This window comes from Salvia splendens, chromosome 7 (genome assembly GCF_004379255.2).
Source record: "Salvia splendens isolate huo1 chromosome 7, SspV2, whole genome shotgun sequence".
NCBI lineage: Eukaryota > Viridiplantae > Streptophyta > Magnoliopsida > Lamiales > Lamiaceae > Salvia > Salvia splendens.
In genome coordinates, this window is record NC_056038.1 from 17,302,533 (window position 1) to 17,374,621 (window position 72,089).

The following is a 72,089-nucleotide window of genomic DNA, read 5'->3' on the forward strand; positions in this document are numbered from 1 at the left end:
ATAAGGGCTATAAAGTGCTCCTGCCTGATGGGAAAATAATTGTCTTTAGGGATGTCATTTTTGATGAATCTACCTTTCCCTTCCAGACTTTTGCTTCTGTTCCATCTTCTCCATCAGTCACACCATGCCATCACTCTCTTTCTCTTCCCATATTTCCTTCTCCTGTTCCAGATAATCCATCACACCTGCTTCACCTCCATCTCCTTCCTCAATGCCTTCCACAGATTCTGCTGCCAGCTCTCCCATTCAAGTTCAGCATCATCCACATACTTATTCTCAAGATTCCCCTGGATCTTCTCAAACTGATCCTGCTCATGTCTTAGCTCCATCCACCACTCGAGTCACTCATTCCATGATTACCAGATCAAAGTCTGGTATCTTCAAGCCTAAGATCTACACTCTTTATGCATCAACTCCTCATTTGCCTAAATCTGCTCTAGAAGCTCTTCTAATTCCTAACTGGAAAGCTGCTACGTTGAGTGAGTTTAATGCACTTCTTCACAATAAAACATGGATATTAACAACACTTCATCCAGGCAAGAATCTTATTGGTTGTACTTGGATTTTTAAGCTTAAATTACATCTGTCTGGTGCTATTGTAAGATATAAGGCTAGATTGGTTGCTCAGGGTTTCTCTCAACAACCTGGCTTTGATTTTAATGAAACTTTCTGTCCTGTTGTGAAACCGACTACTATCAGAGTAATTCTCAGCCTAGCAGTCTCACTTGGTTGGTTAGTTACTCATCTTGATGTGAATAATGCTTTCTTGAATGGTGAACTCAAAGAAGATATACATATGAAGCAGCCTATGGGTTTTGAAAAAGGTGGACCTCATTTGGTATGTAAACTCAACAAGGCCATCTATGGTTTAAAGCAAGCTTCTAGAGCTTGGTTCTTCACAGTGCATTCTGTTCTCATTCGTTTGGGTTTCACCCAATCAAAGGTTGATGCTTCAATGTTCATTAGACAGAAGGTTGGAGACATTATCTATCTTTTCATCTATGTTGATGATACGCTCATTACTGGCACCTCTCAAACTTCTATACAGAAGGTCATCTCTCAATTGAAATCATGTTTTTCTTTAAAAGATCTTGGGGAGGTGAGTTTGTTGTTGGGAGTTGAAGTAGTGAAGACCATCAATGGAGGGCTTCACCTTTGTCAATCTAACTACATCAAAGATCTCTTAAAGAAAGCTAACATGACAGGTGCAAAAGGGTGTCCAACGCCAATGATCTCAAGATCAGAGTTGAGCAAGCATTCTTGGGAACCTATATTTGATCCAAAATTTTACAGGAGCATAGTTGGAGCCTTGCAATATGCTGCAATCACTAGGCCAGACATCAACTTTGCTGTGAACAAAGTGAGTCAGTATATGGCAGAACCATTGGACACACATTGGAGGGCAGTTAAAAGGATCTTGAGATATCTCTCAGGAACTTTAGATCATGGAATTCAGATTAGGAAATCAACTGGTGACATTTATGCATTTTCGGACTCAGACTGGGCATCAGATTTGGATGATAGGAGGTCTACTACAGGTGTTTGTGCTTATCATGGAAGAAATCTTGTGTCATGGTGTGTGAAGAAGCAAACTGTGGTTGCTAGATCTAGCACAGAGGCTGAATACAGAAGTTTAGCTTAAGCTGCTGCAGAGGTGAGCTGGCTATCTTCAATGCTTGGTGAATTGAAGATAAAGAGGAAGGGAAGCCCAGTGATTTGGGTAGATAACATGAGTGCTATAGCTTTAGCATCGAAACTAGTGCTTCAAGCAAGGACCAAACATATTGAGCTGGACATACATTTTGTTAGAGACAAAGTATTGGGTAAGGAAATTGAGTTGAGACATGTTTCTATGGCTGATCAGGTAGCAGACATTTTCACTAAGCCATTGAGTCATCAACCCTTTGTGAAGCTAAGAGAAAGGTTGGGTGTAGTGTCCTTAGCCTCGCTCTAGTTGAGGTGGTGTGTTGGAAGAGATGATCATGTTAGAATTGACGGCCAAGTTGATCAAGCTGTGGATCACGGTCGTAATGGCCAAGTTGATCAAGCTGTGGATCATGGACTCAAGCCACAATCTGGAGATGCGAATGAGACAAAGAAGATTGAAGCACGTGCTGTGCGAGAAGAGCCAATGGTTAACCTCACACGAGCTGAAGCCGAGGACAAGCCAAGCAGGACAGCTAAGACGGAGGACCACATTTGTACTTGGAGAGACGTGGCGATGCGTTGATTAAAGAAGAAGGAAGTGCGGCAGAGTTAGTTTTGATTAATGTTGTTAAAGTATGATTAGTCTTGTACTATGGAGATTAAGGAGAGATTCTAGATCATTCCAATATGGAGTATATGTAATAGGGTCTTGCTGAAAGTTGAGTAAGGAATGAAAAATTTAAGAAAATTTTCTCTGCATTCTTGCTTCGTTCTTCTTCATTCATGCACTTCACCACAAGTTTTCAGGATCAGCCTCCTCTTTTTCTTCTAGCAATGTCTCCTCTTCTTCACTAATATCTGGGTTGTATAGCTGCAAGATTGGGGCCAGTGGGGGCAGGCCATCTTGTAGCAATTCGCCCTCCCCTCCACTTACGTCGGGGCTACACGTAGCCCCGACAGTGCTGGTGGAGTTAAATTCAAAGGTGGGACAACACATGCAGTGGTGCCGCTGAACGGCGGTGGCTCGTCGGGCTCGAATAGGAGGACGAGCGCTGTGGTGGTGGTGGCGGGATTACAGCGACAGTAGGTACCGAGGGGCTAGATGGATCGTGATAGAGAGAAGGACGCGAGAAGCGCATGGATTCCGCATCGTGAGGCGGTAGGTAGCCGAGAGGGACTGGTGGAACATATGCCGACGACTCCCAACATGTAGATGAACGCGGTGGCCGGTACGGGGGCTGTGTGGCCTGATATTCCTACTGCCTCGGGTAATATCCAGCGTAGGTCTTTCGCAGGGACTCGTCCGACGGATAGGGTGGTTGCCCAAAATTCAAGGTCGTGTATTGCCTCGGCGGCACGTATGAGGGATCCATGTCGGTGTAGGTCGGTTGTCCGTATTGTGGTCGGTCCCAGCAGGTAGAGCGTCTTGTTTGATCATAAGCCGAGTATCTTCGGGCTGCACAGTGCGCCGGGGAATCCCAACCAGAGGGTTGGCTCGCAGGTGGCCGAAGCCTCTCAAGTCTCTCAAGTCTCCGGTCGTTCGCTTCCATACGCGACTCCAATTTGTCCAAGGCAGTCCATAGATACTCCAACTTCTCCAGATTGGGGTCATGTGGCGTCGAGCCCCTTAGCGGAGGCATCACTACACCGTTGCTGTGGTGACCGGGGCGGCTCTCCTTTGACGAAGGCAACTCGGGGTCACACATACCACAGGGCAGTCCCAGATCGAGTGGATGCAACTCCCTGAATCGTTGTTGTCGCGCCTGCTCCGATGGAGTCTCATCCCATCTCTTCTCCAACTTCGTTGTTGAGGCTAAAATCCGATTACTTTGCACCAGCGGGGTTCCGCGCTCACGAGGCCAGATTTCATTCAATCTTGGCATTGTATCAATGGAGGGAGAGACTTTTGATGAAAGATAAAATCCCTTAGAGTGAATCACGTTTGCTGCTCAATTTCTCTTCACAAACCTTCTCTCCGATATAAAAAAAAAAGATGGTGGTGGTGAATATGTGTACTTAATAATGGAAAATATGAAGATAGGATGTATGCGATGAAGGAGGGGGGAGCTTCTGTTCGGTGGTTTTTTTTTATGAAGAGGGTCACTCTTTTTTTTTTATTGGTGAAATATGGGTTACGGATGATGGTCTGACTTCAACGTGGTACGTGGGAATCCTTCCCGTCGGGCGTTGCAGAAGTAGGGTTTTCCGGCGGCTAGAGCTCGGCGGACAGGCGGGACTAGGCAAGCAAGCAAGTGCTGTGCGCGGAATGTTTTCCGTTGGGCAGCGGTGTAGCTTTTATTCGAGATGGTGGGAGTGTGAGAACACGATGAAAGCACCAGTTGTTAAGGATCATATATCCATAAAGCACCACCGGAACAGAAAATACAAAATATAGATAAATCCGGTGCCCGTGAGGGTTGGCGGAGAGATAATCTGGGCGGCTGTGCGCGGGGCTTCCCGTCGGGCAGCGGCATCAGATGTGAGAAAAAAACGTGAGGCTCTTTAGGGCTCAAATAATATTGTATTTCATTGATTGAATGATAAAATTATATAATATCTCCTATTTATAATACTAGAATACTACTACCCTAACTTATTGAATAAGAAACAAATATCTTAATATAAATTGGAAAGATATATGGTGAATCAACTAGGCAACGATATCCTATGATATAGGATCATATCATAGGACCCATATTATTATTAGTGTTTAATCAATTGTAATGGTGGATCATAGAGCCATGTGCGGATCTACCTTAGGGGGAGGGGTGGGGCATTTGCCCCTCCTCATAATTTTCCACATACATATATATTATTCAATATAATTATAGTTCTTTTAATCCCTCACTATGTGCCCCTCCTCAAATTTTTAAAATTTCTTCATATATAAATTTTCCCCCCACCCTACTAGTTCCTAGCTCCGACCTTGGTATAAGTTGTAAATAAATTGACGTAAACAAATTGATGTATTTGAGTAATAGAGTTGAGGAAAACTTTCCATAAATAGAAATGCACATATTTTTATGGGACGGATATAAATGGAAAGTGCACATATTTTTATGGGATGGAAAGAGTATTTAATATTGAGATGATAATTATTTAAATTATTAATTGTAGTAAAATTTTGTTGTTTTATAAAATTTCAAAGCAAAATTGTAAATCATAAAGTTTCTCTATTTTGTAGTTATCTAATTATTTTATCCGGGCATAAAACGATTTTGATAAAAAAAAATCAATCAACATTGTTTGAAAAATATAAGTGGTTATTATTTTTTTCCCATTTTCATTTGATTCACTAATTAAGATAATGTACTTATCCTATGTTGCTAGATTAGGTCATAATGTTTTGTTGGCATGTGTCAAGCCTCAGCTATTAGATCGTAGAACATGATTCACCAATAATCAATGTGGAATTAAACTCTATAAGACACGCATGCACAATTCTAAGAAGTAGGAATCTTTTGGCATCTAGAAATAACAAGTTTGGATTAAGTTGGCCATGTCCTAATCCTATTATTCCAAAGAAAGGAGAATATGTGTAGTTTAGCAGCTACAACTCGATTGGTCTCAATCATTCAGAGATTATTTATGTTGGTTAAAGATACATTAGACAATAGACAGTGTTGTGTTTTAATATGCGCATTTAGAATAACACGGATAAAAAGAACTCATAGAATGCAATTAGTATGCAAAAGTAAAATAAAAAACTCATTGATTGAAAAGTATGGTTTAAAAGATCATATTACACGCTAGAAGTAATCCAAAAAAATAGCCACGTATTGCCATAGTAAATCCAAATTCTTTAATTAGAAATACCTTATGTAGACAAAAAAATCTCTTGGTGAAGGGAGTAGATGATCAATCTAGTTCAACCCCCTGTTCTGTATTCTTAAGAAAAATATTTAATTTTGTGTGTATTTTTTCTATTCAAAGTGACATGAATCCCCTAAAAACATGCAAAATGGCGTTATATAGGAGCGTAGGAGGTAAGTGGGCTTAGGATTTGATAAAGGCTCGAGAAATTACCAAAGTTCTCGAAACCTGGACCGGGAAACTTCCCGGTCCATGCGGAATGTCCTACTACTGTACGAGGCATTTGGCTCTCCTTTGTCTATGTCAATCGTCATCTCTCGCTCGGGCCGTGCTGGTTGTAATCGTACCACGCGGTTCATGTCGATTGATCTGATTAGGGTTGAGAATTCTACGCAGATTGTGTGGTGTGTTATTATGAACCACACAATCGATCATCATATGTTCGGGATAAAATAGTGATTTCCTCATGGTTTAACGTGATTCGACAAGCAAACAACATGGTCCATGTCTCAAGTTCTAGATGGAGCAATGAATTTCGCATGAGCCATGTTTATTTAATTTTAGGGCGTACATATGTAACGCGGTTTACGACAAAAAAAAGCAATAAATAATCTAAAAATGTTCCTAAACTGCAAGAGAACAACTCGAAACTCAGAGATCAGGAGTCGGACCTACAAAAGACAGTTTTGGATATAAAGCTCCTAAAAACTAAGATAATGATAAACTTATATTGTTATGGGTTTGATTAGCTGTTTAATGTGTTTATAATTGGCTTTTATAGCTCGATTCATTAGTTTGCAACCAATTATATATCATTTGAAGAGTTTAATGGGAATGTGCGAGAAAACGGGTAAAATCTTTGCTCCTGCGAATACAGAGATCATTGACAACTATAAGAAGTTGCAATGTTTTAGCTTAATGAAAGGAAAGAACTCTCTCGAAAGGGTCCTCATCAATGCAATTTTGTCTAACCTCCCATTGTATTACCTAAATCTCTTTCGAATGCCCAAAAAAGTAGCGGCACGCATCATCCATCTACAAATGCGCTTTTCTGGGGTAAGCGAGAAGGTGATAAAGGAGGTAATCTTATTGCTTAGAATACCATCCAAAAGCGGATAGAGCATGGAGGGCTTTGTGTGGGAGACATTTTTGTTAAAAATACATCTCTTCTCTTTAAGTGGTGGTGGAGATTACCATAGACCTCTTTGGAAGGAAATTGTTGAATCGGATCATGGGCCCATACAGTTGGAAGGTTCCCAAAGGCTGGATGGTAAGAATGATTCATGCATATGGGGACAAATTATAAATTTCAAGAGTATTAATATGGAGGTGCAAGAGGTTGCTAAGAATGGAATCCAGATGAAGGTGGGAAATGGGGCACATATGAGATTTTGGTTGAACCAGTGGATTGGAGAAGCGAGCTTAAAATCTTTGTTCCCTAGGTTGTTGCTTTCGACTAAGAATAACAGTTTTGTAGTGGATATGGGTGAATGGGTTATGGGAAGTTGGAAATGGTGATTCCATTCTAGGAGGAAGTTGTTTACTTGGAAGGATGAGCTCTTCAGGGAAATCATATCAGCCGTTAATCGCATCTGTCTGAGAAGTTTGGTTTTGGCTTCCTTCGATATCTTTCTCGGTTTCTAACTTTCAGGTCACGAAACTCATGGAGAAGGATGAAACAACTACAGATCACGGACGATTGGCTTGGAGGAATCTTGCCCCGCCTAAAGCTCAATTACAGGTGTGGTTTATTCTCCAAGGAAGATTAAACACTGAAGCTCGATTGTTCAAATTCGTTGTGACTGGAATGGAAGACGATCGATTTACGTTCTGTAAAGAGGACCCAGACTATTGAACATCTCCTCTTCAGCTGCAGGATCTCAAGCAACTTGTGGTGCTATTACAGTGATTGGTGAAATATCTCTCTCTGTCTTCCTAATAAGCCAGGAGCTTGTCTCATGTCCTGGCTTGGTAATCCTCTAAGCAAGGTTGAAAAACAAATATGGATTGTCTTATTCTATGTTATTTCTTAGTCAATCTGGGATATCTAGAATAAGACCATTTTTAAAAAGTTCAATCCTAACTGGGATTTTGAGAAGAAATTTATTTTTTGGCACCTTGGATCTTGGATGAGAAGATGGTGCTTGGAGTTTCCATTCTCACCGGGACATGTTATGGAAAATTTTAAGGATATCAAAAGGTGGGAAAGGGAACGAGACTATTCAGAAGATGACTTGTTGGGATGTGCTTGTTTCTTCTTTTTTTTGGTGTATGCTTTGATATCGAGCGGATCTTGGGTGCTAGTTGCATTTGTGTTACCGGTTAGTGTTTCGACTTGTTTGTTATCTTCTCTTCTTGTCAGCTCTATGGTTGTTGTGATGTTGTTTGTATTTCTCTTTTTTTATTGTTGGATTGTTACTATCTTGTACTCTCCCTAACCACTTTTGTGGCTTGGGATTTTTGGTTTATAAAAAAAAACTACCCAAAAATATATATTATCATTCTAGTCAAAGTGGACAGGGAAGGAAGTCAGAATGTTAATAGTAATCGGCCTATACCAAGATAATCTACAAATGATCTTTCATTATCACCATTCTCTTCATCTTCCAAATACCTTCGCATGAGTACCTCGCATGCCTCAATCAAAGTTTGGTAAATGAAGTTATGACCGTTTTACAAAAACTTTGTAAAGTAGCGACAAACCAACGAGTCATTGGGTTCGCATACCTTGTGAATCGAGCGACCCACTGGCTCAAAAAAAATGGGCAGAATACTCATTGGGGTCAGTCGCTATTTTTGGGCCATTTTTCAAGCCTGACTCCTTCTACACAGAATGAAAACCCTAGAGCTCCTCAGCTTCCAAGCGATTTACAACCCCAAGATCCACTACAAACCACCATACTTGAGAGACGAAGATCCGGATTAATCCCAACAGTGACGAAGAGGCCTCGAATTAAGACTCCATCAATCAAGGGTGTTTTCTATTTAATTTTATTCATGTTTTCATTAATTATTTTATTACGTTAGTCAAGAATATGAGGAACTAATCGACTTCTGGAATCCTATCGATTTGACACAATGACCACTATGTCTTTTTAATATTTATGTACCTATGTTTGGTTCATGCCGTGGTTTTAATCTTCCTTACGCTTTTACACTCGTTTAACTAACAATCATGTGAAATTCAATTTAGACGTTGCTATAATACACGAGAGATGAATAGCTTAGTTGGAAATAAGGATGGTTAACATCTAGATCAATCACATTCGAGAGAAGTGCATCTTGGGTGAGGGTTTGGATCATATTAGGATTTAGGAGTGGTCACTCATCACAAGAGGAAATTTGGGGAGAAGTGTGCAATCCACGGGTCGATTACATTTAAGAGAAGGCGCAACCTGCATTAGCGATCTTCCTAATAATGTGTGGGACTGATACGGTCATATCTTTTATGATCTTCCAATTATTTAGTTTTCCTTTATTTACCATATCTTTCCCATATTTGTTTAGATATGTGTTTCTTGTTCATTAAATTAGGGTAGTAGTATTAGAGTATTATAAATAGGAGAGATTGTTATCATTTAATCAATCAATGAATATAATATTTTCCCTAAACATAGCTTGAGCAACAAACGTAATTTTAGTACTCTCTTTGCTGCCATCGGAATACGTCCGTGAAACAGCAAATCGTGACCTTTCCTTCGAGCTTGTCGAAGGTTCGATCACCTTATCACTCCGAGAAGTTAGTTAACCGGCCTCGTTACGGAGAACGTCCGTAACAACTGGTGCTTTCATCCCGTGCTCATCCTCCGTCTTCGTTCATCCATATCCCCCAAACAAATCACCAATATCAAAAAAAAAAGTCAGTCGCATCACCACCATCTCTACCACACCCACGCTTTAGTCCGTCGACATGTCATATGACTACGCCTGCTACCGCCGTCATCAATACAACTTCCCTCAGGCCACACAGCCATTCCGTCCCTACCAGCCGATCCAACCTCGCCGTGTAACCTGTTGGGACCCTCCGAGCAGCCGGGTGGAAGTATTCCGTCCGCCGTCGTGGCCTGATCCAGAATCACCCGACGTCTCACACCACTTGGATCCCCCCAATCCGTCGCGTCGCTTGTCGGCGATGACCCGCCACGGGGATGGTCAACCGAGGATGTCCCTGCACGATAATCCGGAAGGCAGCAATCCATCGCGCGCCTTCCCGGGATCAAGCGAGATTTTCTCCACCGGGCTGGAGAATATCATGGCCCGATTTGACAAATTAGAGTCCAGGCTGGAATCACGATGTGAAGAAATCGATCGACGTGCGAAAAATTTGCATGCGTCAAAAGCAGCGTATGGACGACAACCCTATGCGGATTTCGATTCGGGAGCTCCTAGGCGTCGTCCAACTGGCTGGGATCCGCCCTTCCAAACTTCCAGTCACCGTGTTGGAGAAACTCGTGCTCCTCCGCTGCCGGAACCACCGCTATACCGGAAGTCGCCCTACGCCGACTTGGATTCTTTATACGAGCAGCCGAGGCAAAACACGACCTCGACTTTAAGGCACCCACCCTATTCGTGGGACGTGCCCCCATGAAATCCCCATGCCGAGTATCACCAATGGCGGCACGAATACAAACCCTCGCAGTCTATACCACCGCCGCTGCCACCAGGTCACCGCCGCTCGGCAGCGCCACTGCCTGTTGCGGCTGCAACGCCGCCGCCGAGGCAATCAGATCACCCGCCACAACAGTCAAGTCCGGCATCATCCTTAGAGCTGTCGCCCTACGTCTCACCAGGGGCTTACCGGCCCTTGCAACCACTGCCCGTGACATCTTCCTTATTGGCCGTTAATCCACATCCACAAGCTGTTGTCCCGAACTCGTTGAAAAAGGAGGAGGAAGAATTGTTAGACAATTTGCCCTCTCCACCAGCCGTGATCTCTCCGTCGTGCAACCCCATTTTAAGTAGAAAGAAAGAGTCTTTGTTGGAAGATGATATTGCAAGAGAATGGACAACCGTAGAGGAAGAAACATTGTTAGATGGCGACGAGGAGGTTGATTCCATTGAGGAAGTGAAGAAGGCCGTCGCATCTCTCGATGCTGCTCGAATGAAATCTCACGATGTTGTTGAGAATTGTTTTAGTGAAAATGGTGGTGCTTATCTATGTGCATTAGTTGGAAATAAAGTTGCACTGTCCTTTCCAATACATTTGAAGGAGATTGCCTTTATCGGTGGGGATTTGCAGGGTAGGGATGCTACACGTCTGAATCCTCGATCAACATCGCTCGACACCGATGCGAGGTTGATCCCTCCGTGCAATGACACGTCATGTTTGAGCATTCTTGGAAGCGTGAACAAGCTTTTCGTTTTGGCATGGAATTTTGCCGACAACATTGGGTCTCCTTTGTTAATTTTTTATGGTTGTGATGATGGGAGACGTTCGCCTTTTTCGTTTACGTTTGATCCAGGAGGAGAAGCCTCACCAAAGTTGTTGCTTTCGACTGTCATGGTGCTTCGTGGTTCCCACCTTGAGGACAAGGTGGATTTCAACCGTGGGGGAGTTGATACGGTCATATCTTTTATGATCTTCCAATTATTTAGTTTTCCTTTATTTACCATATCTTTCCCATATTTGTTTAGATATTTGTTTCTTGTTCATTAAGTTAGGGTAGTAGTATTAGAGTATTATAAATAGGAGAGATTGTTATCATTTAATCAATCAATGAATCAATGAAATATTTTCCCTAAATTTGACTTGTGCAACGAGTATATTATCGTTCCCTATTGCTACTCATCGGAGAACGCCCGAGAACCGGCAAATCGTGAGCTTTCCTTCGAGCACGTCGAAGGTTTGGTCACAACAACTCGCGCGAAGATCGCCATCCGGTCACGTTACGGAGGGCGTCCGTAACAAGGACATAATGGCATAGGAATAAAATAGGTTAATTGGTCTTTCAAGGTTTTGTTTGTCACATGTAGTTATTTTGTCATTTCCATGCTTTCATATTCATCGGATTAGTTACCCGTTTGAATGCATATTTACATTTTTATAATATACGAGAGCTAAATAACTGATGGCCTATATTTTGCTCATTTTGAATGTTAATCATGCAAAATATGTTCTTAAATTATATATTTTATACATTTGACGTGTTTTGTGATAAATGTGCAAAACAGACTATCTCGGAATTCGAATCTTCATTGACGTTACAGCCGGTGACAGCCGAGATGGAGTCAGCGGTTCGCCGAGGAGAATTCCGACACTCCAGAAGCCTCTCAGCGACCCGCTGAATTCGAGCAGCTGATGCAGTTTGCCATATTCCTCTCCAAGACTTACCTTTCTTGCTATAATTGTTAGCTTATGGAGAAAAATGTCCACAAGTATATAAATACTCCACATACTTCATCGTTCAAGACATACTGATTCACCTAAGAATTCCCTGTCCAAGAGATTCATCACCAAGCATTTAAACATCATTCCATACTTTAAGATTGGAGTAAGAGAATAGAGGAGACTAAAGCCATCAAGATTCTACCTTCGGGTTTTGTCATAGATAGTTTTTATGCATTCTTATTTTATTATGGATTGTGTTACATCGTCTATGGATAACTAATTTATTGAATTCTAGGGATTGGAAATTAACTCTTTATGTTTATTTAATTCTAGTTTTTGATATCCAAGACTTATATTTACTTCGTTCAATTCTATGTAAAATGCTTCAAGTTAACTGACTTGATTTATTGGCATGTAGGGGAATTGAGAGAGGATCCATGTGTTAGATTCAGATTGATGACACTATTTTAATATCCCAAAGAAGGTAATCTTAAGAGTGATGGATATTTAAGGGTCTAATTGAACTTTAAGGAGTTACTATTAGCTAATATTGACAATTTTAATGCTAGTAATCCACGTTGTCCGGCCAACGACATTAATTAGGTGACTCGCTCTAGTAACCCTGAAGTCGTTGTTTGGATATCATAATTTTGTTTTGAATAGACTGACGTAGTGAAATCTTATCACTGGAATTCCCTTGTTTCATTTGTTTTCTCAATCAAATCAATCAATGTTTTCTTTTTAATTGCTTTATTTACTTATTTAGTTTAGTAGTGGAGTTGTAATATAGAAAAATGTACTGCATAAACTAAACAAACTAAACCAACAATTAAGATAAGCACGAAAATGAAAGCTTCTATAAATACAGATACGCCCAATACATCGAAACTCATTGCCCATGGATAAAGAAAAACCTTCTTTTATTTTTTTATTCGAAACGCCCTGTGATCTTCAACCAATTATGTGCTTCAATATAATTACCAGGAGTAAGTGCTATAGCCTGTTTCCAATACTCAGCAGCTTGATCAAACCAAGCCTCCGCAATTTCAGAATCGCCCCGGTGAATGGCCTGTTCTCCCCGGTCGAAATAGGTAGATTAATTCCTTCCCTTAGAACCGTACTTGAGAGTTTCCTATCTCTCCCTCCGTTCCAACTAAGTTGAGACAATTCTTATGAGTACAAAGATTAACAAATGAGTTAAATGATAAAATAATGTAGGAGATACAAGAGAGACTAAAGTAAAAGGGGATTAAAGTAAGAGCAACTGAATGTTTCATTTTAGGTGAAAAAAATAAATGACTCAACTTAGTTCGGACTTCCTGTAAAGGAATATGATCCAGTTTAGTTGGAATAGGAAGAGTATTAGAATAGAATTGAAAACAAAGGATAACATATGCATTACAAGAGAATTAAAAATCAATTTTGGAGAAAAGTAAAACGTATTAAAAGAGAATGCAAAGAAAAAAATATCTACACTAAAAGAGAGAATCAGCAAGATATAAAATCTACTTTACATTATAATCGAACTTGGGAATTTGAGAGGATCATTTATATATATTACTTAAGAATGGATCAAAATATATTATGATTTGTGGAATTACTGATGTATCTCCGCCACTACTTTGAGAGTTTCTCCTCCCTTATCTTTTGAAGACAAGCAAACTATGTTTCAGATCAATCACACAACTCTCCACTCCCAAATAAAAAATTTTGAAATAAAAAAAATAAAAAAGTTGAACTGCATATCACATGTGACACTATAAAATAATCTAGTCACTAGTTGATGTGGTAAATCATACACTTTTATCATACTAAGTGCTACTAATTTACAATACTTTATTTATAGTGAAGAGATTTAAAAGAATATTGGCATATAACCTTTGTAAGGAAGAGAAAAGAGAAAGGAAGAATATGGCAGACATTGTCAACATCATTACCTTTAATAATGGTTTGTGCTATAACTCATCTTTTGAATATTATGTTGCAATTGATTTACCAAAAAATTTTATTATACTTTTCATTTTCATATATGGCCCAGCTTCAGGTAGTGGAAACTTGAGACTTTGATTTCCCTTTCTTTCTTTGTTCGGATGTTTCTCAGAGATGGATGGAATTGAAGTGCAATCTGATCGTGTATATTGTTGCATAATTGAAATATTCGGACATATAGGCAAATACTCATTCCTCATCCACAAAAGTAATAAATACACCATCTATCCTCTAAAAATAAATACTTTGAGAATAATATAGATTTTATTGAGAAATTAACAAAATATGAGACATATAAGGAAAAAGTGATCGAAGTATTATTAGTACAGAATAAGCTCACTTCATAAAAGATAAAGACTTGCCAAAAATGAAACTGAACTAATTTTATGATACATACAAAATGAAAAAGGAGAGTATAGTTTGGGAACGGAGGGAGTATCATATTAACAAATTATTCTTTGACAAAGAAGTAAAAAAAATGTTTTCTCATTCATCTAATAATTCGGGGATTCCAATTATCTAGTGTGCTGCGAGACTCGCGTTACTCGTGAACTTCCAAAGTTGGTCACATTTCATATGGCCATTTCAATATCAATATAGAACCTTTCTATTTAATTAAGTTTCAATTCATTTTATTGATAGCAATAAGTTTGGGGATATGCATGATAAGGCTCGTTTCATGCATCGGTTCTGGGGAAAACTCTATACTTTATGGGAACTAATGTGTAACTTTGTGTTCAGGTGTGTAGGAAACCTGCCAGGTCGAGAATACCATATGCAGTCACCAAGGTTTAGGCGAAATCAAGAAGAAATGGAGTGAATTACAACATGCTGCTGAACTGATAAAGGAGAATCAAGGAAGCAACAGTAGGAGACAAAGGAGCACATTTTAAAGATCCTTTTTGCAAGGGCACAACTGACATTTTCCAAAATAGGTTGCCCTAAGGATCAGAGCCTCACGTCTTCCTATATAAAGGAAGGGAAATTAAAGAAGTGAGCAGCTCTTCTTGGCAGCTCAAGTTTCCCGAGCTCAAAATTTCTCTCCATTTTCTTAGTTAGTTTCTACACACTTGGAAGGGGGTGTTTCCCTGACTGTGGTGGTGTTATTAAATCGTTTATTTGTGTCCCTCCGTCTTGAGAGGGCGAAGAAACAATCCTACATTTTTGCCTAGTTTAACTTTACGCTTCGAAACAGTTGTTGACACTTGAATATTTTTGTAGTTTTTCTTCATTATTGCTGTCACTGACTTTGAATTTCATTTTTGGAATTTGTTGGAAGCTATTTTGAAGTCTGAATCATGGATGTTTTTTCTTGTGTTTGTTGAATTTCGTTTTGTAGAATTCGTCGATCTCTTGTTGGATGCTTTTCGCAATTGGTAGTTTTAGGAGGTCGAGATCTAGTTCATTTACGTTAACTTCACAGATCTGGGTTTGATTATGTTTGGTTTAGATATATCAATGTTAGATTGAGTAGATCTGGAGTTCTCTGTTTCGAGCTTGCATGATTATGACTTATTACTATTTTCTCTCGATGTTGCCTGGTCAAGTAGATTAGATCTGGTAGTTATGGTTTGATTTTCGCATTTACACCCGAATTCTAGTTTGCTTTCTTTTCAGATGTTTGAGTTCTTGTTTATGCTCTGTTTTTAGTCGAGCCAATAAAGAAGATGAAGTAGTTAGTTGTTAGGGTTCCGATTTGCAGCTTTTACACCAACTTTTACTTTTTGGCAGTTTTGCTGAGTTTGTTAGTTAAGGGGTTTGGTCCTCACTTGCTTTTACCTATTGTTTAGTTATTTCGAGAAAGTATTGGTATGATGGTCTCTACAAGCTTTTTCCAGCTGTTAGCATAGACTTAAGATCAGTTACTTTCTACTTCATCGCGAGATGTCTGCTTGATTTCCAGGTTGGTCAGTTAGAAGTTGTCGTAGGTAGATTCGTTCTTAGCATAGCTTAGTCCAGTTGACCAGTTCAGGCATGGTTTAGTTAAGTTGGTCAGTTAGATAAGTTTCTCTTAGGTTCGTTTGGTCAAGTAGATAAATCTTAACTCACTCTGTATGCGTGGCAGCAACCAATCCCCAAAATATAAGCACGTGGATAGACCTTTAGAAGTCGTCTTGATCAGTTAAACTTTTACCGCTTGATCCATCTGTGAGAAACTGCATATTAGGTTGAAGCGTGTCTTCTGGATCAGTCGATTGACATCCTCTGATCAGTCTGCGTTAATTTCGCTTAATTACATCACTTGTGATGCACTATTTTTTAGCACTACAACTACTTGCAAGTATACAAGGCAGAAATAGTATAGCTAAATGTTAGTACCGGGATATCGAACTCAAGGAATATAATTGCAACTGTCTATCATGTACTAAGCATCATATACTATCTAGAGAAACAAGAGTGTTGGGTTTGAAACTAAACAAAAATAAATAAAGTAAAAACATAAAACAAATAAGATAGAATTAGGCAAATAGAGGAATTTCAAGGATAATAATTTCACTAACTCTTTAGTTATTCTAATTAGTTCTACGTTCATCCGACTCAAGTTTTGCCATGAATTCTCCCTATCATGCATCAATACTCATGTCACAATTATTGTATGAATATATAAGATAAACGAATCAAAGTCATCACCGATAAAGATTGACAATAATCAAGGTAACGACCAATTAGTCGAACAAAAGTTCAAGAAAAATCAAGTGGAACGAGTTCTGAACATTAAACATAAATAGAACTACATAAAAATTAAATACTATCAAACCTCAAAATTCTATCGTTTAGTAATCCGTAGACAGATGAACTAAAACAATAATAAAAGTACGAGACATGAAATAAACAAACAAAACCCACGGTTGAATCTTGAAGTCTTCATGATCCTCTTGCCTTGCTTAAATCTCCAATAATGGTGGAAGAATTAGGTTATGAAGTAGAAAAGGAGGAGCCTTGAAGGCTCCCCTTTTGGGGGTTATGGAAGGGTGAATATTATGAATTAGGTTATGAGGTATTTATAGGCTTAAAAAGGATTTAAACTTGGTAAAAAGTTTCCTCCAAGTAATAGTAATTAAGGAATTTTCGTGCCCCATAGGTTAAGGAAAAGATTTAGCTTCATGAGGTAATGTCTTCTTTCCTTCCTTGAATTTCCACCTAAAATTCTGCACTTGAAAGCTTTGCGCGACTTTGGTATAACAACCATAATTTTCTCCACAAAACTCAGATTAAGATAATCAAGGTACCAATGCGAAGCTCTTTCAAAGACGAAAATGGCATGTAGAATACCCTAATCGGACTTCAGAATAGCCGGAAAATTGAGTTTAAACAGAGGCTGTCGTGCGCAAACATGCCCAGCGGGCGCTGGAGAGAGTCAGAACGTTCCGAAGTGATTTTCAGCGATCGGTGGCGTGCGCCAGAGGTCCGCTGGGTTGCCTTCTGCTCCAGCTTCCGAACTTTGACGTTTTTATGCCCTTTTTTAGCTCTATTTTGCACATTTTTCACAAAACACGTCAAAATACCAAAATAGATAAAATATGCAAATAATGGACATGTAATGCAACTTTGACACTCAAAACGAACCAAAAAAAGACCTTAAAATAGTGCAAAATCCGAGCGTATCAGCGTGCAATTCGAGAAACGATGAGTGAAAGAGACGAGCTTTCAATGCACTTTGAAGAATATTAAAACTAGTCAAAAGTATGTATGAGTAGAAACTGCAAAATTAAAAGCACTATCTCATGTAATGTTCATTTATTGACTTCTTCCTGTCCTTTTCAAATGAAGTTGATTACCTTATGTTCTCCTTAGTTTCGTCTCACCTCTAAATTTGTATAAAGAAAGTATAAGTGCAACGAAAAGTAATCAGTATAATCTTTTCACTATGCATGAAAAACTTTATGAGTACAAAAGGAAAGATCATAAAATATATTGTGCGTGTGAGTTGGCCAAGCATTAGAGAGATTAATGTCTAAGGCCAAAGAAATTAATGTCTAAGGCCAAAGAACTGAGGTTTGAGCCATCTCAAAGGACTTCTAAATGAATTTTTCGTCCCTGCCTACCTTAAATGCACTACACAAAAGTCGGCCTTTTCCAAGCACTGTATGTGCTCGAAAATGTCAAAAAGTACTCGGAAATAACCATATACCGAGCACAGATCGAGCACAAGATGTGCTCTGCAAATGGCTCGTCGAAAACATTTCTAAGGAAGTTCCGAGCACGACCATGAAAAGTGTCCGAGCACCGTGTGTGTGCTAGGAAAAAGACTCATCTGAAAGTTTTCCGAGCAGCGTGTGTGTGCTAGGAACTTTGCTAGCACTTATTAGTGCTCGGAATTCTCGTAATTGTATGTGTGCTAGGAAATTTGCTAGAACTAATTAGTACTCTAAATTCCCCTCACTGGAAATGTGCGACTACTTATTTGTGCTCGGATGTTTGCAAAAATTCAATATACAGGGTGGTTGTTTAGGGTTCCGTACACTTCAAAGGAAGTTAGCTGATTAGGCAGTTTAAAATACTAAATTGGTTCACTTCAGAGGAAGTTAGTTAAGGAGTTCAAAATACTACATTGTTCCACTTCAAATGGAGTTCATAACACTAGCCTCATGTCAATTGGTTGAACTGTTCAGCGAGGATCTTCAGCTGGTCTTGCAACGACGCTGTTTTCTGGTCTAACTCTTTACGCACTTTCGCAAGTTCGTCCTGCATCACAAGCTGTATATACTTCCGGCCATATTCATCTAGAGGACGTGGTGGAGGTGGAAAGTCGCTGACTCCCAACTATATCTTGTTCCTCAGCAGCATCCGCTGACAATTCAGCATCGAATCGGTCCAAGACATCCTCAAGTGTAGTGTCAATGGAAGATGAAGTTTTACGACTTGTATATCCTCCACGAGCTATTTCTACCATCCAAAAGATAATACATTATTGTGCGATATAAATACTGCTATAAAGTACAGAATACATCTATGACAAATGCAACACATAATTTCTAACCAAACATCATTTAAATTAGAGAGTAATGAAGAGGTGTAACTATACACATTTCATTCAGTTATCAATAAGCTGTCTTCTCAATGAAATTAAAGTTTACAACACTTAAGTAATAAGTTTCAAAAAGTCATTCCATACACTTTTTTATACTCATTGTTTCCTGTGAGTTATACACAAACCTACTTCTATGCAAATGAACGTATAGCGTGTTACAGATATCACCACAGAAGCATGGCGTTAACATCACCAAATTCAATAGATAACAATGATTTGTCATAATCTTGCACGTCACATGAGAAAATAACCCAAAAAATAGAAATGCTGAAAAAGCAAAAGGCAAGTTCATTCCTTAAACAGTCAGCATTCCTCTATGGGTCATTTACTTGCACGCCCCTTTTAGGTTAGGTCCATGATCATTTGTCATTTGATGGGGAGCTACTATCCTTTTGATGCAAAAATATGGACAGGATATTTTGCCATAAAAGAAATTGAACTAGTTCACTTAATACAGATAAGTGAAATCATCAGATAAATTGAATCAAGTAATCAATATCTTTGGCATATTACCTAATAAGGAATGTCCCAATTTCACCCAAATGTGTTATTATCAAGACTAAATTCATACGCAATTGGCAAACGACAACTTGGACACCAATTAAAGTTGATTGATAGAGAGGAAAATAACCAAACAAAACAAAACATATGCAGTACTGGAGTTTACTTTATTGGCTAGGATAACAGAGTGAGCACACTTCATTTCTCCACTTCAGTACTGGATTTTACAGCTTATCAATAGCTATGGATCCATCTCAAAATAGATTTAATACAAATTGAGGCATTTGGATTGAAATGAAGTAGTGATGCGAGGGAAAGAAGGTTAAAATCCATACACAATCAACATATAATTCATACACATGCAGATGCTAAACATAAGCATTGAAGATCAAACATAAAATCAAACATGCAGTCGCCAATCTAATAAAGTAAACAACTAAAATAAGCACAAATCCTCAATACCAAATAACAACAATGAAGCCTCACAAACTTCGAAGATCCAGCCCTGATCTATCCGAAAAACTCAAACTAACACAATTGTTTACTAAAATTAAAAGCTCGTGGCGGAAATACCGATGCATAAACAGAAGAACGAAAACTAGCAATCATTTTCTACCTGTTGCTGCCAAGTGAGAGAGAAATCTGCAGCGCCTCTACGAGTGGATTGGAGCAGGGGAATCTTCACTGAAATCTGCTGTTCCTCAATTTGAGAGAGCAGGGGAATCTTCACTGAAATCTGCTGTTCCTCAATTTGAGAGAGCAGCGGAGAGATTTGAGGAATCCGGCGGAGCAAGAGAGACGGAGAGATTTGAGGATTAGGCGGTGAGAAACTAAGGAATTTTCGATAGTATGAAATTGTGGGTGGGAAACTGTATATTATTTTTAGCGCGAGAGTTGAGTATTTTTTTTAAGTACTTATTTTTCCGAGAATTGTGGATGGAAATTGTGTGTTTTATAAAAAATTTGAAGTTATTGAGCACCTGAATTTGTGCTAGGAAAGTGTTGCTAGCACCATGTAATGTGCTCGTAATCTACCGAGCAATACACCGAGGACATTTAATTCACTCGCAAATTGGTAGTCGGAAAATGAAAAATCCTCAGATTTTCCGAGCACTTTGTTGGTGCTCGAAAACCGCTCGGATTTTTTCAAACCTGCTCGGAGGTTTTGCATTTTGCTCGGAAAGTGCATGGAATGGAGCTGAGGGGAAAAGTGCTTGGAAACAGGTGATTTTCTTGTGGTGATGTACGCATCAATCAAACACTTAAATGTATTAACATAAAAAATTAATGACTAGTTTGACAAATGCTTATAGTAAGTATAAAGAGATTTATAAGATTACTTTGGTATGATGTAGAAATTGAGGAGAATGATAATGCGGTAGATGAAAAGTATTCCCCCCGTTCTAGGGAAGATGATACATTCCTAGGTCTCACGAGAAAATATGTTGGATGTTTTAAACTATTAAAGATGAATACAGTGAGACAATCGAAAAAATTGTTGAGTATTTTAAAATAGAAAAAAATAATATTGTAAGAGAGAGAAAATGTAGCGGTATATTTAAATTATTTCCTAAATAGGTAAAGTGTTATTTTTAGTGGGACGAATGAAAATGAAATACGACCATCTTTAGTGGTGGGATATATGGACTACGATTTACCATTGTCCTAATTAATACTGCTTATTTCATTACTAATTACTTATTTATACTTATTTTCCACAATTAATTTTGCCTAAATAAAGATGAATGACCGGTACGAGTTCACGCATCCAATTCTCTACTATTTCAAAAACTGACATGGTATTTACAAAAAATTGTTACCATTTTAAGTATGATGCTATAACTGGAAATGTGATAAGGGCATCATTTGAAAAAAACAATGAAATCATTGATGTACATATTAGCCAATATAGTTTTGTTGACATAACAAGATTTAGTGTACAAAGGGAGGGTTAGAAATTGTAACAAGAATGTGGGAAGTTAGAGATAATATATAAGTACAACTAGCTATGTTGATGCTCACCTAGCCATGACCAAACTATATCCTAAGGCAGTTTTTATATTTTGTCTTAGCAAATGCTGATAGTCCATCAAATTACCACTAGATTTCTTCATCTCCACTAAATGGTATGAAGGGACAATTTCATAGATCTCTACATCAATGGACAATGCATATTTCACACACCCCTCTAGCTTGAACGAACCTCGCTCCTTCTTCGTTAGTTTGAACCCCGACTGGCATGCAACATTGACACGATGCAAGCAACCGAGCTTGTTGTTGTGAACCGGGCATCCTCCTTCTCGTCCTGACTCACAAACAAACTTGACAAGTCTAATCCGCTCGAGAGAGAAATGATGTCAAATGCATTCAGATTATCCGGCCTTGCAAGCTCCATAACATCGAGCTCTAAGGGTATCGTAACAATATTATCCATGTTCACCTCGTTTGCCACAGGATGTTTGGAAGTTAAGCCTTTCTTGAACCAGGGATGTTCCATGATTCTTGCAATGGAAATCCTAGTTTTGGGATTTGGATCAAGAATCTTGGATAACAACCTCTTTACTTCAGAAGAGAACCAAGTAGGGCATTTGTAAATACCTTTGGCTATCTTCCTATACATATCCATGAGATTCCTACAATGGAACGGAAGATGGCCCGTGAGCATCACAAACAGTATCACACCGCATGACCAGATGTCGGATTTGGCCCCATCATACCCTTTTTCTACTTATAACCTCATGAGAAACATATGCTGGAGTCCCACACGTGGTGCGAAGTAAACCATCTTGTCGTTTAGACTCTGCGAGTGTACTTAAACCAAAATCCGACACCTTCAAGTTCCCATCTTCGTCTAGAAGAAGATTCTCGGGTTTTAAATCACGGTGATAGACGCCTCTATTGTGGCAAAAATCAACAGCGCAAATCAGTTGTCGGAAGTAGGTCCTCGCGGTTTCTTCCTTAAATCTCCCTTTGACAATCCTCTTGAAAAGCTCGCCGCCTTTTGCATATTCCATCACAAAGTATATCTTTGTTTTTGTGGCCATTACTTCCTCAAGATGCATTATGTTTTGGTGCCTTACCAAATTCATGATAGATATCTCACGTTTGATCTGAGCTCAACTTTCACTATTTTTTGTTTATCAATAACCTTGATCGCCACTCTCTGTCCTGTTCTAACATTCCTACTGTAATGACAGCCCCTTTGTATCATCTTGTCAAGAACGGTAAAGTTGAACCAAATAAATTCTAGTTCCTTAATTTGGGTTTCGGAATGGAAGTATTTTCATTCGTGAACGCGTAGTGTTGTTAACTCGTAAACGGAAAATTTAAAATGATACAAGAGCAAACTAGAACGAATTCGCGTTCTTATTTACTTCTCTAATTAAACAATATACACTCAAACAAGAGAAAAACTAAGAATTTAGATTTTGTTTCTAATAAGATTTATTACATACACTTAAGTAACTATGTTACAAATTGAGGGTATACAAATAGGAAAAACGTGTGTCTCTCTTCGAGCCAAGCTACACTCCCGTGTCCGATCGGCCGTCGGGCCGAGAGCAGCTAGCCATGGCGCGGGAGGCCGTTTCCAGCCAACTACCCCTTCACCTCTACAAAATGCAAAATGTGACAAGTAAATAAGATAATTAGATTGCCAAAAGCTAATAAAACGAAGTAAGCAAGTAGGGGGGAAATTGAGGAAAAAGACAACACCACCTTTCTAAAGAGAACTCAAGACTCGCCTGAAATGGCAGCGTCTCTTCCAGCCTTCCCCCACCAGCCGAGAGCTGCCAAACGAAAGAAAAGGAGTAGAACCCAAGTCAAAACTGACAAAGAAAACCTTACACTCTTTTAGCAGCACCCATTCTCTCATTAACTACAAGCAAACAATCAAATTTAATGGCCAAGTACTAGGTAACCATGTGAGGACAAGATGGAATTGATACTCAAGGACCTCGTACTCCAAATAGCACCAAAGTGTCCTAAGTAGAAGGCTGCAAAAGGGGATCAAGGACAAGAGAGGTACGGTGCATAAGAACAAGGAAATCAGCCATTTAATTCCCTCATAGTCACACACTTTGGCGCCTATAAGAGACCCCCTCCATATGCATCAAGTTCTACCCACCACACACTACAAATTTCAGCCGCATATAGAGAAGAAAGTGGAGCTTTTGTGAGCAACAACTAGGGTAGCCCCATTCCATCACAGTCACAAGAGGTACCACAACACTTGCACTTTTAGAGAGCATCATAGCTAGCATAAGGGCATAGATCCATGAATGCTAAAGAAATTTAGTTTTGGAACTTAGCAATACCATCAAATAAGACCACATGACAATGAACAATATGAAATAATAACCACAGCCAATTAATCCGAAGTCATTAGAGTTTCGCGCCTTATACAGATTTCATGGAATGATAACGTCACAAAAACTAGGCAACAAGCTTAAGAGTCTGCAGTTAATCTTTAGTATGAGACTTGAGGAAGTACCATAACTTGCCTAATTTCTAAATCACGCAATAAAGAGACGGTTTCGTCTAAGGAAATCATAAGTTAGCAGAGTTAAGGAGACTTAGCTCTAGGGCCGAAGAAACTGCCACGAACGCCACCGAAGACGATAAAGCCGCGAGGGCAGCCGCGGCAGCTCCTGGTGCAGCGGCGGCCCAAGGGCAGCTGCGGCGGCAGCTGCGAGCAACCAAGAGGCCGGTAGCCTCACGCCGGAGGTGAGGATGACAACGGCAGAGCGCGGCGCTGAACGGAAGAAAAACCCGCGTACTCCGCGGTGTTACGGCTAATCCGGAGATGCCGGAAGGAGAAGAAAGGAGGCGATGCTCCCTCCCTTTCCGCGACGACGGCGGGGCTGACCACGATGAAACACGGAGGCGACGGTGGTGGCCGACGGGCGAGGCGCCGCTGTGTCCGTCTCGAGCTAGGGTTTCCTTCCCTAAATCGGGAACTCGAAAGTGGGGCGAGAAAACGGGGAATGGTAGAGATGGAGGCGGTGCCGCGAGAGAAGGGGACGACGGTAGGAGGGGGGCGCCTCCGTGAGGCGCGGCAGGGGCGGCTGCCTGCAATGTCAACGAGAGGAGGGAGAGAGATGGAGAAGTTAGGGATTTGGAATTAATTTGGGGGAGGAATTGGATTGTGGAGAAGAGAAGAGAGAGACAGTCGACGGATGGGAGTATATTTTAAATTTGGGCTTTGCCATTTTTTTTGGTTGGGCTTCCCTTCTTTTATTTTGGGCCAGGGAGTTTAATAAAAAAATATGGTTGGACTCCCTTATTTTAATTGTTTGGGCCACCTTCTCCTCAATTTAAATTGGGCCACGGTTTTATTTAAATTTGGGCCACTGCCCTTAATAATTTTGGGGCCATGGAATTTAATTCTTTGGGCCATAAGAAATGTAGGTCATTTTAATACTTTGACCAATAAATAATTAAATTGGACTTTTGTCATTTTAATCCAGAAGGATTAATTTATGTTGCACCATTAATAAGACAAAATATGGAGGGGGCTACTAATTATAACACTAGTATGACAAGAACATCGAATTTAATTTATAGACTCTCCTAATGTTTTGCCAAATTAAATGATAGGTAGCCGTTATTTAATTTCACGACAATAAAGTTAAAAATCTTGGGGATTTATCTAATGCTCGAATAATTCGGCAAATTCCCAAATAAATTAAATCACTTGATTTAATTAATACTTAAAGATTTTATGGATTTAGGAAGAAGGAAATAAAAATAATCACACGCTTAGGAATGCATGCACGCTAAATAAATAGTTACTTAAGTCTAATTTAAGTATACTTATTGTTCATAAAGGGGCGTCGTCGCACGTCAAGTGAGATCAAGTCAAGGGACTGTCAATTGAAGAATTAAGCGAACAAGGTGGGCTTTCTTTCGAAATGTGATTTTATGTGAAAACGTGAATATATTTTAAATATGTTGTCATGCCACGTTTAGTTTTATGATTACCTATCTGCTTGGCTATGCCAAACATGTTAAATCAAATTCGGGTCCTAATAGGGCCGCAAACCCTACTCGGACTAGTGTACACATATGGGGACTGTGTGCTAGCTTTCGAGTTGGCCGGTCCAGTGACCGTCGTGGAATGTGGCCACATTCCCGGTTCACATAAGTTCAGATATGGTAATATGTTATGTGATTGTGCAATCAAATTCATGAAATAAAAAAAAGTATTTAGTGACTCGGGCCTTATTTCAAATAAAAATCTTGTGTTCACTCAACTATGGCTGACAATTAAATAAGAATTGTTTTTGGCACTAAGTCCACTGGGTATACCAAATACTCAGCCCTGCATTTTTATTTTTCTAACGTGCAGGTTGAAGGTGATCGAGGTGTTGAAGGTGTTGGGAAGGACTTATGAATAAGTAGTTAGGTAGCTAAAATAACATGTCTCCATACATGTTATTTTGTCTTAGAACCTTCCGCTGCAAATTTAAGTATTACTCTAGTAAAACAATGTAATCGGCCTAAATACTCTGTTTTTTTACTTGGTTGTACCCATTCGCCTTCAAGACTATTTTTTTCGAGTTAAGTATTCCTTTTATGATTAGTTTATGGTTAATGAGTTTAATTTAGTTGCGAAATAACTAAGCTCACTAGCATTAGGGAGTTGTGGTCGTGACACCTACCATAGTAAACTTTTGCGAAAGCGCCTTGACCTAACATCCTCCCTACTTCATATTTCTAAATCAATATGTTCTCCTTCGTCTCCATAAAATGGGGTTGTTGTGAAATGCAATAGAGATCGTACCTTGATGAAGATTGAAGCAGAGAGAGCTTCGGGTGGGTTGGATCCAAAGCCACATAAAGGAATGCTGAGGTGAGGTGACCACATTTTTTTTCTTGTTGGTATAAATATGGACGAATACAAACTAGCTATTTAAGGAATGTGTTTATGTTTCGTGCATATACTAAAATCTCAAGTATTTCAAATACTATTTACTTTTATTTTTAATAGACTATTGAATATCTACCTATGACATTATAAAATTTTTGCCTACCATGTTCAAACTCAAGATCACAAATTCTTATATCAACATGATATTTCCTATCCTACATTTATTAATGATGTGAATGAAATAGTATTCCATTTCTCTCTTATAGATCTTATATATTTTTGTTTGGTATGTTTATAAAGTCATAAACGTTTATTTCCTTTGGCTGAATTAGAATCAAAATAAAAACAGAGCTAGGAAATAAGTTGAGGAGCTTTTTATGTGCAATGAACGGCATCCAATCGGGTAAAACTGTCACGATAATCCACACGGACCGGGTAAACTCACGGCAATCTACCCCAGTGAGTCAGGTGAGTTGTGCGAAATTTTCCATAGCCTCGTACCCAAACGAATCACCCAATATTGTAAGTTTTGCAAACTTGTCTCCACATTCCACACAAAAACCATTTCTATATGAGGGGATTCTGCACTGTTTTGGGCATTATTCAATATATGAAATTACTCATAAAAACATATTTAAAATACAAGGAAGAATAGGAATTAGAAGGGATAAGAAGATTCAACATATGAACTTCATCATCTTAGGGACAAACTAGCACTGACTACTGAAAATGGTCATGATATCTATGGTTCAAATTATTTGTACTGTAATTTACATTAGATAGACACCGGCAACGCTGAAAACGTAAACGTGCCAAAAATATTATGTGTCAGAATGAATTAAAGTTACATTAGGAACAATACGTGATTTGATACCCCAGATATGCTAGGAGCAATGTCATTATCTAGGACCACTGCATTTACATTATACTCCCTCCGTCTCTGAAATTTTGTCGCATTTTTTTTTCATTTCCATCAGTCCCACAAAATTTGTCACATTTCACCTTTTACCATTTTTTGTAGTAGATCCTACATTCCATTAACTTATTCTCACTCACATTTTATTATAAAACTAATACTTTAAAAGTAGGACCCACATCCTATCAACTTTTTCAACCAACATTCTATTAAATTTTTTAAAAGCCATGTCCGGTCAAATTATGACAAAATTTAGGGGACAGATGGAGTAATCACTTAGTTTCATCACTAACTTCAAATAACCTTTACAATTAATAAATGATTTAAAAATTTGAGTATAAATTCAGATGCATTGAAAAGTGTATTTGGACCAAGAAACTGAGATTGCAATGAACTCAAGCAAGAGAAGAATGAGATACCAGATATGTCACACAGAAAAATCCGAAGAAACACCCAACATAGTAGTAATAGAAAAAAATGGTAAGAATCCAAACAATATGAGGCACTAAGATGATGGTGCAGTCTTTTTCTTAGTAGGAATTGGCACTTGAATAAACCCAAATTTCTTCCTCTGAATGAAGTATTGCTTATGCAAACTCCCATGACCTCCATCATCACTCTTATTCGGATGCAGAATAAGCCTGCTCTGTTCCCTCAGCATCTGGCTCAACGACACATGATGCCTCTCCGTCATCACTTCGTCCTCCACCACCACCTTCCTGCTACTACTCACCACGTTCGCCATCGACCTCATCTCCTTCTTCTCCTTCCTCTCCCCTCCCCCGCGCGAGTTCCTCAGCTTCAACTTGGCAATGCCACGCTGCACATGTGTCCTTGAGAATCTATCCTCTATTGAGAACTCCGAGGATTTGCTCTCATCCTCGGATTTCTCAATGCTGGCTTGCTTGGCCTTCTGAGACAGGGCCTTGTATTCCTCGAAGGAGAGCGTGATCCCATCGCAGTGGCTGGTTTGGGCGAGGGCAATGGCCTCAACAGCCTTGGCGGCGTCCTCCATTTTCTTGGCGGCATTGAGCCTCATCTCGGCCATTCGGATGCAATCCTTTGTGCGCTCTATCTCCGCCATCGCCTCCATCACCTCGTACCTTGAGGCCTCCGTCATCTTCTTGAACTGCTCGGCCTCGAACGTGATGGCCTGCTCGTGGTTCGACAGGGTTAGATGATGATTCTGTTGCTCTTGCATTTGCATCATGTTTGCCCTGTGAAGCAAAATTTTATCTTTTCTTAGATTCTTGTTGAGGGACTCAACAGAGGCTTCAATTGCAGCGAGATCAACCGACGTTTTGCTCAGGTTCAGCTTCGCTTGGTTGAGCTCACGGAACATGAGCCCGGGCGAGGGCCACGTCGGGTTCTCGTCGATGAAGGAGGAGAATTCCGGGATGAGATTCAGTTTGAGGTCTTGGACGAATCTCTTTGCTGCCTCGAGCTCGTTCAAGACGCTCAGTGTTTGCTTCTCTTTCATTATAAGATCCCTCTCCAGTTGCACCGCCTGTTCCTCAATCTTCTCCACATCGAACGCCTCGTTCTTGTGCTGCAACCATCACAAATATTGTCAGTCAGTCGGTTACAGACTCAATGTCCCACATCAGCCGTAAGAGCAATCGGTACGAAGTTTATAGACTAAATAGTAGGCTAGTCTTATGGGATAAGTTCTCATGTTTGATTTGTAACATTGGTGCTTTTATTGAGAGCCCAAGCAACTCGGAGTGGTGGCCCACAAAGAACTCGCCATGACTAACGAGCAGGTTTGGGGCTGACTCGAAGTGCTGGCCCATTGAGTTAGTCACATGGTTGGGACGTACTTACAATTTACTCCCTCGTCCCATTAAATATACCATATAATATTTGGTTTCAGCATGAGATTTTATGTAGTGTCGTGAGTTGTTTTTTATGTTATTTTCTTTTTGTAAGAGAGAGGAAAAAATAGGTTTATAGGTATTATTTTCATTATATGAAATGTTTTGTTTTTAATAGGAAAATGTTTTGTTTTTAATGGAACAAAGAAAGAGTACATGATTAACTCATCCAAATCCTACACAAACACTTCAAACTTGAAACTAACATTATAGCATAAGAAACAAGAAAGAAGAAAAGCAATTACAGTGGGAAGATCAGGTAAGTGAGGAGGAATCCAAGGGCCACTGCCGCCGAAGTGGTCGACAGCCTCCTTGACGGACTCGAACGGAGGAGAAGTGTCGATTTCCACCCGGGGGTCGATGATCTTTTTGGTATCGGCGGCTTCTGCCATATATGTGGAATGTGTTTTGAGTGATGAACTTGGAATTCAGAGAAATAGAATGTTCGTTAACAAGTGCGGGAATATATGGAGATTATTGGGATTAGAATTGGAGTAAATGAGCATAATTGCAATCATGGTGTTTTGGGGTAAAACAAGGGACCATGTATAAAGATTTCTGGGATTCTATTTCTATATTATACTGAGCTGTATAGTACATTGGATTAGAGTGAATCCTGATTGAAAAGAGAAACTTAGGACCATATGCTTTTAGAGAGAGTGCGTGCTCAGTGCTCACGTGTACTAGCATGTAGTATTGTGCTTCGCCTTCGTCCAAAATATTATTGAGACCGTTCATTACAAACAACAATTCATTTCAACAGCATAGCATATTCTATTGCAATAAAGCGTTTTTCTTTTTATGTCGTCCCATTAAAAATGAAATACTCTCTATGTTCCATTAGAAATGAAATGTTTTCTTTTTTTTTTGTTGTCTCATTAAAAATGAAACGTTTCCTAAAATGGAAACAACACTATCTCTACGTTGTCATCTCTCTTACTTTATTATCTCTTTATTAAGTCAAAAAACATAAAATTTCGTGTTGAAGATCAAATGTTTCATATTTAATAGGACGAAGGAAGTATGTCCTAACTCCAAAATGCTATTATGATTATACGTGCCCTCACATTTAGTCTCAACATTTCAGCATATGTTTTATATTTAATGGGACGTGTATTTCTAGCACTAATTGCATAAAGACACAATGAGGATCCCCAACTCTGGTGCGCCTCCAGATTTATATTGTTATGAATTTCAATTTTACAATTAGTTGCAGTGTAAATAATGAATAGTGCAAACTAATAGGAGATGAATGGCAAAATGGCTAGAAGGATGATCACATGTAGTGTTTGTGGCCTGGAGGCTGATGCGGAAAAAATGAGAATGATGGTATGGCATGTCTAGAGAGATGGAGAGAGGTCCAAAATCCCTTTTTTTTAGATTTTACAAGATTAGTCCACGTCCATTTGTAGAAAGATTTTGCATAACTCATTCCCTATGCATCATCTTATTTACAAATTAAATCATTTGAGCTTACAACTAAATACTACTGATAATATATAGCCTACGATCTATTAATATTATTTTGGTTACTTTCATTTTTTTTTCTCCTTCGCTTATCAATTTCACATTAAAAATTGTATATTACTAAATGTCTGTATTTTAGAGGAGAAATGGAAAATTCTGTTAGTTTCAATAACTAGAAAAGAACCATATGTCATGACACACGCAATTAACACAACTACAAAACACTATTACTTATGGAATTAATATACTGTATATTCAATTTAATAAAAAAATGTACTAATAATTTGTCTTAGACGATTAATTCCCTCTCACTATTTTAAATCGCGTTTGTTAGAGTGGGATAAGGGGTGGGGCCCGTGCAATTTGCTTTATTGTGTGATTGGTGTGAGAATGACATTGCTATACCACCTAGTTGATTTTGACCAAAGTTACAAAAGCACACAATAAAAGGAACCATATCAATTTTCACTTTGTAATTATTACATTATTAGCAACACTACCAAATGGGATTTAACCTTTTCCGTGATTGCGGGATTTTTTTTATCGAAATGGTACCATTTGCATATGGTGGAATTGTTTATTGAAATAAATGTATTGATTTCAATCAAGAAACTCAAATTGGTATGCTAGTTGTATAATTGGCAAGTCTATATTATGCTTTTTTTTGTTTACGGCAATGCCAATCGGATAGTGACATTAATTTTATTTCATTCAATTTTTTTTGAACCTATTCATTTCGCTTGGAGGATATTTATGAATTATTTTCCAATCATTGAAGTAAATTATAATGTACGCAATCCATATGTTATAAGCTATCAGTTTACGTTATGCTTTTCAAAAGATGGTACAAAACCTTCGACATTAATTTTGACTGATACAATATGATTACTCAAGCCAAACCTTGATTCGACTCGTTCAGTACGATATGCATGAGTTTAACTTTGAGATTGTCACTAATTGATATGTTGTTGAACTCGTGCTAAAGTCACTCGTTGTGAAAATGGATTACACACCCCTTAATGGAATTATAAGGGGGAGATTATTTAATAATATATAGATATAACATAATTATCAATAAGTCAATATGAGACACACACCCCTTAAGAATGAGGGTTTTTTTATTCGCCCTATGTGTGGGCCAAAATCCATATCGGACATTCGAGCAAACAAAGAGATTTACATCGACTTGGGTGCTCTAATACCAAGTAAAAGTAACACCCTTTAAAAACACATTAAAGAGGTAAGTGACACATTTTTATATGTTATAGAGTAAATGACTAAACTGGTCCGAACATATGTCCATTTTATAATTTTGGTCCTTACTTTATCTTTTTAATTTTTGCATCCTAAACATTTCAACTCGGATTACAATTGGTCCTACACTAACAATTCTGTTAATTTTTAAACGGTTTTAACCCGATTTTGACCGATTTTTAAACGGTTTTAACCCGAATGAGACTGTTAAAACCATCAATATCAGTCAAAATCGGGATTGACGGAATTGTTAGTGTAGGACCAATTGTGATCCGAGTTGAAATGTTCAGGATGCAAAAATTCAAAAGATAAAGTATATGACCAAAATCATAAAATGAGCATATGTTTAGGACCAGTTTTGGCATTTACTATATGCTATATCATTACTTAATTTTTAATTTAATAGTAAGAAGATAATACATATTCGAATTTTCATTTTACAAAATGTTTTGAATTTATGTTTGGGTTGAGGGCGAGCTACATACTCCAGCTCATATTTATAGCAGATTTGCATCCATACAGATTCAGCGAAAAGATTAATCACTTTTATTCCACAAGGGTATAGAAATTTTAAAGAATTTATTTTATTCAAACAAAAGAATTACCAAAGTTTCACTTTAGTTTTTCCCTTTTTCCTTTTTCCTTTTTCCTTTTTCCTTTTTCCTTTTTCCATATCACTGCCTTTTGGCCTTTTGTTGTGTGTGCTGTCATTATTACATCCTTCCTTTAACCTTTATTTTCTTCTGCACATCATTTGGGTTTGTGAGTGTCGACGTCTAGTACGGAATATATCCATATTTATCTCGACTTTAATTTGGTTAACCTGTTTTTTCTTAGAGTAGTGATAAATTAACAAAATTTGTATATACAAAATTGGACATTTAAGGTATTTTACATTTTAAAATGTAATGTATTACATATCTGACCTTTTATTGATTATTTAGGAAAGATTAAGTTTCTCATAAACAATATTTATGTATTTAAGGAATGATTAGTAATTAATTATGTATATTAACCGTTACATAATTTCTTCTTTCATCAACACAAATGAGGATATTTCTTCTCCATTTTATAAAAATTTAAACTCTCCCCTACAAATTAGCTAGATTCATATGGTTCATGATTTCATAATTTTCAGATGAATAATTTGATTAGGAATAAATTAAAATAAATTGAATTAAAAATTTACAATACTTTAGTAAGATATTATAGATTCACTTCAAATTTGCAAAATAATACTACTACTACTACTCTAAAAGGATTCGAGTTGACTTACATTCTAAAATGGAGAATTTTATTTAATATTTAAACAATAATATAAAAGTTTATATATCGTTTGGGTTTGCTTAAAAATTGATAAATACCAATTTTTAATTCACTCATCTAATAGTCACTGATACCAAATTATTTTATTATAAAATAATTTTAAAATTTAAAATTATAAAGCAACTATATGTATATATATTCTTAATATTATCATTAGCATCTAATTGTGTTTTTATTAAATAATTTTTAAAATTCTAAGTTATAAAAATAAATACATGTATATATACTTCATTTCTTAGTATTATTATCCAACGAAATAATCATAGTGATACTCATCCAATTATTTATAATTTTTAAAATTCTAAGTTTAAAAAATGATTGCATCTATATATACTTAATTTCTCAATGCTATTATCCAACAAAATAATCATAATCATTCGCATCTAATTATTTTATTATAAAATAATCAATAAAAGTTTCGAGTTATAAAAACGACTATATGTATATATACTTCAGTTCTTAGTGTTATCATCCAACGAAATGATCATAGTCATTCTTATTCAATTATTTTATTTAAATTATTTAAATTCTAAGTTATAAAACGACTACATGTATATATACTTAGTGTTATCATCCAACGAAATAATCATAGTCATTCAAACAATTACTTTAATAATATGTAAAATTCTAAATTATGAAACCGCATATATTTAATTTCTTAGTGTTATCATTCAACGTAATAATCATAGTCATTTACATCCAATTATTTTATTAATAAAAAATCTTTAAAGTTTTAACCCCTAAATATCGTAATAACCCTATATATATATATAGAGTCGTGATCATATGATAACCCCTAAATATCGTAATAACCCTATAACCAAATCTGGACCACACATATTTCTAATCATGCGGTTGAGATTCAAACTTAGATTTACTTCATAAAAAAAAGCGCGGGGGTAAAACTGTCATTTCCCTCATTTAATTTCTGAATTTCGCCAAATATCACGTAAAATGATAAAATGATAAAATGATAGGTTTATTGCATAGAATGATAGTTTTGAGATTCAAACTTAGATTTATTTCATAAAAAAAAGCGCGGGAGTAAAACTGTCATTTCCCTCATTTAATTTCTGAATTTCGCCAAATATCACGTAAAATGATAAAATGATAAAATGATATGTTTATTGCATAGAATGATAGTTTTTCCGGATAGAATGATACTCTGAGTTGATAAAATGATACTTTTGACTGACTGATAAAATGATAGGTTTATTGCATAGAATGATAGTTTTGCCGGATAGAATGATACTCTAAGTTGATAAAATGATACTTTTGACTGACTGATAAAATGATAAATGATATATGTTAGGTTTATTGCATAGAATGATAGTTTTACCGGATAGAATGATACTCTGAGTTGATAAAATGATACTTTTGACTGACTGATAAAATGATAAAATGATAGGTTTATTGCATAGAATGATAGTTTTGCCGGATAGAATGATACTCTGAGTTGATAAAATGATACTTTTGACTGACTGATAAAATGATATATGTTAGGTTTATTGCATAGAATGATAGTTTTGCCGGATAGAATGATACTCTGAGTTGATAAAATGATACTTTTGACTGACTGATAAAATGATATATGTTAGGTTTATTGCATAGAATGATAGTTTTGCCGGATAGAATGATTCTCTGAGTTGATAAAATGATACTTTTGACTGACTGATAAAATGATATATGTTAGGTTTATTGCATAGAATGATAGTTTTGCCGGATAGAATGATACTCTGAGTTGATAAAATGATACTTTTGACTGACTGATAAAATGATAAAATGAGCGAAATTCAGAAATTAAATGAGCGAAATTTGGATACGTAAATTTTATCATGAGCGAAATAACATATTTACCCCGCTCTTTTTTTATGAAGTAAATCTAAGTTTGAATCTAGACCACGTGATTTTAAAAATGTGTGGTCCAGATTTAGTTATAGGGTTATTACGGAAATTGAGGTTATCATTATAATGTGCCCCTATATATATATATATATATATATATATATATATATATATATATATATATATATATATATATACACTTAATTTCTTAGTGTTATCATCCAACAAAAGTATTCCACCTGTTCCATTAAAAATGAAATAGTATTTTTTTAATTGTCCCACAAAAATGACACATTTGCTAAAATAGAAATAAATCATCTCTATTTTTTTTCTCTTTTACTTTTTTTTCTTTCTTTATTTAACTCACAAAACAATAATAGTACTATCACATAAAATCTTGTGAGGGAAAAAATATTTTATATTTAATTAGACAAAGAAAGTAATAATCATTCACATTTAATTATTTTATTATTAACTAATCACTAAATGTATATACTATTTTCTAATATGATCATTCACAAAAATAATACTAATAATTATTCATATCTTTTTTTAGTCTTTGCTATATTATTCGTATATAATTGATACTGTATTGGAGCTTGGTTCTTTTAAACTTTTGGTTTTTTTCCGCTTAAATTGATACTATGTAATATTAATTTAAAATTATAAAGTAACTTTTTTTGTTTTCATCACTTTACTGTTAATACACAAGAAATAAGTATAAAAATTTTAAGATATGTAATCTTATAATTTTGAATTTAACGATAGTTTAGTGCTAAATATTAGTAGCATATTTATTTGTTTAAGACATATGTATAAGCAACAATCTTGGCTACCTAAATTTAAATTATCTTAATTTATGAAATTTCCATAAATAAATGACATCTTTTTTTACTGTATTGATATTCCACATATTCATAATTTTCCATATATTATCCATGTAATTTGATAGTGATATATTTACCATATAAATATAAAAAGGGTAAATTAGTAAGAAAATAATAAAATCGGTTTAAATAAAAACCGGTTTAATGAAATGATTACCATACAATGTTTGTTAATAAATCTTTACCCTTTTTCTTATTCCAAAATTTGAATAGTTAACAATAAATCATATTTATCGGGAAGACTTTATTTTGATTCTACGAAAAGTGTAATGAAATGTTTACACAATCCACAGTATGTTAATTGAGTTTATTAATCTAACATCTTCTTTAGTTATGCAATGTAATGCCAAATTCCAAACTATAGGTCTGGCTTCATGAATTCGACTTAAAAGGATCTTCTGATTAATTTTCAGCCTATATTAATATAATGTGTTGATTAGTGAACAAGTACACTATACATATTAAGATGATTAGTATTTGATCACATCTCCACCTAAATAACCAAATTTGTATTGATATATTCATATCACTGTGTAGACATTTTTAATATAATATGTTGATTTAGTTAGCAAGTACTATTTGATCACATCCCCTACTGCATAACCATGACTAATCGGTTGCCTAATAGACAAGGCTATAATTTCTCGTTAATTATATGATCCTTATAAAGTAGAGTATCATTTGTTTCTAAAAACTCATAATCATAGATGGTGCATTTTCCTATATATATAAATTTCATATCAACAATCTGAAGACCAATTAATCTGACAAAGTTACGAATGAAATATTTCACTTTATGGCAAAAATAATTGTTCTACCAACAATGCTATGATAATCACTTTGATATTCAAACCTATTATTGAAATTAAGCAAGTCGATATCGTCGTTAATTATTACTTTACCCTAATTTTACATTAATACTACACTTGAGAGGCAAAATCCAAATCGTGTCATTTTCTTTTTATAATTTTTTTTTCCATTTGGCAGGAGGATTTGTATTTGTTAGGAAGGGTGATATGTTGTGGTTGGAATTGGAATATGATGGCAGATATTGGTATCCACTGGATACCCGTGCTGATTTGTAGGCACCTCAATAAGTGGGATAGCTGACCCAAGAATTTAAAGCCATTCCATACCTAAAGGCAGGGATCGATCCCCTGGCCATTTGGTTAAGGATCGACGAGTCCCATGCCACTCGATCACATCCCTTGGGTTTAGTTCCGTCAAATTTTGATGTCAAGAATGTGGAATTGGATGCTTAATATGCAGGATAGTTTGGGAGAGGAAGAAGAGTAAAAAATAATTTTGACTTTTTGTAATTTTTTCGATTGCAAATGAAAACTGAGAATATTTTTGCTACAGATAGAAAGGCTAAATTAAATCTATTCAATGTTTTAAAAAGTTAAATACTAACACCAACCATTTCACATTGAATTGCGTATTAGCAAAATGGCAAGGACATACTCGAATCAAAATCCAAAAGCTGAATTAGAAAAGCTAAATGAGAAGTCAAGACAATGTTCTAACAACTCAATTTGAAGTAAAGGCTCATCACTCCCTAGTCCCTACAGCAACATCGCAAAGGTTGAAGTCGGATGTTTACTCGTACATCCAGTGGTGCACTCTCCTCCATTTTGCAACCAAAGAAGAGTTTGCAAAAAGGGGGGTTTCATATTGACAACAACCTGACAAAAGATCACAAATAGAAAGACATTTACACCCGTATTTGCCTCAAGTGGCCTCATAATGATAAAAAAAAAAGTGTCTTAATTTGTGATTTTTGGGCATTTTTTATCCAAATGTATTTTCGGAACGTTGGGTACTTAGAATGTGACAGCGACATTTTCTGAGTATTATATACGTAATTCACTCTTAAAAAAGGTGAGTGGATCCCTACTGTGGTTGAAACACAGCAAGGGGCAGTTGTGCCATCAAATGACGAAGTGTGCACTTTTCTTTTTGAGTGATTGGATCCAAATAGATTTAAAGGCGAGTTTTGGGAGATTTTGAATAACTATTTTGTTCAAGGAATGTAAATGCAATTTAAAAAATTTATCAAAAGAAATCCATCATGCATATTGATGAATTAACATAATTTTGACACGGTGTGTGTATCTTAATTTATTTCAATATATTAAAGAAATTTATGTACAAAATTATTTTTATGAACATAGGAAATCACCAAGCTCTCATTTAAGAACCAAACAAGTATATATGCGTATTACACCAAGGTTAAAAATTTAATAAAAGACTCATGTATCTGAAATTTTAGATTAAAAGATATAGTTTCATAAGTATCCAATAATATAAAATTATTTTAATTAAATGTCATTTTATATTTCGTTTTACCACTCAATTTAATATTAAGAAATTAATGCCCATTATTATTTTACCGTTACATATTTGCTATCGTGAATTCTCTATGAGAATATAATAAAAAGTCAAAATATTAAATTCTCTTATAAAAAAAATTGTTTGTCCCTATATAGTTTCCACCCATCAATCAAATTTTAAATTAATTATTCAGTTTTTAAAACTTATTATTCATATTTAAAAGTGTAAATTTATGACTTTAATCGGAGAAGTTATAAATCATCTCATGGTTATCTTTTGACTTATAAATATGAGATTTGAAGGCTTACTATATACACATTCCTACTTACCTCACAAAACTTAAGTTTGATATTTTTGTTCATATCATAGGAAGAAAGGTCGACATCATAGAACCATCCCACATCTTTCTCAATGATCCGCCTTCCACAATTTATTCGGTTATCAAAGTTCATTGCATTCATGTTTATGAAGCTACCGCTCATGGAGCCAAGACCAATGCCCTCAGTTTTAGTGTGTTTTTCATTACCATACAATATGTCGTTTAATGCGTTATTTTATGTTTGTATGCAAATTATATAAAATTATCAATTATACTTTTTTTGCTTAGTGAGTTAGTATTCAAGCAATTTTTTCCGTTAAGTTTATACGAGAGGTTTGGTGTAATACTTAAGGAAGTGACGATTTTGCATACAATTTAAAGTTTATCATTTGTAGTATTTTCATTGCGGTTGTGTGTTTTATTTTATTTGTTCTTTTTATCTTTTGCTTTTCACGACGGCAAATTGTATCAGAGAATGAGGTAGAGGGGCAAACTGTGGACGAAGGCCGATGATATGGTGAAATTGAAGGGGTTGGCAGCGGATGCGTGCATCAAATAAATCAGATAATGAAAGCGGTCTATTTAGCAAATTATTTAGACAAATTCTATTCGCGCAATTATCACATGTATCATGCTCATAACTCAAGTAAAATCATGCTTTAAGTATAATTGAAACCTAAAACATGCTTTTCTACGGATTAGACATTTTACATTGATGTTTCTCCAAAGAATCAAAGATAGCTAGCGCCTTCTCCACGTGAAGATCTTGAGTACTAGACCACGGATCTTCTAACTGGTTCCCAGACTGTATACTGATATCAGGGTGGGCTGATCTCACCAGAATACTAGGACTTAAATAAAGAAGACAGAAATTCTATCTCACGGAGGAGAGCTGAAGGAGAAAATTTCATCCCTCACAGTGTAGGAGAGGGGGACGAAAATTTTGAATAAAATTAAGTGTGTTTTCTGTCTCATCTCCTATTTATATTAAGTCACATATTGAGCCCAGACAGGGATCTATGGAAGGTTTTGGATATGACCTCCTCCAATTAGCTTTTTACTAATTAAATTGAACCCACAATATAATATAAGCATATATTGGAATATTACGAGCAACCACTACAGAAGTAATATTGCACTGCCCATCCAAATCTGAAATTATAAGTAATCCGGGTTTCCATTGTTTGTCATTTATTTCTCACGCTTAAGATAGAAACATCAATTAATTAATTAGTGTCTCCTATATACTTAATTAATTAACATCTTATTTATTCCAAGAGTGGACTCAACAAGAAATGCTTATTTATTATTCCTAGAGTAATCAAACTCCAACTAGCTAGGTTCCGAACAATAAAGCCTTATTTCGAGCTCCTCTTGAGGACGTTATCAAACGAGACTCACCTCGCGCACGATTCAACATAATAGCAATCCTAGCACCGCTAGATATTAATCACCATTACCCAATATACCAGGATTATTAGGTTGCGAAAAATAAACACCATTTGGTAAGTCAAAGTAGTGCATAATCAATACCGTATGCTCAATGCTAACGTACATTGATTAAGAAACAAATATTATCAAGACCTCATCTTTCAATAGATAGCATAAAGACTTGTCTCGCTGTTAGATCCAATTCAGTGCTCTACCACACCAATGTCATCTTATTTCAGTAAGGCTTAGAAATATGCGGACTGACATTGCTACCTTTCACGATAGGTAGTCTAAGCCTATCTAGGTTGTGAAATTCTTATTTTTCTTTGTTAAGAACTGACCGTGTTACCTTAAAGTGAATGACGCCTACACCTGGTCTACTAAAACTAAGACTTAGACTTTGTTAAGTTACTTATACATTTAAACATGCAATAAACATCCATTAAATGTAAAACATAACAACATTATGACAAAAATAATCTGTTTTATTCCTTGAAAATAAAATAAGAGTTTTTACAGTATTCAATCACTCGAACGGTGATTTCTAGTATACAAACTCTAACAATCTCGCACTTATACTCAAAACAGCTTTCGAGTATACAAAATAAAAATGTGCACTGCGTCTAGTTCTCCCACTTATACTGAAAGCGATTTGAGGTCTTGAGCGAGTCGAACTCGCATCCCTTCAACATGGTGCTCGAACGGTTTTACCGCCAATTCCTTTGTAAAAGGATCTGCCAGGTTGTTCTCTGATGCAATCTTGACCACTTGTATGTTTCCTCTCTGCACTATATTTCTAATGATATGATACTTCCTCTCTATGTGTTTGCTCGCTTTGTGAGCCGGTGGTTCTTTCGAGTTTGCCACAGCACCAGAATTGTCACAATAAATGGTGATGCTCTTGGGCAGATTCGTAACCACACCTAAGTCCAAAAGGAAGTTTTTAAGCCATTCAGCCTCCTTTGCAGCCTCCGAAGCGGCCACATATTCGGCTTCCATGGTAGAGTCCGCAATGCATTTCTACTTTACACTCTTCCAAATTACGACACCACCTCCTAAGGTAAACACATATCCAGAAGTAGATTTTCTCGAGTCCTGATCAGCTTGAAAATCTGAATCAGTATATCCCAAAGGACAGAGCTCAGTTGCATTGTAAACTGGAACATAGTCCTTAGTCCGTTTAAGGTACTTGGGTATGTTCTTCACGGCAGTCTAATGTCCTTGGCCCGGATTCGACTGATATCTTGCCACCATGCCAACAACAAAACAAATATCAAGTCTTGTACAAAGCATAACATACATGAGACTATCAACTGCCAAAGCATATGGTATTCTTCTCATCTCTTCTATCTCAGACGGCGTCTTAGGACACATCTCTTGAGATAGATTGATGTCATGTCTAAAAGGTAGGAAACCTTTCTTGGCATCTTGCATGCTAAAGCGACCAAGTACAGTGTCGATGTAAGGTTCTTGAGATAAGCATAACGTTCTCTTCTCACGATTCCGAAGAACCTTGATGCCGAGAATGTGTCCCGCGTCTCCCATGTCTTTCATCTTCAACTGGTTTGACAACCACGTTCATACTGATGACAACATCTTTTTATTGTTTCCAATTATTAGAATGCCATCTACATATAAAACTAAGAACACAACATTTCCCTTTTCAACCTTCTTATACACGCGCACTTTTCGAATCCAAACTTATGAACAGTTTGATCGAAACACTGGTTCCATGATCTAGATACTTGCTTGAGGCCATAAATTGATTTCTTACGCTTCCATACCATGTGTTCCTTGCCCTTCACGGCATATCCTTCGGGTTGTTCCATGTAGATATTCTCCTCAATACTACCGTTCAAGAACGCAATCTTAACGTCCATCTGCCATACATCCCAATCCATGTAAGCTGATATAGACAGAAGTATCCAGATCGATTTGAGAATTGCCACCGGGGAGAAGGTTTCGTCATAATCGACACCTTCCTTTTGGGTGTACCTCTTAGCCACTAGTCTTGCCTTAAAGACTTTAACTCGTCCATCGGGTCCACGTTTACGTTTGTATATCCACTTGCTCCCAATGGCAGTATAGCCTTCGGGTAGGATGGACAAATCGTAGACGTCTTTGTCAATCATTGATTGTAGTTCTGAATCATTTGCTTTTACTCAATCGTAATGATCGACATCCGTCTGCGCCTCTGCAAAATTCTAAGGATCTAATACATTGCTGTCCGAAGAGTGATCCATAGATTTTCCCAAACCAATGTATCTATCGGGCTCATGAGAGACCCTCCCACTGAGACGCGACACTACAACACTAGAAGTAGAAGTTGAAATTTCGAGAATTGTTTGTACATTAGGTACTTGTTCTTGGTTAATGTAACTTGTGACAGAAGTTAGCTCGTCAAGAGCCACTTCACTGCTGGGTTTATGATTCATTACAAAGTCTTCCTCTAAGAATGTCGCGTGAGTACTCACGATAACTTTCTTGTCTCGAAGACTATAGAATTCATAAGCTTTCGAACCTTTGGGGTAACCTATAAACAAACATACCTCTGTCCTTGATTCTAGCTTAGTTGGATCATTTTCCAATTCATGAGACGGACACCCCCATATCTTGAGATGTTCTGGATTGGGCTTGCGCCCATTCCACAACTCATATGGAGTGGTAGGAACATATTTTGATGGTAAATTGTCTAAGATATGACTTGCAGAAAGCAAGGCATGTCCCCAAAATGAAATAGGTAGTCGTGCATAACTCATCATCGATCGGATCATGTTTAACAAGGTCCTATTCCTTCTTTCAGCCATGCCATTCTGGTGGGTTGTGCCCGGCGCAGCCAATTGGGATTCAATTCCATCTACCGATAAGTAGTCCAAAAACTCAACGCTTAGGTACTCGCCTCCGCGATCAGATCACAGGCTTTTGATACGTTTTCCATGATGTGTCTCCGCATAAGCCTTAAATTCTTTGAACTTGTCAAATGATTCAGACTTGAAACGCATAAACATATCCGACTTTCGAGTAATCATCAATAAAAGTGATGAAATAACGATATCCACCTCTTGCCTAGGTTGACATTGGTCCACACACGTCAGTATGAACGAGCTCTAGTACTTCCTTGGCCCTATTACCTTTCACCCTAAAAAGGTCTCTTAGTCATCTTACCTTCTAAGCAGGATTCACAAGTGGAGAATGACTCTGTTTCTTGACCTTTAAGAAGGTCTTGGTCCACGAGAGTGTGAATCCATCTTTGGTTGGTATGACCAAGTCTAAGGTGCCATAAGTACGTTTTGTTCATTAAACTTGAAGGTTCTTTCCTTTTCTTTGAAATTTTCGATGCATTATTGAGTTCTGATTTGCGATCATTAAATTCTGTAGATATGATTGTGTACAGATTGTTTTCCATAATACCACGACAGATATAAGAACCATCTCTCTTAATAACGCAATTGTCATTAAAAGAAATCGAATATCCATCAAAAACTAATTTAGAAACTGAAATTAAATTTCTTCTAAAAGAAGGTATCAACAAAACATTCTTCAAAATCAAATATCTATCACTACAAAAATGCAAATAAACGTCTCCCACAACAACGGCCGCCACTTTAGTAGCATCGCCCAGCTGGACCTCGATCTCACAATCATATAGCCGTCTTGTCACCTGCATTAAGTCAGGATTACAACAAATATGATCAGTAGCTCCTGTGTCAATAACCCAAGTATGAGATGATGTCGAAGCCAAACATGACTTGACAACAAGAGCTTGGTGCATACCTGTCGCTTTGGCCCTTTTAGGGCAGTCTGGCTTCCAATGCCCCTTCTCTCCACACTTTAAACACTTTCCTGTTTACTTCTTGTTTGGTTTCCTCTTCTTGTTTCCCTTAGCATCCTTAACGGCGACCTGGTTCGTCACTTTCTTCCTTCCTGCGCCAGGCCTAGGGCCAGAGGAACGATGTGTTGAACTAACCATCGCTCCCCCGACTGAAGCTCAGTCAACAATTCAGCCAAAGTGTAATTCATTTTGTTCATCTCAAAGTTGAGCTTGAACTGCTGAAAGCTAGGGGGTAGACTTTGAAGGATGATAGTCACTTGGGACTCGGGATCGATCGTCCCTCCCTAAACCTCAATTTGATTGAGGTGGCTCATCATCTCGAGGACGTGGTCCTGCACAGAAGAGCCTTCCTTCATAGTCTTCGCCATGATATTCTGAAAGGCTTGAGACTTAGCCGTTCGATTCTGAGTACCAATAAGATTCGTGAGATTTTGCATAATCTCGGCGGCAGTTGCCATGGCTGCATGCTAATGTCTGAGCACTGTTGAGATGGAGGCCAACATATAACACTTATCCATCTCATTTGCCTTATGCCACTGATAAGCTGCAGGTTCTCGGTGTCGTTTTAAGCAAGGGTGTATCCACCTGATCAGGATAGATATCCCAGCCAACATGAACCTAGCATCAATAAATTCCTCAACCCACTTCTACTGGTTAGTATAGTGGAGGTAAGGGTCGAATCCCACAGAGATGGATGCGCTTTGGGTAATTGTGGTGATAATCTGGAGGGGTTTGGTTAGCTACCACGTTTGGGTTGAGATTCTACCTAGACATGAATTAAAGGTGGTACTCTACTGACTGGGTGGTGTGAAAGGGATTGACATGTAGATGTGTACGTGAGAGCGGGGGACACGGTGTTTCATGGACATGTGGAAAGTAGTTAGTTACTAGAAAAGGCTAAACGAAATATCAGAGAATAAGTGGTGGTTTGGTTGCTGCACTGTCAGGTCTGTAGGGCACCAGCAAGAAAAGTAAATGACAAAAGCAAAAGTAACTAAAAAGTAAAAGTGGTCCCAAATTTAGATGTGGATGTTGTCTTCTTCAACAAGGACGCACAAAATCTAACAAACTCAGTTTCCATGGATGACACTTGCAGTTTAACAACTTCACAATTCAGATCCACAAATTAACACTGTAAAATTCGAAGATTACTCAAGTGAAATCAAGAACTACACACACTGAACGACATGCAAGGTGGCAGAATTCACGTAAACTCGGATTTCACACTTAATCACTTCGGAAACTAAATCTAAACAACAAACTTAACTAACAATCTCAGATCAAGCAACTCCAAATGAAATCATGCTTTCAACACTTAGAAATTACCGCGACAACTAGATCTAAGCTACCTAGGCAGAATAACACAGATTCAAACCGAAAGAAATGCATAAAAACAACTTCATTGCATAAAACGTTTGGATCACAACAAACACTTCAAAAGATAGCAAGTACTGACTATTCAACAGATCCAACGAAAGAGAAGGGACGGCAAGCCATTCGGATCAAGCAATGTTTAAACACGGGTTTAAGCAAAGCCATTCGGATCACACACTCTTCACAAAGAGAAGGGACAGCAAGATGACATGTCTGATCATCTATGTAGATGACATGATCATTACCGGAGACGACACTGAGGAAATCCGAAATTTGATGTAAAATCTGTTCAAAGAGTTTGAGATGAAAGATCTAGGAGCACTAAAGTACTTTCTTGGAATTGAAGTGTTAAGATCCAGACAAGGAATATTTCTAAGGCAGAAAAAGTATGTTTTAGATCTACTCGCCGAAACTGGGTTGTTAGATTGCAAGCCTGCAGAAACTCCAATGATTCCCAGCCATGGATTGAAGATAGAAGAGCGAGCTGATCTTGCAGACAGAGAAAGATACCAACGGTTAGTAGGGAGACTCATATACCTCTCACATACGCGACCCGATATCACGTATGCAGTCGGCATTATCAGCCAATTCATGCACCGACCACAAGTCAACCACATGGATGCTGCCTTGAGGATTGTGAGATACCTAAAAGGAACCATTGGCTATGGAGTGTTCCTAGCTAAGAGAAATGATCTGGAAATCGATGGATATACTAATGCTGACCGGGCAAGCAATCCAGTCGACAGAAAATCTGCAGGGGGATACTTCACCTTTATAGGAGGAAACTTAGTAACTTGGAGAAGTAAGAAGCAGAAGGTGGTCGCTCTCTCGAGTGCAGAGGCAGAGTTTCAAGGAATTAAAAGTGGGCTGATGGAAATCATGTGGCTAAGAAGGTTGTTGAGATATATTGGCTTTCCACCTACACGGAAGAGCAAATTGTTCTGTGAAAATAAAGCAGCAAACAGTATCGCAGAAAATCCAGTACAACACGACCAAACCAAACATGTTGAAGTTGATCGCCACTTCATCAAGGAGAAGCTCAAAGGCGGAATCATAGAGTTCCCGTTCGTTCGATCAGAAGAACAACTTGCAGACATTCTAACTAAAGCAGTTCATCCGAAAGTCTTCAAGGAAATTCTGGACAAGTTGAGTATCGGAGATACCGTCGCTCAACTTGAGGGGGAGTGTCAAACTACATACGGAGACATCCACGGAAGGAAAATATTGCAAGAATAATTGATGGGCGAGAATTATGGAATTATGTAAAGAATATTATGTCCTAGAATAGATTAGTATAGTTTCCATAGATAGTGGCAAATCCTCCCTATATAATGAGGGCTGTAATTCTTCATAAACATATCAAAGAAATATACAATCACCTTCTCTACTCCTAATCCTCTGTGTTCCAAAAGCCTAGCAAGAGGAATTCCGCCTCTCTCGATTACCATCGTTAAGAGATTCAACCTCAATGCTAGATAGGGCCACAACTTTCTGTATCTTACTTATCCAAGTAACTAAGTTTCCTCCCATAAAGGTAAAATACCCTGTTGTTGATATCTAGTCAACTAAATTACTTACCCAGTCAGCATTGATAGACCCATCAATCTATTGGTCTTCTTTCTTGTTCAAGAATACTTCAGAACTTTCAGTTCCTTAAGATATCTTATAATTCGTACGACAACTTCTATATGGTCTTCTTGAGGTTGGTGCATGAATTGACTGACTTTGCTTACCACGTAGGTGATGTCCGGTCCAGTATGCAAGAGATCGATTAACTTCCCCACTAACCACAATCTTCAGTACATGATTAGGCATTGTTGGAGTCTCTGCAGGCTTCCAATCAAGTGAACTTAGTTTCCACCAACAAATCTAATATGTATTTTTCCCGTCTCAGAAAAATTTTATATTTGGATCTTAGCACCTTGATCCCCAAGAAGTACTTTAGTGCTCCAAGGTCCTTCATCTCAAATTCCTTGAATAGGTTATGTTTTAAGTTCTCAATCTCCTTTGTATCATGTTCGGTAATGATCATGTCGTCTACATAGAAAAATTAGGCATGCCATTATATTGTCTTTTTTCTTCAGAATAAAAAAGTGTGTGGTCGGAATGGCGCTGTTTGAAGCCATGTTTAAACATTGCCTAACAAATCTCTCAAACTATATTCTTGGGTATTGTTTCAGTCTGTATAGAGTTTTCCTCTATTTGCATAATTACCCTTTTCCAAATTCTTTGAAACATATAGGAGGGATTTCCATGTACACTTCTTTATCTTCTTCCGATTTTTCATGTAGGAAGGAGTTAGTGAAACCAAACTAAAGTAATTGCCATAAGTTACACGTAGCAATATATAACAATGGTCTCAGTGTATTTAATTTGGCTACTCGAGAAAGTTAACGACCAAATGATGGATATAAGTTTAGGGCTTGTTCGGTTTGAAATATTATATCTCATGATTGGATATGTATATATTTGGTACATGAGATTGAGTTTCACAGCTTAATACTAAACGTATAATCATATGTTATTGAGTTAGTTATAGCAAACCTCTTCCAACTAAAATAATCTCACAACTTATAATATATGGATAATAATATGATAATAAGTCCAAAAAAACAGATTACTCCTTCCGTCTCAAAATAAGAGTCTTATTTTGCCATTTCGGCATGTCCCATAATAAGAGTTCTATTTTACTTTACCATAAATGGTAAGTAGGTCTCACTATAACACCCCGAATTTTCTACCTTTTTATTCATTCTCAAAGACGTAGTTTGTACAACCAATTTTTTTTAAAAAGCCCAAGATCTTTATATGTTTGAAGGACTCGACTTACGACCAATGAAAAAGATGCGAATAGAAGACCAAAGAACGAGGCATGTGATTTCGACGATGGAAAAAGAATTTACATATGCCTAAGAAATAATTCTTTTGCTTGCCCAATTCTTTTATTTAGTTGAAAGCCCATTTGAGCCCAAAATCAATCCTCTTAATTTTAATTTCAGTCCAAGGATATCTATCCCTCTTCAAATTCAAATCCAGGGTAGTTACCTCAAATCTCTCCACCACCCTGAAAAAGAGGAATATAATCAGTCAAATATATTTTCCTATGTAGAGATATATTCCACCGATTCCATAATTTAAAGACTAAAGTCCCAAAATGGTCCTTAACATATTGCATTTTTTGATTTTGGTCCAAAACATTATCTTTTGAATTATTCGGTCCCTCACATTTGAAATCGGGTCACATTTGGTCCATTTTGGACGGTTCCGTCAAATTTTTGACGATTTTAATTACCGAGTCACTAATCCGTCGCTGATCCGTCACTAATATGCGCGAGAACACGGTGCGGCCGTTGTGGTTGAGGGAATTCCACAGTAGGGTTTCGTGGCTAAGCCCGAAGACGAGGAGGTTGCAGGAGGCAGCGCAGCGGCGGGGCATGGCGGCGACGGTGTTCAGCTCGTCGGCGGACATGCGGCCGGTGGAGGAGGCGTTGAGGGAGTGACGGATTTTGTGACGGATTAGTGACGTATTAGTGACGGATTTGTGACAGATCAGTTTCTCCCAATTAGTGACGGATTTTTGACCCGGTAATTAAAACCGTCAAAAATTTGACGGAACCTTCCAAAATGGACCAAATGTGATCCGATTTCAAATGTGAGGGACCGAATAATTTAAAAGATAATGTTTTGGATCAAAATAAAAAAAACGCAATAAATTAAGGACCATTTTGAGATTTTAATCTAATTTAAATCATTCTCTCAAAATCCCAAAGAAAATACCGTGAGAGAGACAGTTCTTCCTGCAAATCGATTTCCTTCTGATCAAAGGTAATTTTCTCTAAATCATGAAATCTTCCACGTTTTGTTTCAAGGCATAGCTTCATGTTTCACAGTAGTTTACACAAGTTTCACTCTTAGGCCTTTTTAGATGAAATTTTAAATCCCAGATTTCTGAAAAACGTTATCTGCCGTTAATAATTGATATCGAAATATTAGAAAACATAATAAAAGATTAGTTTTGAGTGGAGAAAAAAGGGGAGGGACGAATCTGTTGTGAGAGGCGGCGCCGCTCGACTAAGGCGCCGGCGACGGCGGCTGGGCGGTGCTAAAGGGGCGACTGACAGTGGCGGACGGCAGCTGCCTGAACGAGCTGGCGGCGGCGAGTTTTACCGACGGTGAGGAGAGACCGAGAGGAAGAAAGATGGAGGCACGCCTTGTACTACTGTTTTAGGATTTGAAATTTCTGTTTTGAGACTTAATTTTGGGGAATGAGAGTTTGGGAGATAAAGTACAGAGGAGAGGAAGAAACAAGAAGTTGAGGACTATGGTGCTTACTATATTGTGTTTTGTAGAAGAAAGGCAAGGGAAGAAATTGTGAGCTTTAGAGAGAGAGAGAGAGCAGTGAGAGAGATAGTGTTATAGGGGAGGTGCAATTTGAGAAAGACGATTTGGCTTTTCGGGGGTATACTGAATAAATAGTTCTTAGTTCTTTTTACTTCTTTGCATATTGTGTTGGGTGGGGAATTTAGCATATGTACGTGTGTTTGGTCGGGGAGTATTTATGTTGAATTCTTTTAATTGTTGACTTAATTCTTTCTGTGGTGGATAAGGAGTATATACGTGTAGTGATGTGGGAGTATATAGACATTAATTTACTTGATTTAGTTTATCTTTTGTTGTAAGACTAAATAAATTCTTTAGTGGACTACTTTAGTTAGTTGTATGCTTGAGCCATAGACGGGAGTTATTGTGTGGGTATATTATTTCTTTGGCGATGTTTTAAATCAGAAAAGTATAAGGACTTTATATATGTGTTTTTTCTATCAAAGAATTAAGAATAATTTTGAGCACACGCATAGGATGCATGCTTTTCTTTGAAGTATTATTTTGCAAAGTCTGATTTTTGCATATCATGTTGTTTCGAAAAGAGTGAGCTTGTGCATGTTGTCTGCGGTTGGAACAAGAAAGTGTTTGAGGAGTTAAGCGAACGAGGTGGACTTTCTTTTTAAATAAGGGCTATGCCCTAAGTATATTTTTATGTGAAAATGATATGAATATTTGTCATGTCGTGTTTTGTTTTATCTATGGAACCTATCTGATGTGGCTTTTGCCATCTATGGATAATCTAATTCGGGTCTGACTAGGGAGTGAGTCCCTACCTAGGCTAGTGTACACCGATGGGGATTGTGAGCCGTCTTTTGGGTCGACCGGTCTAGTGACTTGGAATGTGGCCACATTCCTTGTCATCAATTGATCAGATATGGTTGATAGAATGGGAAAATGACTGATCAGTCGAATTTTACAATGAAAATGATTTTAGTGTCTCGGGCATTTTCAAAGTTAAAACCCCGAGGTCACTCAATGGTGGCATGATAAATAATTTTTATATAAATTGTTGGGACAATCAAGAAAGTAAACATGGATATAGTTTAATACTCCATTTTTTAGTTTTAGTTATACATTATTCAAGTAAACATGTATATAGTTTAATACTCCATTTTTTAGTTTTAGTTATACATTATTCAATTATACGAAACCTTATAAATAGAAGTGTGATGGTCAATCTCACAAAATCAGCTACTGACTATATATGCCTGGGCGACAAAGTATCGGTATGAGGTAGGAGCAGAGCGGAGCTGCACAGCTACTTAATTTGTTTATATTGGATATTTGCCATCACAACTTATTTTTTAATTTTACTTTTTTTTATATTAATTTCTTTTAATTTTCATATTATAAAACAAAAAAAATTGCATAATATAAAGAAAAATAGCAGATGAAATATTACAATCAAAATTACATGGACGCAGTGGTCATTGACTCCACATTGGGATTTCACGTTGTTGCATCTCATTGGGATCTCATCCCATTGGAAGACGGTGTATGTAACAAAGGCATTTTGAGCTGCTGTAGAAAGGAATTTATTGGCAAACCACCGGATTCCATGATGTTGTATCGTTGAAATAATTGTAGCCTAAAGGAAGAAATAGTAATTCCTTTCAATATTTTGAATTTTATGAGAATAAAACTTTTTCCATGGACCATACTCGTGATACAAACTGGGATTGCCGACTCTGTTGGGCTTTATTTCATTTATATCTAAAAGACTAAAACACTATCAAGAAGTAGATATAGCTCCGATGGTAGGTATATGGGCCGTATCCATAATTTTTGAAATTGAAAATGGACCTTTTTCATCCAATAAAAGAAATTCCAACCGGATACTTTTCACTATATAATCAAAGTTGATATAATTAATAATCTAACTTGAAAAATAGTACTTCCTCCGGAATGGTCAATTTTGGTTCCGACACAAATTTTAAAAAATATAAAAAAGAATGTGTTAAAAAAGTTAGTGAAATATGAGTCTCATTATTATATACTCCATCTGTCCTCAGAGAGTATGAACAATGAATTTGATACGGATTTTAATAAATAAGGGAAAAAGTAAGAGAGAGAGAAAGGATAATAGAAATAATATTGGTGGAGAGTGAGGTCCACATTATTGTAATGATATAAGTTGTTATAGCAATGATATAAGTTGTAAATAAAATGATATGTATGGGTAATATGTTATTTGAATTTTTTAAAATTAGAAAGTTCATACTTTTAAGAGACGGACGAAAAACGAAATAGTTCATACTTTTTGGAGACATGTGGAATGAGTGGAATGAGTTAGGGAAATGTGGAGCCTACTTACGATATATAGTAAAAAGTGAAAGTGGACAATTAATGAGATACAGACATAATGGCAAAAGTGGACAATTAATGAGGGATTGGAGCATTATTTCTTACTCCATCCATCCTTGAAAATTTAACACTTATTTTCATTTTCGTCTGTCCCTAAAAATTTATCACCTTTCAATTTTAGTATTTATGGTAGTGGATTAGACCCCATATTCCACTAACTCATTCTCACTTACATTTTATTATAAAATTAATATAAAAGTAGGACCTATGGCACCTCCTTTTTCAACCCACTTTGTATTACATTTCTTAAAATTCGAGTCGGTCAAATAGTGACAAATTATTAGGAACGGAGGGAGTAATTTTTTTTGTTGGTTTGTGAACGATCAAATGGAATACTCCACATATATAATACGTGGGATATAATAATATCTCACCCATAATAAAACTGAATCAAATCTAATACTCCATCTGTTCCATAGAAGTGAAGTCATTTTTCCATTTTTGGTATGTTCTATAGTAGTTGAGTCATTTTTTTAGTAAAAGTCAACATATTTCTTCTTACTTACTTTTTCCTCTCTCTTACTTTATTCTCTCTACTTTTTCATCTTTCCTACTTTATTATATTTTTATTTAATACATTACACACCATTTTCTTAATATCTGTGCCAGAAAGAAATGGCTCCACTATTATGGAACAAAGGGAGTAATATTTAAGTAAATATGGAAAAGATATGCTAAATCAATATCGCATATATATATATATACATATATATATATATATATACATATATAGGGAGATGATCAAAATAAGTATGTGTTTAAATCCAGAAATGCAGACCAAATCTTGGCCCTAGGATTAGATGATCTAATGGTCAATAATTAACCAAAAACACGGAAGGTCATAATTAAGCAATTTTAGGTCATATTATAATATTTGGGTTTAATGTCATGCTAAGATCGTTTTAGGTCATGCTTTGTTAGCATGACCTAAAAATTACCTAATTATGACGTAAAAGTGACCTAATTATGATATTGTTCTGCGTTTCTGTATTTAAATCTAGTTTTGCATAGATCAAAACCCTACATATATATATATATATATAGAGTAGTGATCTAGAGCAAGTGCTCATTAAGTACATAACTAGAGAACAAATCTCAGCCACATATCTTAATACTCCAAATTAATCTTATGGCTTAGCTATTTTTACATGTTTTAAATAAAAAGTAATTAACTAGGGTATTTTTGGAAACCATATTCAACTCCAACCGTCTCCTTCAATTTTCCAACTCTAATTCATACTCCTTTTCCTCTCACATCTCTTCCTCCTCTCCCCAGCCTCCGCCGCCGAGCTTAACACCACCCACCGCAAAATAGATGTGATCACAGCCTTGAAGCAGCCAAGATGTGACTCTGTTACGGAGGAAGGCGGTGGCCCAGCCTGGAAGGAAACAATGCCTAAGGAATTCCGAAAATTGTATGGACTGTTAAGGCCGAAGAGCAGCAAGAGACCTGGATCGTTCGATCAAGATGAATGTGAACGGTGACAGATGTCAAACTATACTAGCATTTTAACGAATAGAATTTTCTCCTTATACATTGAGTGATAATGTTTATAATTTGTGAATAGGTTGGATTTTGATTTATTTCATGTTTTTTTTACCATTCGTGCAAGGGCTGAGCTGATTGCTTATTTAAATTTACTTAGACTTCATTCACAAGAAACACGATTATATTGTTGTGATGATTTGGAAGCCACTTGCTTTACCAAGTTGTTTTAATTGATTGTTTATACTTTACAGATTAGATGCTGACGACAACAGTGAAGTAAAACCATTCTAATAGTGATATGTTTTGTTAATAAGAGTGAAGTAAAATCATGCTAATAGTGATGTGTTTTGTAAACAAGAGTGAAGTAAAATCAGAATAAGAGTGATGTGTTTTGTAAACAAGAATGAAGTAAAATCAGAATAAGAGTGATATGTTTTGTAAACAAGAGTGAAGTAAAATCGGAATAAGAGTGATATGTTTTGTAAACAAAAGTGAAGTAAAATCACAATAAGAGTGATGTGTTTTGTAAACAAGAGTGAAGTAAAATCAGAATAAGAGTGATGTGTTTTGTAAACAAGAGTGGAGTGATGTGTTTTGTAAACAAGAGTGAAATAAAATCAGAATAAGAGTGATGTGTTTTGTAAAGAGTGATGTGTTTTGTAAACAAGAGTGAAGTAAAATCAGAATAAGAGTGATGTGTTTTGTAAATAAGAGTGAAGTTAAATCAGATTAAGAGTGAAGTAAAATCACAATAAGAGTGATATGTTTGTAAACAAGAGTGAAGTAAAATCAGAATAAGAGTGATGTGTTTTGTAAACAAGAGTGAAGTAAAATCACAATAAGAGTGATGTGTTTTGTAAACAAGAGTGAAGTGAAATCATGCTAATAGTGATGTGTTTTGTTAACAGCAGTGAAGTAAAATCATTCTAATAGTGATGTGTTTTGTTAACAATGACATGAGAGAAATATGAGTTCTCACCGACAGAGACAGCTATATACTATTAAGCTAGGATGAATTAAATTGGAATTAAGCTAATAATTGACCTAACTGACGACGGTTAAGTCCAAGTCCAATTAAGTTGGGCAAAATACAATGCAATACCATATAGTATCTTTGTATATATACGTACGTGGACTTTCCACCGCTTTCATATGTATATAAACACTCTCGCACCTTCCCCAATTCAGTCATTCATTCCCATTTCTACTGATACAAATGCAACTCCTCCATTGATTCTTCTTCTTCACCTCGCAACCTTCTATCAATGCCGATTTTCTTCAAAACATTTGCTCTTTCTATATTTCTGCTGCTCACCATTGCAACTCCCTATAACCTGATGGATGAATGCAGAGAGCGATGGGAAATGCATGGATGGATACGAGGAATTTGAGTTTTGTAGACGTGTGTTCGGAGCGCCAAATTGGGTTGTAAAATGAGGAAATGGAAATGAGAAATTATTTAGTTTCCAAAAATGCCATTATTAATTACTTTTTATTTAAAACATGTAAAAATAGCTAAGCCATAGGATGAATTTGGAGTATTAAGATGTGTGGCTGAGATTTGTTCTCTAGTTATACACTTAAAATTAGTTATATCTTGATCACTAGCATATATAGGGTAGTGATCAATGTATAACTAATCTTAAGTGTATAACTAGAGAACAAATCTCAGCCACACATCTTAATGGAACAAATATTATTTATTTTAATTATAGAAAATATGCTGAGGGTAATTTTGGAAATTACAATATGAAATTTAAATCTGCGTACAATTACACTGTTTCCTTAATTTGAACTACAGGGAATTGCTTCAAAACCTATACAAAGTGAACGCGAACAATTAAACGAAGAGAAATCGAAGAAGCAGAACCTCAGATATGGTATTGACGTAGCTAACATCAGCGGCTACACCAGGCGTTCCGGCGATATCATAGTGTGAGAGGTGTGAAACCATCGGATTCAGCTTCATTAAAAGAGATGGCGTCTGTCCGATCCCTCCGGCGGCGCCCAAAATCGCTACCTTCCATTGTTGCCCCGGCGGCGAAGCGAAGGCACGGATCGACATGTACGACGCTGCCGCGCTCCTCCGGAGAGCCCATCTCAACAAGACGGTCGTCATTGTTAATTTTCGTTTATGTAAATATGAGCTTGAAAGTGTGTGCGTAGTGTTTGTATGATTATGAGAAGCGGTCAGTGTATGATTGCCTTTCTCGATACCACCTCGCCCCTCAACATGCTCCCTTTGATGTTTTCCTTGTCGCATTGCAGTCGCAGAGAGAGAGAGAGAGTCCTCCTTATCATCTCCTTTTAATAAACCTTTGCCATAAATATTCAATTAATCTCATATTGCATTCTAAAAAGAAAAGATGAAGAAGATAAAGATTGGAGATGATAATCCACAAATCCGAATCGGTGAAAAAAAAAAGAAATATTAGCATGATTTTACTTCACTCTTGTTCACAAAACACTTCACTCTTGTTCAGAAAACACTTCACCCTTGTTCACAAAACACATCACTCTTATTCTGATTTTACTTCACTCTTGTTCACAAAACACTTCACTCTTGTTCAGAAAACACTTCACTCTTGTTCACAAAACACTTCACTCTTGTTCAGAAAACACTTCACTCTTGTTCACAAAACACATCACTCTTATTCTGATTTTACTTCACTCTTGTTCACAAAACACATCACTCTTATTCTGATTTTACTTCACTCTTGTTCACAAAACACTTCACTCTTGTTCAGAAAACACTTCACTCTTGTTCACAAAACACATCACTCTTATTCTGATTTTACTTCACTCTTGTTCACAAAACACATCACTCTTATTCTGATTTTACTTCACTCTTGTTCACAAAACACTTCACTCTTGTTCAGAAAACACTTCACTCTTGTTCACAAAACACATCACTCTTATTCTAATTTTACTTCACTCTTGTTCACAAAACACATCACTCTTATTCTGATTTTACTTCACTCTTGTTCACAAAACACATCACTCTTATTCTGATTTTACTTGACTCTTGTTCACAAAACACTTCACTCTTGTTCAGAAAGCACTTCACTCTTGTTTACAAAACACATCACTCTTATTCTGATTTTACTTCACTCTTGTTTACAAAACACATCACTCTTATTCCGATTTTACTTCACTCTTGTTTACAAAACACATCACTCTTATTGTTAATTTACTTCACTCTTGTTTACAAAACACGTCACTCTTATTGTGATTTTACTTCACTCTTGTTTACAAAACACATCACTCTTATTCTGATTTTACTTCACTCTTGTTTACAAAACACATTACTCTTATTCTGATTTTACTTCACTCTTGTTTACAAATTACATCACTCTTATTCTTATTTTACTTCACTCTTGTTTACAAAACACAAAGAACAACACATAAATATGAAGTGATCTAATTCCAAACTCAAGCACCATCAAGATTCAAGAAATCAAATTCTCATAATAGTAGTGATAAAAAATATATGCCAGTGCAGCAAACACAAAATTGAAGCAAATTAAGTGCATTATTTAGCAACAATTGTCCAAAACTGAAACTCTAATCAACAAAAATCAATGATTTCTGTGAGCATGGAAGTAGAATATGACAGCAGCAGCAGTGGCAATGGCTGTGACCATCCACCTCCTTCCACCGCCGATCTCCCTAATCACCATCTCCTTCTCATCAAAGCACATCTGCATTTCCTACTCCGCCAAATCTTCCGATTCTACTTTCTCCACAATCCTTTCCAAAACCTGGATTCGCTCATCTCTAGCATCCAATTCCACCATCAGCGACGCCTTTTTCCTCCAATTCAGCGTCCGATTCCTGCAGAACGTGACGACGGCGACGCCAACATCGATGAGAAGGTTGAATCGCGCGAATTTTGCAGAAGAGAGAAGAAAAGGTTGAATCGCACAATGAGGTTGAATCTCCTGCCGCCGCTGCGACAACGGCAGGTACAAGGCGGTGATGAGGATGGAGAAGAGAAGAAGAGGAGATGAATTCTAATTTGCCGACGTATCCTATTTTTGGATATGCAATGACCATTATACCCCTGCCTTGTTATTGTAGAGTAAATTTGTGATTGAGGGAACTAATTTCTCCTTAAATTCAAAAATTAATACTAGCCCTTGATTTTTTTGATCTTGTGGCTATTATTTGTTCTCTAGTTATATGGTTAAGAGGTGTTTGCCATAGATCATGACCCTATATATATATATATATATATATATAGGAAAATGATCAATACAAAACTTGATCTTAATACAAAATCCAGACCAAATCCTGACCATGAGATTTGACAATCCAATGGTCAATAATTAAACAAAAACACGGAGGGTCATTGTAAAGCAGTTTTAGGTCATATTATAAACTTTGGGTTTGAGGTCATGTTAAGATCATTTCATGTCATCCTTACTAAAATGACGTAAAAATAAGCTTACAATGACCTAAAAATGACTTTTGTATGATTGGTTCTGCATTTTTGTATTAAGAATGGTTTTGCATGGATCAAAACCATATATATATATATATATATATATATATATATATATAATATATACTAAACTAAATAATGGGATATGTGGATATTTGTAGAGTATACTCGTATCTAAATCCACTAACGTTCTTCACCTACTTTCTTATACTCCCTACATCAGCTCTAAATGGAGCAATTATAATTGGCGCGCATGAGGTTTTATGTACGGTAAGTAGTATATTTTTTGAAACCAAAGTGAGGCAGAGACTCAGAGTGGTCGGGAATTTCGGTAAAACGGAGGTCTGATTAAGTGGACTCTGCTTGTTGGCTATGGTAGACAGTAGCCACCTTCAAAACTAACACAAGTCGAATATAGAAAATCGCAAAATGAAAATAACATTAAGGAGAAATAGAAAATCAGCAACATAATACTACTATATGAGATGATGATTCACAGTTGCAACCCCCTTCCATCTCGGCAGACCCCACTTTATACACATACTTATTGGACGCCAAGAGAAAGACGACCAAATTGAGCGCGGAGAGCAAGAAAAGCAAAGCATAGTAATAGTCCAAATGCGAATCATTCACATTCTTCCCAATCCAACTCCTCCCTCCTCCCCTCCCCGTGACCTTATCCACCAGGAAGCTATTCAAGAAGTTCCCGACCTCGATCCCGCTCGTTAAGAAAGAACGTCGTCCCGAGGCTCTGCATGTCCTCGGGCGACTGGTCGTAGTAGAACTCAAGCTGCCCGATGGCGTTGAACACGTCGGCCACTCCCAGCAGCACGTACTGCGGGAGCAGCCCGAATATGCTCATGGGGACCACCTGGTCGGGGCCAGTGATCCCGTGCGACGAGGCCACGCGCATACGATGGATGACGAAGCCGACGCCGAGGCGCTGGAGCAGGGTGATGCCTCGCGGGTTGCCCGTGCGGCGGTGCATCAAGGGGACCAAGTAGCGTTCGTACATGGGGACGGAGACGAGCATGGAGAGGGTGACGAAGCTGCCGAGGGAGGCCGCGGGGATCTGGAAGGTGGCGGTCGAGGGTGGTGCCCTGTTTCACGAAGAGGGTGTTGATTTGGGCACAGATGGTGCTTGGGATTAGAGTTACGGCCAATATCATGCACATGCCTAGAACTAGCTTGGCTCCCTCCACTTCTCTCACTGTGCATGCTTGCCTCTTGGATTTCTCTGTCTTGACTGCCGCCATGTCCAGGAATCTGGAATATCACAAAATTTAGTCAAACTCGCAGATTTTAAAATAGCTGATTATATGAAAACTTTGACATTCTTCTCAATTGTTCCATAATTTCGTATTTGAGGGGGATTTTGTATGATGTAGCAAGCAGAAAATACTATCTTGACAAAATGTTCGACTACTTAAATGACGTTGTTTAATACGCTTAGTCAGTCATGTCTACGCTCCACGTCAATAAGTTCAGACACGTAGAATATAAGAAATTTCTCCATAAACAATCAAGAAAAAATGTCAAAGTTATGATAATTGATCATTTAGAGATTGACTAGAGTTTGACCGAACTTGATGATTTTTTTTTACAATTTGCTCTAAAAAACACTAGTTGGGTCCACTTTAATATTTTTACAATACTCCTATATCAGCTTACTGTGGACGATTTAGAAGTTTTAATCTTAGGCATGTGGAACATTGTATAGGGACCATTCCATTTCAACAAAGATGCATATGCAGAGAAATGGTGGGCTGCAGTTTCTTGTGCGACTAACTTTTCACATTCAAAAGGGAAGATAGGACAGACACAGAGAAATTTAGTCAACGGAACTTTTATTTTATTTTAGTGATTTTCCTTCTTGTTTTTGGTCCATGGTCACACCAACATGATAGGGCCATTTAAATTTTAAAAAACTACACCATTTGTGGAGCTGTATAACTAGGGAAACAGGAGTGCTGGCATGAAATAATAATTTCTACACATACTTATATTAATATGTTTTAAACTTAGAGAAATAACCTGTCCTCAGCTTTCCACAAGTTATCCTCCACCGTAAGACGAAAATATAATATTTCGCACTTTATTCTCAACAAATTTTGGACGACTGAGACCACTTATTTCATCGACTACTAAAAAAAGTTACAACTCATTGTCATTTAATTTAATTTCCTATTAATTTCCAATTAAGCCATGCATGGCCATAGGTTAATTGACACCTAACACCTTTGATCCACATCAATATGGAGGATATTTGAATGTGATAAAAATAGGATCGATCCAGTTGAAATTAAAATAAAGTTAATTTAGCAAATTATTATTAACAAACTACAAAAAAGTTAGGGGACTACCATAGCTCTTAGAAGATGGAGTAATAGATTAGGACAGTTATTGCAAAAAAAAGTGGTGGTGGACCAAATGAAGCACTTTAAGGAAAACAAGATGTTATCATGAATGCATATGGAACATAAAAATTGTACAAAGGGTGGCACCACCTTTGCCATGACTGTGGAGGTAACCTATTTGTCATAATCACACAAACATACTAAAATGGTCCCTTCAATTTATATCCAGTGACACCGAATCTTTTTGCTAGTAAGACTAAAAGATTCCCCATCATACTTACCTATTATAGAGGAGTCTTGATATTTGATCTGTCCATTAATTATATTCTACTCCCTCTGTTCCATAGTAGTGGAGGCATTTCTTTCCGGCACGGAGATTTAGAAAAAATGTGTTAAGTGAGTTAAGTAAAGGAAGAATAAAGTAGGAAATGAAAAAGGTAGAGAGATGAAGAGAGAATAAAATAAGAGAGAGTAAAGTAAGTGAGAAGAAATGTGTTGACTTTTACTAAAAAGGGAAATGACTCCACTATTATGGAACGTACCAAAATAGCAAAATGACTCTACTACTATGGAACGGAGGGAGTACTTTTTATATATTTAATTTAGGGAAAATAGTATACTATTATATATCACATTTATTCCTTAGGACTACCTAATAGTAAAATGGATATTATTGAAATCGAATATTTAAAGATTGTATAATTGTATTCTCACTAACGCATAAAATCATGAATTTGTCTTCACTAATTTCCTTTTCGGTCCTTCCCCGCAAGGGCGGATCCAAGTGTAATGAGGGATGGGCTTAAACCCTCAATGAATTTTTTTTTCAAACTTTTTTTCTATTAATTGTTTTTAATATTTATTCAAATTTAGTGTAAATTATAGTGTAAAAGTCCATACAAATTATCTAAATTACTCAAATATATACTTTAAAACAAATTTTAGAAATCTCAGCCCCTATCGATAAATATTTCTGCGTCCGCCACTGCTTCCCCGATAATACTTATCATACTTACTCCTTATATTCCACTAACTCATTTTATTTATATTCTATTGTAAAACCAAATATAAAAGTGGAACTCACATTCCAGTAACATTTTCCACCCATATTACTTCACAATTCTAAACCCGAGTCAAGTGAACTTGTGACAATTAATAGCTGACGAAGGGATTATAAGTTAAAGAGAATCGGACCTGAAGACCGGGGTGTGATGGACTCGACGTTTTCTTGTAGTTATGTAATATTCCTGGTCGAGTTCATGAAGCTCGGAGGGGTGGGTGGGCCGGTCGAGCCTGGCATTGGCGAGGGCGGTGACAACGACTCGTAGAAGGTCTTTGGCGGGCTTCCTAGTTCTCCTAACCTTGTGGCGATACAAGGGCGTTCCGACATAAAAGATGATCAACGAGAAGATAAGGCCGACAGTTGGGATTCCATATCCGAGTCCCCAACCCAAGTTCTCTTGGATGTAGACGAGGCCGAGTGTAGCGAACAAGGCGCCGGTGAAGGCGCTGAACATCCACCAGTTGAAGAAGGAGGCCTTGAGCTTCTTCTCATGGGGGTTTAGATCATCGAATTGATCGGCGCCGAATGTGGAGATGTTAGGCTTTGTTCCACCGGCGCCTATGCCTATTATGTAGAGGGAAGTGTAGAAGAATGCGATCTGAGTTGTTGTAGCCTTGCTGCACACTCCATTTTCACAACTTGGCTTCAACATCTTCACCGAAACCGCCATTGTTAGGAGGATCATCCCCTAATTAAAAGATTCACAAATTCAATTATCCATGGCTTCAAATAATCTACACCTAAGAAAATATACTGTAGATGCATCAATACCATTTAATATTGTCTCGTACCGTCGAGGGAAAAAGCTCTTGGTACGGGTTTTACTAATGTAAAGAAAAGTGAGATAGAATAAGTCAGTGGAATAGGAGTATTACTTATATATGCTCCCTGCGTCCTATGAAAATAGACCATTTAAGGTTAGCACGGATTTTAATGCAGAATTGATAAAATAAGAGAGAAGGAGAAAAAGTCGTTGAAATTTTGTAGTGGATGATGGACCCTATAATTGATAAAGTTAAAAAGGAGAAAAAATGTTGTCATAAATAGATATAGACAATTTCTATGGGACGGACAAAAAAGGAAATACTCCCTCCGTACATGAATAAATGTCTCATATTTGACTAGCTTGGGATTTAGGAAATTAGTTGACTTTGTAAAGAAAAGTTGATAGAAAAAGTTAGTGGAAGGTGAGTCATATTTTTTTATATTAGTTTTAAAATAAAATGTGAGTGAAATGAGTTAGTTGAATGAGGGGTCCACTTACCAAATGTAGTAAAAGTGAAATGAAACATTTATAGGTAAACGAACAAAAAAGGAAAAATGGGACATTTAATGATGGACGGAGGGAGTAACTTATTTCTATGGGGTGGAGGGAGTATTAGTTTTATAATAAAATATAAGTGAAATAAGTTGATAGAATGTGAGGTCGACCTACCATTTATGGTAAAAGTGAAATAAGATTCTTAATGGGGGACATATGGAAATTATAAAATAGGACTCTTAAAGAAGGATGAAGGGAGCATGTGATTGGTCAATAAGTACTATACATCATTTCGTGAAATTTTAGTTTGTAACAAAATTATAAATGTATTTGATAATTCTTACTTTAACATCCCCCCGTCATAAAGACAGGTGAACTGGGCCATATAGGCATGCACAATCTGAACCGGCCCGGCGGTTTCGAACCGCCGGTTCATGAATCGGAACTGGAACCGGCACCGGCGGTTTCGCGGTTCAAACAGGCCGGTTCAGGTTCGCGAAAATCATGCACCGTGACTCGGCGGTTCGCCGGTTTGAACCGGTGGTTCAATGGTCCCAACAGATAGATTCCGGCTAGGGGCGTAGGGTTGCAGGCGAGGGTTGAAGAAAAACCGGCGGTTTCTGACGAAAACCACTGGTTTCTGACGGTTTCGGTGCTTTTTCAGGTGGCAGAGCGTAGGGTAGTGTATAGGCCTGAAAACCAGCGGTTTCCGTTAGAAACCGTGGACTGAACCGCTGGTTCAGGCGGTAAACCGGCCGAATTTGAAATTTGAATTTTTTTTTATTTCTTCCAATTTTACTCCTATAAATACCCCACTTCCCCCTCATTTTTACTCACCCATTCTTGTGTTAACAAGGATTTCATTCTCAATCTCTCTTTCTCTATTCTCTCCTTATTCTCTCTAATTGCTCAAGTTGTTTACTTGTTACTACTTACTACTATATTTGTTGTTGTGTTCGTAATTCACCATTTATTCCATACTCCATAGTCCATACATATTCCATTCATACTACTTTCATTTATCACTATTTCTTCTTCTCGTGGTGGACTGGGACGCGTTGATCGGGGCAAAGGAATTGCCCAAGATCAAAGTAGTCGTCCCTCAAAATCAAGGAGACCTAGTCGTCGAGAAGTTATGGAAGAGGTTTCCCAAGTGGCGGCTGAACGCCTGCAAGTAAGTTCTAAAAAATAAAATTATTTTTACAATTCATAATTTCATAAGATTGGGGTTTTTTTATTTTTTTGTGTTCCTAATTTAACTTCAACTTATATTATATTTATAGATAGAAGAAGATCATAGGATGACCATGCTACTCGCTGAAATAGATCAAGGTGGGGGCGGGGGCGGTGTTTCCCAACAAAATGACGAGTACGACGTGTCTATATCGTCGGACTCGGACAACAATGATGATAGATCTCATTCTCGTATTCCGTCTAGTACCGGCGGAAATGAGGAGATGTCTCCTCCCCCTCCACCCACTAACACTACAAAAGCTTTGAAATCTGATATTTTTATTAAACACTACAAGAAGGTCTTGGTGGTGATTCCAAGTCCTCATGATCCGCACTCTCAAGAAGAGACATCGGCGTTTCATGTGTATTGTAACTATTGTGATAAAGTCTACAAATTTGCGAGTGGTGGGGGATATGGCACCCTACATCGTCATTTGGTGACAAAGCATCCGGTAGAATGTGGCACTACCTCTACCCAAACCCAACTAAACTTCCAACCCGGTGGCTCATGTTCGTCAGGTACGCCTCTTTTTAAATATGATCAAAAAAATATTTCTGACGTTATGACTGAATGGGCTGCAATGAAGCATTTTCCTTTTAATGTTTATGATGACAAAAAATTTGAGGTTACTATACAAAGTGGTTTAAACGTATCTATAAAAAGAATAGGTCGAATGACCGTTCAACGATCTACCGTTAGACAATGTTTAGAGAAAAAGGTTGAATTATGGTTAACTTGGGCCACAAAGTGAACATTTGCTCAGATGTATGGACTGATTGTTTTAACCGGCATTCATACATGGACATTATGGTTCACTTTGTGGACATTAGTTGGACTTTGAACAAGAGTTTAATTAGTTTTAGACAATTTGAGACACCACGCACTGCACTTGAAATTGCTTCTTTAATTATTCAAGTTTTGAATGAGTTTCAATTATGCAATAAGATATTTTCTATTGGTTTTGATAATGCAACTGCCAACACCGCAAGTATTAGTGATTTGATTGCGGCTTGTGCTCCGGTTATTGGAGGTAAGTATTTTCATCAAAGATGCATAGGTCATATTTTAAATTTATGTGTACATGATGCGCTTGAATTATGGCAAAAGCGTGTTAGTCCTATTAGAACTGCAGTTAGATTAATCCACCAAAAGCCAGCTATTGGCAAAGCTTGGAAGAAATATTGTCATCAAAAGAATGTAAGATATACGAATTTTACTATGGATCTGTCTAATAGATGGAATTCGACATATGATTGTCTGAATTCTACTTTGATGCATAAAGATTCTTTATGTGACTTTTTTAGAACCTATCCCGTTCATGATTTATATCTTTCGCATAATTGTTGGGAACGTAGTGTGACTTTATTTAAATTGTTTAAATATTTAAAAAATGCTACTGTTGAATTGTCGGGTGTTTATTATTGCACTGTTGTTCGTGATTTAGAGCATTGCACGTATATATCACTTGATTTTAAAACTGCAATGAAAAATGCTTCCTCTTCACCTGAATTGATGTGTGTTTTATATTATATGATTGAAAAATGGCTTAAGTATTTCAGTGAGATTCCAACGGTGTTTTTGATTGCAAAGGTCTTGGATCCAAAATGGAAATTAGCCGGTACCTCCAATATTTTAGATTTTTATTATAACAATTTGAGTTCTATTGATCTTGGTCCACTTCAAGCACTCCAATCGGATACCAGTGACGAATTTGGAGTAGACCTCTCCGAAACATTTCAAATAAACCTCCCGGACCGATCAATTATCCAACAAACCTTCGAGTTTAATTTGCGTGCTCTCTACACCGAATATGAAACCAAGTATAACAATACCCACCAAGTCAGAAGACCCCCCCTCCTCCACAACATAACTACGGCTTCGCATTTCATGCCGATTATGATGACCCCGACGCGCAATCCCAATTAGCCGACCTATACAGCTACAGCACCGGCGGAAGGTCCTCAGGTATGGTAAGTGAATTAGATTTATATTTCGATTCACTCTTTTCCTTTGGTGATGAAGGTCCTACTCCTCCCATCCAAATCGACGTCCTCGATTGGTGGGGAACCCACGAGAAAGATTTTCTCATACTTGCGTCAATGGCCAAGCAGATTTTTTCTGTTCCGGCTTCCACTATCGCCGTCGAGTCTGCTTTTAGTGTTGGCTCGCGTGTGTTGGATGAATCAAGAAGTAAGCTCTCCGCGAAAAATATGGAAGTTGTGATGTTACTTGATGATTGGGCCAAAGCTGAAGTTAGAGAACAAGAAAATGATTGGGATTATCGCCAGGAGGGATCACAAGATGAATTCACCGGGGATGAATCGTAGGCCAACCGTCAACCGCTGCTGGCCAAGCTAAATAGGTAAGTAAGGTAAGAGAACTATGTGGGCTTTGATTCCCTAATGCAAATGAGCATTGGGGATACGTAGGCACCTCAATTTAAATTTTAAATTTAAGTTGAGCTCAAGTCCTTTTTTCTTTATTTCTTTTTTTTCCCATTGGTTCCTACTTTAAAAATATGCAAATACAATAAAATAATTGTATTTGTATATACTCTAGTCGATGAAGTAGATTTCTCTATAAGGCTAAATCCGGGAAACTTTTGACAATTCTAATATAATTGTTGATTGTTAGACTAAACTTAACATTTAAAGTTGAATTGCTAAAGGTGTCCTCAATTTAGTTATGTAGAAAGATATCCTTCGCCGATTAAGAGTGTATATACTTATACGTTTTTTTATAAGAACTTCTAAGTCTTTTTTGTAATTTGTAATTTGCTTCGTGGTTGACTAGTAGTCTCGTTTGTATTTAAATTTTTGTTTAAGACTTCAAGACCTCAAGATTTTTGTGATTTGTAATTGTTGTAACGTGTAATCTCAATTAATTGCAACTTTCATCGTGATTTTTGTAATTTTATTTAAGCACATTTCATACATAAATAAATTTAAAAAATGTAAAAAAAAAAAATTAGACGAACCGCCGGGACCCTTGGCGGGCCGGTTCCAGTTCATGGGAAACGTGAACCGTGAACCACAGGTTCATGAACCGGAACCGGCTGTTCCTGAACCGTGTGCAAGCCTAGGGCCATACCAAGACACTCATTTTTGTATATAAAGAGAAAAGAAATAAAAACGAGAAACATCAATTTGCAAGATATTACTAGCTAGCTAGGACACATTTCAGTAATAAAATGAATGAAGCATCAGCCCCACCGTGTGCAAGCCTAGGGCCATACCAAGACACTCATTTTTGTATATAAAGAGAAAAGAAATAAAAACGAGAAACATCAATTTGCAAGATATTACTAGCTAGCTAGGACACATTTCCATAATAAAATGAATGAAGCATCAGCCCCACCGTGTGCAAGCCTAGGGCTATACCAAGACACTCATTTTTGTATATAAAGAGAAAAGAAATAAAAACGAGAAACATCAATTTGCAAGATATTACTAGCTAGCTAGGACACATTTCCATAATAAAATGAATGAAGCATCAGCCCCACCTCAACTAACCAACTAACCATTTAATTGTATGGATATAAGTGGTGCCTCATGGTTGATTGGTAATTACAAAAGTCATACATAAATCCATGGTTGATTGTCGATTTTAACACAAACTTCACTGAGTGGTGCCTCATGAAACAACCATGAATGAAGCATCAGCCCCACCTCAACTAACCAACTAACCATTATTGCAACAAATAGATTGTGATCCAAACAGCTCCGGACCAATTGTTGACGTTTCTAACTGATGAAACAGTGTCTTCATGGAGTTGGGTTGTCAAACGCCATTCGCTCAAACGCTTCGCATGCTGCGAAAAAATTACTTGTACATTAATAATCGGATTCAAATACCAATTTTAAGTATGTATGAGCATGCAACTAATTTATTACTCCCTCCGTCCCAATAAGTAAGCAATACGTAAGCATTTGGTTTTTGACACGAGATTTCATGCAAGGTTGTTTTGTTGGTTAATGAATAGAAAGGAAAGTAAGAGGGTAAAAAATAGAGATTATATTGTTTCTATTTTAAGAAACGTTTCATTTTTAATAGGACAATCCAAAAAAGACTTTTAATAGGACAATAAAAAAAATGTTCATTTTTAATGGGAAAGATGAAGTAAGAATTTTACAGGAATTTCTTACCGACGAGGAAGGCGCAGGCTTTCCATTTGCCGGTCTTCTCAGCGAGCACGGGACGGCCGCGGAGTGATAGCCATATCTCAATGCTTTAATGATTTCAATAATGAAATCTATGTCTAGATTTAAATTAATTCAACCATAACATTTATACTATAAAGTGGAGATAAAATCACCAACCTCCATCCATGCTTTCTTCTTTTGATGTAGAGGTTGAATCCACCATTTGATGTTTATTCTGTCTTTCGACTGAAATCTCTAATTGATGTTATCCCCTCTTTGACCTCAAGCCTTTAATAATTCTTTTGATGGATAAAGAATTAAGAACTTTAATGTATACTATGTATATATACGCACATACCAAGGCTCTTTTCTGTGCATGTAACTATTATTTTTTTTTTTTTGGTGTGTCTATTATGCACGAAAACACACATATATATAGGTGCTATACGGCTTTTCCGAAAGCTTGCATCTATTCACATAATGACTTTAATTATGCATTAACCGAACTCTTCAAATCAAGAGACGTGTCGGTTGGAATTGTGAGTAACCAATTCATATAAAATATTTGTTAATTAGTATTTATCAATACTAATAAACTCCTACATGCACGACCGTAACCATATGTATATAATCATTACCTTATATATATTATATGAAACTTTTCGTATACATACATATGTATATAATATACATATCCTATAATATAATTAGAGGTAAGAGAGGAGGGTTATCAATACACCCGATTCTAATTCTTTAATCGAAACCGATCCATCACGGAATCGTCTTTAATATTAGAATCCTTAACTTTTATTATTATGAACTTAATCTTTATTATTAAACCAATAGATACATAGGTCACATAAGAATATAAATATTCTTACATTCTCCCACTTGACCTTTGTATCGATTTAATGGTTCAATTTCCATAATGCGCACTTTCATATCAAGTTCATAAATCCTTTTTAAATACCATATAAAATTAGAACTAATCGAATCATGGCGGTCACACATCATTAAGCGACATGATTCCTTCCATGTATCACAAACTAATTCTAACTTTATATTGTCCTTTCATTGAGATGATCCTTTATTCTCAATATATCATATGTTATCTAAAACTATAATGTATACATACTATAATGATAACATATTTAATAAACAGAAACACAACTTTAATTGAATTCCAAGTGTCTTACACCTTATGAGCACAATATAATTGCATAGCAAGACTTTCTCTATAATACCCATATGTTTTTCATGGCCAATAAACATTTGGGTGATAATCCTTTATTTAACGGATCCGCTCCAATTATATTGTCCTAATATGCTCAATGGACACTTCATGTTTCTGTACTTCTTCATTTACCGAAAACTACTTCAACGTCATGCGTTTCACCTTTCAAGTACTTATCTTTCTTTTAGAAGAAGATTTTTGCGAAATTATACAGTAAATTCTCAGCGGCTTGGCTATAATGTTAACAATCCCAAGTCCCAAGATTAAGTTTCGCAATAACTTTTCGCGAACCTTGACCTCAAAGCATGTCAAAATTCAACTTTCATAGTGGAAATAGCAATGACAAACTATTTTCCACTTTTCCATAATATTGCTCCCATGACTTAAAGGAACAAATAGCCAAACGTCAATTTTCTACCATTGACGCATCCGGCATAGTCTGAATCTGAATATCCAAGGACTTTTATGTCATTGGATCCCCTTTTCATAAGCATGTGCTCTTTGGTGCCTTGCAAGTACCTGAGGACTTCCATTGCAGCTTTCATTGCAGATTACTTTGATATCGACCCAACATACCAACAATAATGTAATATTCGGTCGCCTACATGTTTGAACATAGTTCATCCTCCCAACCAATGATGCATATGGAATTCTTTCCATTTCCTTACGCTCCAATTCTATTTTAAGACATTGTCTCCTTTCTGAATTGGAGCTATACTTATAAAGCAATTTTCCATTCCGTATCTCTCCAAATTTTATTGATATATCTTTTATGAGACAAATTCAACAATCCTTGTGATCTAACTTAAAATATTTCTATTTCGATCACATAAGATGTCTCACTCATATCTTCATTTCAAAATCCTTATGCTCCAATTCACTTTTAGGACATTTTATTTTACCGAACTTGTCTCCCTTCTGAATTGGAGCAATCCTTATAGAGAGATACTATTTGTTAAGATCATGTAACATACACATGTCATTTGCAACAAGCGAAATGTTATCAATAATGGTCTCTACAAATCATATGACGCAATGGTATAGTTAAACTTTCAAATACCATTTTTAGGAAGCTTATTTTTAGTCCATATATTGATTTACTCAGCTTACACACTAATTTTCCTTTTCAAGTGATCAAGAATCCTTCAGGTTGGTTCGTATCTATTTTCTCTATAATTTCCTCCATTCATAAAGGTGATTTGCTCATCCATTTTGTTTAAGCTCGAGATCATGATGAGCTTACCTAGCCAAATTAATTCTTAAAGAATTGTCACTTTTCATGGCTTGTTAGAATGAGTGAATATTTACCACGGCTTATGTCACATTCACTTTTAATAGTGTAAACCATAATAATTAGAAACGATATATTTTCCTTACTAATCGCCTCAATATTTATTGTGGATCACTATTCTTTTCTTGAATCGTGACAAGTTCATTTACTTCATTTTTGGTTAGTGGATTTTTGATAAGTCGTATTCTAGGCCTTCGTTACTGGTCAGTATGACAGGTTTAAATGATTATATTTGCAAAGCAGTTGCTCAAAGTGTGCAGGATAAGTGTTCTGACCAGTAGGGAAGTTCCGGAGTGTTCGGGTAGAAAAAGCGCCAGCATGGTCTCATACTGATCCGTATACGTGCTGAAACGGCTTGAGATGAAGAAGACGGATAGCTGGGACGGATTACCCACAATTAAGGGCAAAGAAGTCAAATTGCAGCGAGGATTTACCCTAAAATCAAGGGTAGCCTCCCTATAAAAGGTAGCCAAGTTGGAGAGAGAAGGAGCAGCCGGGGGGGGGATTTTCACCATCATCCTTAGGTAGAGAGTTCTCTCGGTAATTTCAGTCTTTCAGCCGTGTCCACTTCTTGCCTCGCCGAGCCATGATCACCTGACGTTCAGAATGTTCCCGAGTTCCAGTCATCGTCCGTTCCAGTGAGCTAGATCGTAGTTCCAGTCAGAGATTTTATCGCCCGGAGTGGCAAACAATCTTTAAATTGCTTTCGTAGTTTAATTAGTTCTCCGTCTTTACGTTGGATTTCTGTTACTTTTTGGGATTTTGTTGTTTTGAAATGCTTGCTTTGGATATCCGAACGTGTTAATGCTATGAAGTTGATTTCCGTTTCGTTCATTGTAGTGTTCTTTTCTTTCCTTGTCTAGTTAGCTTAGATCTAAGATTTCTCGGTGTTTTAAGTGCTAAATCTCTAAATTCTGTTACGTAACAAATTTCTTTAGGATAGGTAAACATGTACTATTTGATCTGGAAGTAGATCGTTGCATGCAAGGCTTCGTTTTATTTTCTGAATCGATCTTTCATGTTGACCAGCATGCAGAAGTCCAGTTTCAGCGTTTGATTTCAGATTTGATTTCTTAGTTTTAGATCTGTGTTCGCGAGTTGTTAATCTGCGTTTGCCGGGTTGGATCTGGAATTGTTATCTGAGTTTAAGTTGTGTTGTTGGAGAAGACGATGTCTACATCCAGATTGGGGACCACCTTACTTTTATTTACTTTTGCTTTCTTTTGTCCTTCACCTCTGGTTGTACCTGCAGATCTGTCAGCCTAGTCACCACTACCTCCACTACACTCTGAATATTCTGTTTAGCCAAAAATAGAAATACCGTCCTTTCCAAACGATTTTCTGTTACACCATGTCCCCTCATTTCCACGTACACAGTTGCATTCCATGATCTGCTCCCCCATCCTAGTCAGTAGGACGCCACCCTTTAATTACTCGCCTAGGTAGAAACTCAACCCGAGCGTGGTAGCTAACCAACCCTCCAAAACATCACCGCAGTAGTTTAAACGCACCATCTCTGTGGGATTCGACCCTTACCTCCACTATACTGATCAGTAGAAGTGGGTTGAGGAATCTTTGAAGACGAGGTCTAGGCTTAGTTAGGATCTTTACCCTGCCAGTAGGATGTATCCTCACTTGAACGACACCTACGCACCTCGTAAACCTCTTCAAATGGCGCCGTTGCCGGGGATGGATGGCGTTTTATATACTATTGTGTGTGATACTTTGGCGTAAATATTGTGTATAATTTTTTTCTCTTTTTCTTTTGTTTCAGTTTATGAGAAGCA

At 37.1% G+C, this 72,089-nt stretch overlaps 1 protein-coding gene, 3 long non-coding RNA genes and 2 pseudogenes across 5 annotated transcripts; all 6 read right to left on the reverse strand.

The window, feature by feature from the left end:
- Window positions 1-18,269: 18,269 nt before the first annotated feature.
- Window positions 18,270-20,324, reverse strand: LOC121741816. Its single transcript, XR_006037937.1, has 2 exons — window positions 19,927-20,324; window positions 18,270-18,664 (listed from the first exon to the last, which is right to left on the reverse strand). It is a non-coding gene; the product is annotated as an uncharacterized LOC121741816 (long non-coding RNA).
- Window positions 20,325-21,290: 966 nt separating this feature from the next.
- Window positions 21,291-26,057, reverse strand: LOC121741814 (annotated as a pseudogene).
- On the reverse strand, window positions 22,659-24,488 carry LOC121741815. The gene is made up of 2 exons (XR_006037936.1): window positions 23,028-24,488; window positions 22,659-22,921 (listed from the first exon to the last, which is right to left on the reverse strand). It is a non-coding gene; the product is annotated as an uncharacterized LOC121741815 (long non-coding RNA).
- Window positions 26,058-27,461: 1,404 nt separating the features above from the next.
- On the reverse strand, window positions 27,462-29,637 carry LOC121742595 (WEB family protein At3g51720-like). Of its 2 annotated transcripts, XM_042135789.1 has the most exons (3): window positions 29,217-29,637; window positions 28,396-28,646; window positions 27,462-28,314 (listed from the first exon to the last, which is right to left on the reverse strand). In XM_042135789.1, the coding sequence occupies exons 1-3, from the start codon at window positions 29,361-29,363 to the stop codon at window positions 27,603-27,605; spliced, it is 1,110 nt and encodes a 369-aa protein (XP_041991723.1). In that variant the 5' UTR covers window positions 29,364-29,637; the 3' UTR covers window positions 27,462-27,602. The 2 variants fall into 2 exon arrangements, with proteins under 2 accessions (XP_041991723.1, XP_041991722.1); XM_042135788.1 differs by having other exon boundaries at window positions 27,462-28,646; window positions 29,217-29,629.
- Window positions 29,638-47,893: 18,256 nt separating this feature from the next.
- Window positions 47,894-49,875, reverse strand: LOC121811358. Its single transcript, XR_006052533.1, has 2 exons — window positions 48,818-49,875; window positions 47,894-48,104 (listed from the first exon to the last, which is right to left on the reverse strand). It is a non-coding gene; the product is annotated as an uncharacterized LOC121811358 (long non-coding RNA).
- An 8,172-nt stretch (window positions 49,876-58,047) lies between these two features.
- Window positions 58,048-62,362, reverse strand: LOC121811285 (annotated as a pseudogene).
- Between the last annotated feature and the right edge of the window lie 9,727 nt (window positions 62,363-72,089).

What these genes read in the sequence shown, in the direction of transcription:
- LOC121742595 (XM_042135788.1), bottom strand. Translation starts at nt 29,363, where the DNA reads ATGGCAGAAGCCGCCGATACCAAAAAGATCATCGACCCCCGGGTGGAA. An exon ending in ACTTACCTGATCTTCCCACT is followed by an intron (nt 28,647 to 29,216) that starts GTAATTGCTTTT and finishes TGATGGTTGCAG; the next exon opens with CACAAGAACGAGGCGTTCGA.